Raw genomic sequence first — 72,089 nt, 5'->3', positions numbered from 1 at the left:
AAAACTTTGGGACTTTTTTGTCCGGTGACTGTGAATATCCGGTTTACGAGTATATGATGATGGTTTAGGTGAGTTTTACTGTACATGGGACTGAACACTAAATTTACCTTGCAATGCTTTGATGATGAAGCCCTTGTTGTGTCTATTTGTGCATCCAAATGCACATCATGTCATTTTCAGCAAATAAATAAATAAAATAGTTGGATTTCCATGCAGACAGATTAACAGCCAGCGCTATTTTGGAACCAAGATGGTACCATGAGTCACATGACCGTTTTTTTTTTTGTTTGTTTGTTTGTTTTTTGCCCTCGACTCGTCATGTAATGACTCTCTCAATTAAGGCACTCTAGCCCATCCTTGAGAATACATTTCAAATTCAAACTTAAAAACTTCAAACCTGAAAATGGTGCTCAGAATTACGTTTTGCATTTTTTTGATAGGGTAGCAGGAACTGATGGACTCTATCAATTGGTGTAATGATAGTTTTTTTGATGAAGCATAAATCATCATAACAACGGTGTTACAGTCACTCCTTTTTGCATTTTTAGCTGATCAGATTATTTCATTGTTTTTGAGCTAAATACTTTTTTCAAGATGTGAAACCAGTGTGTGTGTGTGTGTGTATATATATATATATATATATTTATATATACACAACAAAAATATAAACGCAACACTTTTGGTTTTGCTCCCATTTTGTATGAGATGAACTCAAAGATCTAAAACTTTTTCCACATACACAATATAACCACTTCCCTCAAATATTGTTCACAAACCAGTCTAAATCTGTGATAGTGAGCACTTCTCATTTGCTGAGATAATCCATCCCACCTCACAGGTGTGCCATATCAAGATGCTGATTAGACACCATGATTAGTGCACAGGTGTGCCTTAGACTGCCCACAATAAAAGGCCACTCTGAAAGGTGCAGTTTTATCACACAGCACAATGCCACAGATGTCGCAAGATTTGAGGGAGCGTGCAGTTGGCATGCTGACAGCGGGAATGTCAACCAGAGCTGTTGCTCTTGTATTGAATGTTCATTTCTCTACCATAAGCCGTCTCCAAAGGCGTTTCAGAGAATTTGGCAGTACATCCAACCAGCCTCACAACCGCAGACCACGTGTAACCACACCAGCCCAGGACCTCCACATCCCGCACGTTTACCTCCAAGGTCGTCTGAGACCAGCCACTCGGACAGCTGCTGAAACAGTCGGTTTGCATAACCAAAGAATTTCTGCACAAACAGTCAGAAACCATCTCAGGGAAGCTCATCTGCATGCTCGTCGTCCTCATCGGGGTCTCGACCTGACTCCAGTTCGTCGTCGTAACCAACTTGAGGTGGCAAATGCTCACATTCGCTGGCGTTTGGCACGTTGGAGAGGTGTTCTCTTCACGGATGATCCTGAGGCCCATTGTTGTGCCATACATCCAAGAACATCACCTCATGTTGCAGCAGGATAATGCACGGCCCCATGTTGCAAGTATCTGTACACAATTCTTGGAAGCTGAAAATGTCCCAGTTCTTGCATGGCCGGCATACTCACCGGACATGTCACCCATTGAGCATGTTTGGGATGCTCTGGACCGGCGTATACGACAGCGTGTACCAGTTCCTGCCAATATCCAGCAACTTCGCACAGCCATTGAAGAGGAGTGGACCAACATTCCACAGGCCACAATTGACAACCTGATCAACTATGAGAAGGAGATGTGTTGCACTGCATGAGGCAAATGGTGGTCACACCAGATACTGACTGGTATCCCCCCCCCCTCCCAATAAAACAAAACTGCACCTTTCAGAGTGGCCTTTTATTGTGCACAGTCTAAGGCACACCTGTGCACTAATCATGGTGTCTAATCAGCATCTTGGTATGGCACACCTGTGAGGTGGGATGGATTATCTCAGCAAAGGAGAAGTGCTCACTATCACAGATTTAGACTGGTTTGTGAACAATATTTGAGGGAAATGGTTATATTGTGTATGTGGAAAAAGTTTTAGATCTTTGAGTTCATCTCATACAAAATGGGAGCAAAACCAAAAGTGTTGCGTTTATATTTTTGTTGAGTGTGAGTATATATATATATATATATATATATCACAGCAGCCGATTGTGAAGCATCCGGGATTAAAATCAGCACCTCCAAATCCGAGGCCATGGTTCTTGACCGGAAAAAGGTGCTTTGCCTTCTTCAGGTCGGTGGAGTGTCCTTGCCTCAAGTGGAGGAGTTTAAGTATCTCGGGGTCTTGTTCACGAGTGAGGGACGGATGGAGCGTGAGATTGATAGGCGGATTGGTGCAGCATCTGCAGTGATGCGGTCGCTGTATCGGACCGTCGTGGTGAAGAGAGAGCTGAGTAGGGGGGCAAAGCTCTCGATTTACCGATCGATCTATGTTCCAATCCTCACCTATGGTCATGACATTTGGCTCATGACCAAAAGAACGAGATTGCGAGTACAAGCGGCCGAGATGAGTTTCCTCCGCAGGGTGGCTGGACGCTCCCTTAGAGATAGGGTGAGGAGCTCGGTCACTCGGGAGGAGCTCTGAGTCGAGCCACTGCTCCTCCACGTCGAAAGGAGTTAGTTGAGGTGGCTCGTGTCTCTTTTCCGGATGCCCCCTGGACGCCTCACTGGAGAGGTGTTCAGGGCACGTCCCATTGGGAGGAGGCCCCGGCGAAGACCCAGGACACGCTGGAGGGACTACATCTCTCGGCTGGCTTGGGAATGCCTTGGGGTTCCCCCGGAGGAGCTGGGGGAGGTGTGTGTGGATCGGGCGGTCTGGGCGGCTTTGCTTGAGCTGCTGCCCCCGCGACCCGACTCCGGATAAAACGGAAGAAAATGGATGAATGGATGCATAAAATTGATTTTTTTTTTTTTTTTTTTTTTTTGATTTTGGACTACAACTGTAATCCTGGGCCTTTGATAAAGTGCTTGTGTGTGTGTGGGTTCGAGGGGGGTAGGCTTTTAATAATCTGAGGTAAAATTAGAGCATTTGAGCATCTGATTATTTCTGTCACAGAGGTCTTAAACAAGCTGTGTTGGTTATACAGTAAATGATGCTTAAATCAAAAGAGTCTTTATGAAAACATGCATAACTGTGGGAGTTTGGAGATGTTGAATATTAAATATCAAACACATGAAAATGTGAAGTGTAGGAAAAAAGATGTGGCCCAATATGACTCCTTTAATAATGATCTTATTAGACCCAAGATGATTTCATATTCAAATCTGCTCGGTGAACAATAAAACTTAGATGAAAACCATAAATAAAGTGTCCTCACACTATTTTAAGCCTACAAACAATTATATACGAGATCTGTTAGAAAAGTATCCGACCTCTTTATTTTTTTTCAAAAACCATATGGATTTGAATCACGTGTGATTGCATCAGCCAAGCTTGAACCTTCGTGCGCATGCGTGAGTTTTTTCACGCCTGTCGGTTGCGTTTTTCGCCTGTGAGCAGGCTTTGTGTGAGCACTGGTCCACCCCTCTCGTCGTTTTTTTTTATTTTTTTTATTGCGAATAAATGTCTGAACGATTTGGAGCTTTGCTGCATCAGTTTTTTTCCAGAAACTGAGAGACCTCCAGGTGGACACCGTTCGGAAAATTAATATGGCTTTCAGGGACAATTTTTGGGGATTACACAGATTAAGGAGTGATTCATCACGGCGTTGCTTTGCGCCATGCGGCTCCACCGCGACGTGCGGAATTCCGCTCCTCTTTCCATGACAAAAACTCCTGTAACAGTGGAATGTGCCGTTCATTTCTAAACTGGATGCTGTCTTGATCCGGTATGTCGTCTGACTAGCACAGGAATTTTGAAAAGACGTGTACATCAGCACTTTTTCGGCACATTAAGACAGACGTGCGGAGGCGTTCCGCGTGTCGCGGTGGAGCCGCATGGCGCAAAGCAACGCTGTGATGAAGCCTCACAGGACATGTTGGTGCATGTCCAGCTCATGCTCAATTTCTCGGATAATCACACGACTGAAAAGCAACCGACAGCCATCTGAAATTCACCTGAAAGCCGTCCTGTGAGACCAACCGTTGCACATCCCTCCGCTTTTCTTTCCATGAAAAAAACTCCTGTAACAGTGGAATGTGCCGAAAAAGTGCTGATATCCACGGCTTCTGCCTTTTGCAGTAAAGCTCCAAATCGTTCAGACATTTATTCGCAATAAAAAAACGACGAGAGGGGTGGACCAGTGCTCACACAAACCCTGCTCACATGCGAATGACGCAACCGACAGGTGTGAAAAAACTCACGCATGCGCACAAAGGTTCAAGCTTGGCTGATGCAATCACACGTGATTCAAATCCATATGGTTTTTGAAAAAAATAAAAAGGTTGGATACTTTTCTAACAGACCTCGTATAATATTTTTTGGTCCATATCACACACCCCTAACCACACCAAATTATTTTGCTAATTTTGGTGGTCTTTCATTGAACAATGGATATTTTTCATGCTTTGAAAAATATACAGGAAATGGATGTGGACTCGTGATCACACAGCTGATCTGTGTGTAAGTAAGAGGAAGCTTTTTTAAGAATCAGGCGATGTGTGATATATGATCTGATTTTGTCTGGGTTTTTTTTTTTTTTTTGGTGGAAAATCCTAAATTTCTAAGTCGCTAAATCAAGCTTTTTCTCTAGGGCCTCTAGAAGGTTCAATTTCTTGAGGGACAATATTGGACCGCTTAAAAATTAGGTTTTGAAGTTTAAGTGTTTTAACTAGGTTTTATGTAGAATTTTTAGGGTTATTTATTTATTCTATTTATTTATTTTAAATGTGCTTTTAAGAGTGTTTTTAATTTTATTGTCATGCACAGTATTTTTTCTGGTGTCATGTACATTGATAATAATAAATTATATTCTTAAATATGTCAGTGTGGCAATGGCTGCCCAGCTTCATTTTCAGATGTTGTTCCAGCTAAGGTGCTGAAAGACGTTTTTAATACTGTTGGGGCAGGTCTCTTATCAACGCTTGTCTTAGTTCTGGGTCTTTTTTAGCTGCTTTTAAACATGCTGTAGTTTAACCCCTTCTTATTGTAAAAACCTAACCTGAACTCCTCAGTGTTATCCAATTTTAGACATGACATGCATCTGCCATTTCTCTCCAAGGTTTTAGAAGAGGCTGTTTTTATACAGTTACAATCACATCCTTGAAAAATTCCAATCTGGATTTAGATCATGACACAGCACTGAATCAGCACTTTTAAAAGTACATAATGATGTTTTTGTAGTTTAGTCAGTTTAGTTAAGTGTTATGTTAAATGTTATGCTCCTGGTATCATAAGTGAAAAGTGTAGGTAACATTAAGACTTTACAGTGGGCCACAGAGCAGATGAGTAGAGGACCTTCAGGGCTTATGACTAATGTGGACATGGAATCCATTAGCTTAGTGTAAAAATTAGCAGTGAAAACCCATTATGGCGATAGTGCCGTTTATGTTGCAGGGAGGGAAATTCATCAGGTTGAGGCCTGCATCTGCATAGAGGGAGATTTTTTTTGTTTGCGAACCTGTTGCGCATTACTATATTGGATAACATTAAAACTCAGGATGCCCCACTGGCTGTCCCTGCAATGTCAAATATTTTGTCTGGAAAATCTAAGTGTTAGAATGGCCTAAGCAGTGGATTACCCCTTTGAGTCTGAGGTTTCTTCCTCAATATCATCAGGAGTAGTTTTCTCACCACTGTCATCTGTGTGCTTGCTTTGAGGGTTGGTAAGGTTAGACCATACTTCTGTGAAGTGCCTTGAGGCAGCTTTGTTGTGATTTCGTGCTGTATGAATGAAATAAAAATAAATAAATAAATAAATAAATTAAATTAGTGCTTTTATTGTCTTCTGCCACAGTTTCTGTCAAATTAAAGGCACCTGCTTACAGCAGAATGCATAAAAGACAAAAAGCTGTGTGTGCATGTGTGCAATTTTGATCATGCACAAACTGGGGGGAGCTGACATTTACTGTTTGGTATTTTGGGTCAAGGATGAATGGTGCCAAAACAGAACGTTGATAGGACTGATATTTTTAGAGAAGCTACATATATTAGCTAACAACATTGAACAATGGATACTGATATTTACATTCTGGACTCGCATGCGAAACCAGCAGGGGGTGTTAAATCATATATATATTAAAAGCAAGAGTGCATGCATGATTTTATTTAGTAAGTTCAATGTAAGTACATAATATATTTGTAAATGTTAAACTTGGATAACACAAGAAAGAGAAAACACTTTTTTACATTGTGGTTCATTTAAAAATCAAATGACAAAATAGAAGTAAAAATGCTACTATCAGTTCCATCAATATCCTAATCAAGTACATTCAGGTCACACTCAGGTCTCTGCTGCTTCATCTGTTTCTTTTTTTTTTTTTTATTGAATATGGTTCTTGATTTTTTTTTTTTTTTTTTTATTCTTAATTGTATTACTCCTTTGCAGACATGCAGCAGCTGATGATGATGATGAGTAAAGATGAAATTTTCCCTGAGACACACAAGTGGAATCTCAATGTGGACCAAGATGACTTAAAGCCCTCAAACATTAAAGAGGAACAGGAAGAACTCTGGCCAATTCAAGGAGAGCAGCTACATGAGGCAGAGGACCATGATACCGCCAATTTGCCTTTCACTGTTGTCATTGTAAAGAGTGAAAATGAAGAAAATCCACAGTCACCACAGCTTCATCAGGACCAAACCGATGAGCACACAGAGTCATCACCTCTAGCCAGCAGGTCAACTCAACACAGCACAATGAAAACAGAAGCTGATGAAGATGATTATGGAGAACAACAGTTGATCTATAACTTTGGCCCATGTACAAGTTTACACCCAGGTACTGATGGCAGGAGTTCAGATGGTTCTGAGAATGAAACTAATACCAAATATGACTGGACTTCTGTAAGTGGTAGTAGATCTAAAAGTACAAAGTACCTGTTTAACTGCTCTGAATGTGGAAAAACATTTGGTCATATTAATTGTTCAAAGCAACACAAGAGAAGTCAAACATGTGAAAGCTCATTTATTTGCCATGAGTGTGATGAAAGATGGAGACAGAAGAGCAATTTGAACACACATAAACACAGGCATACAGCAGAGAGAAATCCAGAGAAACCATTTGAGTGGTCTAAGCGTGGTAAAAGATTTCTCCAAAACAGCAGCCTCAACACACACAAGACAACTGGCACAAGAGCTAAAGCTTTTATCTGCACTGAATGTGGTAAAGGGTTTGGCCGAAAGGGCCACCTGAACACACACATGAGAATTCACACAGGTGAGAAACCATTTGCCTGTTCAGAGTGCAGCAAAAGGTTTAGACAAAAGGATGGTTTGAATAGCCACATGAAAATTCATACTGGGGAGAAATCATATGTCTGCTGTGAGTGCGGTAAAACATTTCGACACAGAAGCAATCTCATCTTGCACATGAGAAATCACACTGGGGATAAACCATTTGGCTGCTCAGTGTGTGGCATACGATTTGGCCAAAAAGGCCACCTGAGCACACACATGAGAACTCACACAGGAGAAAAAACTTTTCTCTGTTCAGAGTGTGGTAAAGGTTTTAGCCGAAAGGGCCATCTGAACAGACACATGAAAATTCACACAGGCGAGAAACCATTTGGCTGCTCAGAGTGTGACAAAAGATTTAGGCAAAAGGATGCATTGACCAGCCACATGAGAAGTCACACAGGAGCGAAACCATACAGCTGCTTAGAGTGTGGTAAAAGATTTGGGCAAAAGAATACTCTCAACACGCACATGAAAATTCACACAGGAGAGAAATCATTTGGTTGCTGTGAGTGTGGTAAAAGATTTCGACACAAAGTCAGTCTGAGCATACACATGAGAATTCATACTCGAGAAACCAACCAGCAGACAAAGATGGAAGTATATCATTCATAGCATAGTCTGAAGCAACCAATAAAGCCTATCGCTTAAAAAAAGATCTTAATTATTTGTTAATGCTCCAGATTTATATTAATTGTACCAGTAGAGTTATTACTGGTATAGTTACACAGGTAATATTAAACAGTAGTTTGCACCACCACCTTAGTGACCATAAACTTAATTTGAGGAAGGGTGCAGCAAATAATTAAACTTCCCAGCCACATTTACCACCTGGATCCCAAGGTGTTTCCAGGTCAGTGTAGAGATATAGTCTGTCCACCTAGTCCTGATCCTTACCAGATGCCCAAACCACCTCAGCTGGCTCCTCTCAACGTGAAGTAGCTCTACTCCGAGCTACTCACGAATGACTGAGCTTCTCACCCTATTGCTAAGAGAGACTCCAGCTACTCTCCTGAGTTAACGCATTTCAGCTGCTTGTACCCGCGTCGGGTTCTTTTGGTCATGGCCCAACCCTCATGACCATAAGTGAAAGTACAAACAGAGATTGACCAGTAGATCAAGAGCTTCGCCTTTCGGCTGAACTCGCTTTTCGTCACAACAGTGCAATGGAGGTAATGCAACACCATCCCTGCTGTGCCAATTCTCCAGCCAATGTCACGCTCCAGTACCCTTATTAATAAACAAGACCCCAAGGTACTTGAATGCCTTCACTTGGGGAAAGTTGTCATTCCCTACCTGGAGTAGGTAGTGGCTTCCTGCTGAGAACCATGGCTTCAGATTTAGAGGTGCTGAACCTCATCCCAGTTGCTCTACATTCGACTGCAAACTGACCCAGTGAGTGTTGGAGGTCACAGACCAATGATGCTAACAGGACCACATTTCAATTTAATTTCAATTTCTATAGGGCCAAATCACAACAGAGTTGCCTCAATGTGCTTCACACAAGTAAGGTCTAACCTTACTAACCCCCAGAGTAACAGTGGTAAGGAAAAACTCCCTCTGAGGAAGAAACCTCAAGCAGACCAGACTCAAAGGGGTGACCCTCTGCTTGGGCCATGCTACAGACATAAATTACAGAACAATTCACAAAATGAATATACAGGAAATGCTGTTGGTGCACAGGACAGGAGGGTCGCCAGCACAAACTCCCACCTCTGGATGGAGCTGCACCTTAAACAGAGAGAAAAAAACTGAATCAAGCATCAGAAAGACAAGAAATACAGTATAATTTGCCAGCATTAAGAAAACAGAAGAAATACTAAGGTGATCGCCGGCCACTAGCCCTAAGCTTCACTAAAAGACCCAGAATTTAGGTAAAGGTGAGGCCGCAGCCCACTCCATTTCCTAATAAAATGAATTAAAAGAATAAAAAGTGTAAAACAAAACTATACCAGTATGCTAGTCATACGAAAGGGAAAATAAGTGAGTCTTAAGTCTGGACTAGAAAGTCTCCACAGAATCTGACTATTTTATTGACGCAGGGAGATCATTCCAAAGAACAGGGGCATGATAAGAGAAAGCTCTTCGCATTCACCTTAGGGACACAAAGTAGTTTTGCACCCTGAGAACGGAAAGCCCGGGCTGGTATGTAAGGTTTAATTAGGTCAGCTAGGTAGGGAGGTGCCAGTCCATTAACAATTTTATAGACTAGTAGCAGAACCTTAAAATCTGATCTCACTGGGACAGAAAGCCAGTGAAGAGACGCCAAAATAGGTGGTCAAACTTTCTGCTTAGTGTCAAAAGTCTGGCTGCAGCATTTTGAACCAATTGGAGACCCCTAATGCTAGACTGCAGTAAACCAGAAAATAGAATATTGCAGTAGTCCAATCTAGAAGAGATAAACGCATGGATCAGGGTCTCAGCATCAGCCATACACAGGATGGGACAAATCTTCGCTATATTTCGCAGGTAGAAGAAAGCAGTCCTCATAATATTTCTAATGTGGAGGTCAAAGGACAACGTAGGATCAAAAATTACCCCAAGGTTCCTCACTTTGTCAGTGTGATGTATGACACATGAGCTGAGGCTGAGCGTTAACTGGTCAAATTGATGCTGATGTCTCACTGGACCAAGAACCATCATTTCAGTCTTATCAGAGTTTAAAAGAAGGAAGTTTCTAGACATCCAACTTCTCACTGCTGCAAGGCAATCTTCTAAGGATTTTATATGAATGAGATTACCAGCAGTTATCGGCACGTTTAACTGATATCATCAGCAGAGCAGTAAAAGGTAATCCCAAAACGCTGCAATATGTGCACAAGGGGTGCTATATAAAGGGAGAAAAGCAGGGGGCCTAAGACAGACCCCTGTGGAACCCCAAATTTCATGTCACTAAGGTTAGAGGTAGTGTTACTCTACAAAGCACAGTGAGAACGACTGGTCAAGTATGACGTCAGCCATGCAAGGGCACTCCCAGTAATCCCAAAATGATTTTCCAGCCTATCAAGTAGAATATGATGATCCACTGTATCAAATGCAGCACTGAGATCTAACAGCAACAGAACCGTAGTGGTGTCCGAATCCGTTGTAAGCAGAAGATCACTCACCACTTTAGTGAGAGCCGTCTCTGTGGAATGATATTTTCTAAAAGCAGACTGCAGTGGCTCAAAGAGATTATTCTCAGTAAGATAGTCCACGAGCTACCGTGACACCATTTTACTAGAATTTTAGAGCAAAATGATAGATTTGATATTGGCCAATAGTTTTTCAATACACTTGGGTCAAGATTAGGTTTCTTAAGTAATGGTTTAATCACTGCAGATTTGAAACATTTAGGAACCGATCCAGAAGTTAAAGAAAGATTAATCATTTCCAGCACAGTCGGCCCAAGAGTGGGCCACAGGTCCTTAAACAGTTTTGTTGGTATAGGATCAAATAAACAGGTTGTGCTTTTTGTTGACGTTACAATCAAATCATCTGCAAAAAGCAGTGATGAGACCCTCAGCTCACGAAACTGTATACTCTCCTTCCCCCAACTACGCCTTGATATCCTGTCCATGAAGATCACAAACAGGATTGGTGATAAGGCATGGCCCTGGCGGAGGCCAACCTCCCCCGAAACGAGTCTGACTTACTGCCAAGGAACCGAACACAGCTCTTGCTTTGTGAGTACAGAGATTACATGGTCCTGAGATGCTATCTCCCATAACATCTCCAGGGATACCCAATCATACGCCTTCTCCAAGTCAACAACACACGTGTAGACTGGATCGGCATACTCCCAGGTCCCCTCCAGGATCCTTGTGAGAGTGAATAGATGATTAGTTGTTCAACAGCCAGGATGGAATCTGCATCGTTTCTCTTCAATCTGAGGTTTGATTATGGGCCAAACCCTCCTTTCTAGCACCCTGGAGTAGACTTTACCAGGGAGGCTGACAGGGCTAGCTATCTATTCAAATTTCAAGAATCGATTCAGAATCAATTTTTATGATTCAATTTGACCAATCTGGTGTCGATTTGGGTTAGGTTTTTAAAACCATTTTATGAGCTGTTGCCTGATTGTCTAGTTATGCAACATATTAATACTACTTCACTTCAGACAATTTGCCCTCAAAACACAGGAAATAGTGCTTCAGAGTTATAAATAAAAAAAACAATTTCAGGGGGAAAATGGCCTTGGTTTCCCGTGCAAAACCATGCCTGTAGCACTCACTGTGCGGCATGCTGGAGAACACAGCTTTGGGAAAGGGTTCTCTCACAATCCACACCAGAGAACCTTTGTGCGCTGTCCCATGGAAATGGCACGTTATGAGGAACGAAAAAAAAAACTAAACTGAATTAAACAGTGGACGATTCTGTTTTTGCCTGCAACAACAGACAGAGTCCCGGTAGTCATGATTGACATCTTTACATGGCTTTGACAGAGGCTGATGAATAAATTGTGGATGTGCTACTTCTAAATCAGAATCAGCACGTCCACAAATCAACCTAGAGAAATGATTATTCCATTACACACCCTCAGAAACGGTGTAACGGCCCAACTACAGTGTAATTTTTCAGGCACGCTGTTATAACGCTGGGGAGAAATAAATGGTAAATGGACTGCATTTATATAGTGCTTTTCCATCTGCATCAGACACTCAAAGCACTTTACAATAATGCCTCACATTCAACCCGATGTCAGGGTGCTGCCACACAAGGCACTCACTACACACCGGGAGCAACTCGGGGATTAAGGACCATGCCCAAGGGCTCTTAGTGATTTTCTAGTCAGGCTGGGATTTGAACCAAGGATCCTCTGGTCTCAAACCCAACAGCGTAATCATTTGACCATCGCCTCCCCTATTTGTAATAAGTGTGTTTGCACACACACACATACATACATACATACATATATACAGTAGTGTTCAGAATAATAGTAGTGCTATTTGACTAAAAAATTAATCCAGGTTTTGAGTATATTTCTTATTGTTACATGGGAAACAAGGTACCAGTAGATTCAGTAGATTATCACAAATCCAACAAGACCAAGCATTCATGATATGCACACTCTTAAGGCTATGAAATTGGGCTATTAGTAAAAAAAAAAAAGAAAAAAAAAAAAAAAAAAAAAAGAAGTAGAAAAGGGGGTGTTCACAATAATAGTAGCATCTGCTGATGATGCTACAAACTCAAAACTATTATATTCAAACTGCTTTTTTAGCAATCCTGTGAATCACTAAACTAGTATTTAGTTGTATAACCACAGTTTTTCATGATTTCTTCACATCTGCGAGGCATTAATTTTGTTGGTTTGGAACCAAGATTTTGCTGGTTTACTAGTGTGCTTGGGGTCATTGTCTTGTTGAAACACCCATTTCAAGGGCATGTCCTCTTCAGCATAAGGCAACATGACCTCTTCAAGTATTCTGACATATCCAAACTGCTCCATGATACTTGGTATGTGATATATAGGCCCAACACCATAGTAGGAGAAACATGCCCATATCATGATGCTTGCACCACCATGCTTCACTGTCTTCACTGTGAACTGTGGCTTGAATTCAGAGTTTGTGGGTCGTCTCACAAACTGTCTGTGGCCCTTGGACCCAAAAAGAACAATTTTACTCTCATCAGTCCACAAAATATTCCTCCATTTCTCTTTAAGCCAGTTGATGTGTTCTTTGGTAAATTGTAACCTCTTCTGCACATGTCTTTTATTTAACAGAGGGACTTTGCGGGGGATGCTTGCAAATAAATTAGCCTCACACAGGCGTCTTCTAACTGTCACAGCACTTACAGGTAACTCCAGACTGTCTCTGATCATCCTGGAGCTGATCAATGGGTGAGCCATTGCCATTCTGGTTATTCTTCTATCCATTTTGATGGTTGTTTTCCGTTTTCTTCCACGCGTCTCTGGTTTTTTGTCCATTTTAAAGCATTGGAGATCATTGTAGATGAACAGCCTATAATTTTTTGCACCTGCGTAGAAGTTTTCCCCTCTCCAATCAACTTTTTAATCAAACTACTCTGTTCTTCTGAACAATGTCTTGAACGTCCCATTTTCCTCAGGCTTTCAAAGAGAAAAGCATGTTCAACAGGTGCTAGCTTCATCCTTAAATAGGGGACACCTGATTCACACCTGTTTGTTCCACAAAATTGACAAACTCACTGACTGAATGCCACACTACTATTATTGTGAACACCCCCTTTTCTACTTTTTTTTTTACTAATAGCCCAATTTCATAGCCTTAAGAGTGTGCATATCATGAATGCTTGGCCTTGTTGGATTTGTGAGAATCTGCTGAATCTACTGGTACCTTGTTTCCCATGTAACAATAAGAAATATACTCAAAACCTGGATTAATCTTTTTAGTCACATAGCACTACTATTATTCTGAACACTACTGTATGTATGTATATATATATATATATATATAAAATAAAAATCGTTCTTTGGATGTATGAATTGACCTGTGGGAATTAAAATGAGAATCGATTTAAAATCAGCAAAGCGATCTTTTCAACCTAGCAATAGAGGAGGTGTGAGGCCCCTGTAGTTGGCACGGACTCTTTTATATATATATCTGGAATCTGGTATTTGTAGAGAAATGAATGAAAACTCAAAGATAACAAAAATGAAGATATTGAAAGGTTAAAGGAGAAAGACCAACCCATAACTGATGCTTGGTAGTTTTTTTTTTTAATGTAATATTAGGTGGTTTTAACCTAATTATGTGCTTGCTAATGTGAATATGCTCCTTTCTTGAGTAATGGATGAGTATTAAACAAATTTCACTTCATCTCTCTCTTGCTGGCTCTCTCTCATTTCTATTTCCTGCATATACCTACATGACAGCACTGTGTTGTGTTGTGTAAATTCCATGGGATTTAAACAGAATGAATCTCCTGTGAACTTTCAGTTGGTAGTTTGTTCAGTTCTGTTCTTGCTGTGATATTTGCAAAATGATTTCTGGGTTAGAGTAAGGTGGAAAATTCATATATATATATATATATATATATATATATATATATATATATATATATATATATATATAGTTTGTGTGTGTGTTCAAGCTAACCTGTCGTTTAAGAGCATTAAAGCAGGGGGCTCAACTCTGGAGATTACTTGCACTACCTTTTCCAAATGGTCCTGCTCCACCCACTGCTTATTAACTAAACCATTTTCCCCCTCAAGTCTTCATCCTACTCACTACTTATGTGCAGCCTACAGTGAAACATGCACGTTGTCTAATACTAAATGTAGGAATGTTCCAATTAGAGCCTGGGCGATCTGTTGATTGATTGACGATATTGGCTGATAATGAGCAGTATTGTATCGGCATTATTATTGATGATACTGCAGAAAACACTTTCTGTTGGAAATAGTGTCATTGTGTAGTTTGTCCAGCAGGTCCTCCAATAGCATTGTTCACAATGTTGTCAAGCATAACTGGGACCCTGATCTCTCTTGGTTACATTAACTGCAAGAGACAGACAAAGCGACTAGCTGCCATTAATTTTCAGCCAGAGTGAGTGTTTTACAGTGACACAAGAGAAGTGGTCGCTATGCTGCAAGCTAGGCAGGGCCAATAAAAGAAGCCTGTCTTATATACATGCTGAGTGATGCAGCACGACAATTGCCAGTCTGAATGAAGGCAGCAAGGTCTATATTCGTTGGTTATTTTTATAATTATGAGTTGTAAAAAAAAAAAAAAAAATGTTTAAAGATTGTACACCCTAATGTTATTGTATTGGGTACTGGATTGGTGACCTCTGTGCTAGGATAATACCAAATATATATCTAAAGTACAGTAGGGGTCACCAACCCTGTTCCTGGAGAGCCCCATGCCCTGCAAGTTTCCCACGTCTACTTACTCAAGTCATAGCTGATTTTTTTTTTTTTTTTTTTAAAGTGGGGTCTTCCAGCTCGTGATTGGCTGAACACACCTCGTAGAGTTAATAGCCTGGGAGTGGAACAGGGAGAGTTAGAAAACATACACGACAGCGGCCCTCCAGGACCAGGGTTGCGCACAGCTGTTTTATATGAAACTGAATTAAAACATAGAAATCAGTTTTGTATACCAGAAGTTTAGTGAATGTTTCCAGCTTGGCTTTGTGACAGACTGGCATGCTGCCCTGTGACTGCTGGGATAGGCTCCAGCTGCCCCACGGTGACCCTCAGTTGGAATAAGTGTATAGAAAACGGGTGGATGGTTGAAGATGAGTGAATTTCCAACTTGGATGGTCCTCCAAACCAATTGGAAGCAGTAATAGAACTTAACGCTGGATTGCCACCCGCTTGGGAAAAGACCAGAAGAAGAATCAATTCCTGACGCTAGTTTTAGCTAGCTAGCTGTCAACAATCGCATCTCAGTACCCGTTTAGACAGCGAAGTGTATTTTTAAAGACGTTGTGTAAAATGTCTAACGTAAAACTGCTGAGAACGTTGTTGAAACATCGCGTAATTGCTCCAGATGAAAACATTCTAGAGCTGTTTGAAAGAACGATAGCGGAGTACGAAGAAGAAATTTCTCGTCTAAAAGAAGAAAACAAACGACTGAAAGGATGTGGTGCTGTTTTGAAGCCTGAAGACAAAGCAGGTTTGGCCTCTAAACCTTTTTTTGAACACATTTCGTGACCTATATCGTGTAAAAATGTGTCGCTTATGTAAACAGTGCTTGATTTTTAAGTGAGCGGTATGTGGTATTAATAAGAATAACTCGACCTGCCATCAGATATACACAAGGTTCAGGCCTCGTTTACGGGCCGCCTCCGAGGCCCAGTGAGGCCCGTGCACCCCAGGCAGTAGAGGTGGGCGATACCGGGAATTTTGGTATTGATTCGATACCAAGTAAATACAGGCCCAGTATCGCCCATACCGATACTTTTTCATATTTAAGCTTCATAGTTCCAAAGGATCCAAAAGACCTAGGATAGAATTTCGGCAAACACTGTACTTGACAACAAAATACTTTATTATCACAATCAACATTTTTGTTTAAAAAAAGTCACTCAACACAACTTAAAATCTCCTTAGGTAGGGGACTGACAAACCACAATACAAGGGTGCGCTGCTCCGTGTTGTGTGACACAGCACAGCGCTGCTCTTGCAGACAGAGTAGACTTTGATGAATCTGCGTGCGCAGCAGACAGTGCGCGCGGGACAGAATAAATGCTTGAGTCTTTTTACACGAGGATCGTTCAATATCAATGCCAGAGTTGGTATTGATATTAACAATATTAGGATCGATCCACCCACCTCTACCGTGCAGCTGGTGGGTCTGACCCGCAGAGTCATGTGGGCAACGTTGCTGTCACACCAAATTGATGAATGAGTTTATTTTGTAAAACCAATATATACACAAAGATGATTAATACGTATCAGTGATAGAAGGAATGACATAATGAATCATAAACGTTTATTTCCACTGTGGTGCTGATGAGGCTAAAAACAGGAGCTTGATTGAACAAGTACAAGACAAGTAAGACACTAGAATCTCATTAATTAATGTAAGTAATAAATGAATCTCTCTCTCTATATATATATATTACACTGGAATACCAATAAAATAAGTGCAAATTGTACAGAAAACAATAAGGTCTTAATAATTTAAAAAGCAACTGCATCCCTGTACATATATAAATGACAACAAATTTAGCACAGATTTGGGTTGGAAGATAAGCTATTCCTTTGGACTAAAAATCACATTAAAAATAAAAGAGTTGAGTCCTCTTGTCTTAGCTGACTGAATAAAAATGACTGTCTTTTAAAACTTGCCTTGTTGCAAATCGATTGCAACCATGTCGGAATACCATTCCAGGCTATGGTGCCAGTATGTGTGAAGGAAGTGTGTCCATATTCCATATTTTAACACCTTTTACGGAGATGCAGTGACTTTTCACAGTAGTTACAATCATTAAGCCATCAAATACTAATGTTTCTCTCAGGTGATAACAGGACTCCCTTATTTTTAACAGTTCCTGGACATGTTGAGGCAAGAGTTTATTGTTAACAGAGAGTAATATAACCAACCTCATGTCAAAAGTGATTGATGACCCTGTCAGCCAATCAGAATCGATGACGTCACTATGTCCCGCCCCTAAGCCCCTCCCCTAGTCCCGCCTCCAAGCCCCTCCCCCTATGACATCACAGCCAATCAGAGTCGACTACGTCACTAAGCCCCGCCCCTGTTATGACGTCACAGCCAATCAGAATGGATGATGTCACTATGTCCCGCCCCTAAGCCCCTCCCCAAGTCCCGCCTCCAAGCTCCGCCCCTTATGACGTCACAGCCAATCAGAATCGATTACGTCACTATGTCCTGCCCCTAAGCCCCTGCCCCCGGCTCCTCCCCTAGTCCCGCCCCCGGCTCCTCCCCTAGTCCCGCCCCTGGCTCCTCCCCTAGCGTGTGTGTGTGTGTGTGTGTGTGTGTGTGTGTGTGTGTGTGTGTGTGTGTGTGTGTGTGTGTGTGTGTGTCAGGCCGGATGGTCTTTTATAACATAGTAGAGAAGCGTTCGTCACGCTTGTTTGAAGGCTGAAAAAACAAACCTCCTTCTCACTCACGCCAAATGGTGTGTCTTTTAAGATATCAGCCGATCGATCATGGTGCGCGGGACACCCGCTGATCGGAGATGCCGCCCCGAGGTGATGAACCCGAAAAAATCAACAAACCTCCTTCTCACTCACACCAAATGGTGTGTCTTTTAAGATATCAGCCGATCGATCATGGTGCGCGGGACACCCGCTGATCGGAGATGCCGCCCCGAGGTGATGAAGGCGGAAAAAAACAAAGTTTCTTCTCCGTCACTCCCGGCATGGTGGCTGGGTGTCAGGCCAGATGGTATTTTTAGAGCAAAAGGTACCAGTAAGTGTTTTTCACAAAAACCTTGTTTGAAAAACAATTTACCCTTTTCAACAATATTATAGGAAAGAACACAGGCTGTATAAGGTTTAGAATATGTGTTTTATTACATTCATTAGTCACACACAGAGAAAAAAGCAATTGTTCATGTTTATTAAACACAGCATACGTGAAGGAAAACATTAAGAAAAAAGTATTTGGTCCACTTACATGAAGAAAAAAGCATATACGTTCATGTTTATTAAACACAGCATACGTGAAGGAAAACATTAAGAAAAAAGTATTTGGTCCACTTACATGAAGAAAAAAGCATATACGTTCATGTTTATTAAACACAGCATACGTTAAGAAAAAAGGTACTTGTTCCAGTTACCTGAAGAAAAAAGCATATGTTCATGGTTATTAAACACAAATTTGGTCCACTTACATGAAGAAAAAAGCATACGTCCATGTTTATTAAAGGGTAACCATCAGGCTGTCGCGGTAAATTAGCTGATAGATGATTATTATGTCTCCAGCTGCGTAAAATAAACTCAAGTCTGCTCAAAGCCACTTTTTTAAGGCAACAAGTTCGCATATTTTTTTTTGTAAAGTCAACTTATTATATTTTACACATTTTGGGATTCAAATCTTTAAATCAACACTTCACGGTAACGTTCACATGCCAGCAGCTTGGATGTTAAGTCCTAAATCTAAACATTTTCTTTGCTCACTTGTATTGCTGCAAGTTCCTGCTTTACCACCTCATTCTGACCAAGAAACATCTGAAGTGGGTCAAAAAATAAATGAATCCGTTCTTGAAAGCAGCTTTCTCCTGGTTAGTTTTTAATACACCCTGAAGACATCAAGATTCTCTGATCAGATTTCTTGGGAGACTTTCCAAAAGGGAGACATCTATTGTTTTAATATGAAAATCAGCCGTCAGCATTTTATGTCGTGTTCCCTGAAAATCACAGATAACTGAATGACGGAGAACTGAAGCAACAACTTTGAAGTTTCAAATAAAACAGGGTTCATCAGCATTTTCTGGTTTATCAGAATCTGAATCAGAACAGCTTTTAATGGCCAAGTATCCACAGAATACATGGAATTTGACTTTGGTTTGAGCCGCACTCTCTCTGTACACTGTAAATGCATGCAAACATACAAACGAATTAAGTTAACCAGACTCAGTTTTCAAGCTGTAGCTTCAAGAAAATTAAGTTGACCTGAATATGATGAATGAACAAAACTATTTTGAGAATTAAGCCGTCACTTGCTGGATGCTCACAGTAAATACATTACTGTAATTTAATTTTTTCAGTACAGCAAAATAAACAAGTTACTGTAATCTAGATTTTAAGTGTATTTGAGTACTACACACTCGCAATAATTAAGGTAATCAAATCTGCTTCAAGACAACATAAATTACTTTGTAAGGGAGCAAGTTTGCATTTTTTGATTATTTTCATTTTTAGTAAAGTCAACTTATTATTTTTTACAGTGTATGGCATGTAGAAATACCCTAAACAGCGAATAATCCGCAGTAAAAATTGTACGTGTTTTTAAAAACCGCTTGTAATTATGAACAAACTAGTTTAGCTAACAACTGCTACAGAAAGGTGAACATTTATTAAAATTAATCTGAAATACACGAGTTGACCAACATCACGAGGGTAAGAGTTCTAATGTTAAAACTCACTGTTGTTACTCCGCTGTTTTATGATTTGTAAAAGGCTGCACCAGGCACTTGAAAATTGCACATTTCCGACCAATTCTGTCAAAAACATTAACAGCCTGGGAGCCGACACACTGCTGTCAGTGTGACAAGAGGAAAGTGTGTCATGTAGAATCTGTGCATTTGTTCAGAGCGTATAATTATAAATCTCAAGTCGTTTTAACGTGGATAAAGATTTAAATGCGGTTGTTTTGCAGAAGTTCCACTGAAAACACACACAAGCTGTAATTTTTACAATTCACACGCCGTATCTTTGATAGAAACAGTCGGTGGTCATTTATTGAGAAATCTAACTGGTGGAGGGTTTTACGCTTTAAACGCTTATTTGGTTGTGAAAAGCTCCACAAAAACTTATACTTTTCGAGCTGATGCTGACTGTTTGCATAAATTTTTGGCTGAGTGGGGAAACGTCTGACATTATATAGCCAATATGGTTTTTTTTCTTACTTTACGGACCTTTAAAAACTTTAGTCATATTACTAAATCATTGTTTTTCTTTTTTTCTTACCTCATGAAGGCGACTCTCTCTCCGGCTCCCCGTGTCGTCTAATAACCCTCTGGGCTTAATTTGTCTTCTTCTTCTCGTTAAACCAGAATAAACTTTTTATGCATCGCAATTATTCTCTCTCAAAAACATTAATTAATACCAGTCCAAAATATCCTCGAACCTCCGGGCATCTTGCAGGAGCGACGGTCACGTCTCGCCACAAACTGAAAGAAAAGATGCGACTTATTAAATATTTAGCCTACACTTTAAAAAAACGTCATGATGTGATTTTTTTCTTCTTACCGTGTAACACGAGTCCGTCCCCGCGGCGCCCTGTTGACGGTTCGACAGACCTCCGTCGGTTATAACACACCAGCTCCGCGTTATTAACCTGTATTTTTTAATATAAATGAGATTTCAGAGGGTTTACTACATCTCTGTTGCTGTGTCTGGGGAAAAAAAACTTGATTAAACAGCGTTAAATAAACTCCTAACAGAATATCCACAAACTGTAACACAGACCATACTTATTAATGAAATATTTACACTTAAAAAAGTTATGAGCTGATTTTCTTACGTCATAAAGGAGAGTCTGTCCCTGGCGCGTCGTGTCGTCTAAATGATCCTCTGGGGTTAATTTGTCAGGCTGAATTCTTCTGCTCCATCAGAATAAACTTTTCTCACCGTGGGGCTCTATATCTAACAAAAAACATCATTTAAAAAATGTTTTTACCGCCGAGGATCTTTTTAAAAAAAAAAAAAAACAGAAGCATTTCTATCAAAGGATTACTTAAATCACTTGCCGTGAAAGACTTTCGCACTCTGAAGAAAAAGAAAACTTCATTCCGAGAGAATGAACGTCTGCTCCTGTCAGCGGTCAGCGGCTGGAATGAAGGAAAAACACTGCAACAGGAGGCGGGACAGGAAAACTGGTCCAGCCTCCGGATTTAGCCTGACACCTCGGACCGAGGGACACAGCAGGACCTTATAAAAATATTGCTTCAAACGGGATCTGTGACGCTGGCCCGGTTTGTCAAAAGAGGTGCGACCTTTTGCGCTAAACACCCCAAATACACACACACTTTTAAGACACAAATATCCCCAGCCCCGCGCGTGTAGTGGTCCCATACTGTGAACAAAAGTGGATGGATAGCAAAGTCATGACGGATAATACAGAAATAGTGGACCTTTTAATAGTTGCACTAAAAGAATAAAACGCTACTCACAGGAGAATTAGTTTTCCCAGCTTCAGCCTGTCTTATTGCAGACATGTCAGAAACCACATGAACAAAACATCTACATATCTTTAACACCAAAGAGATTTAAATATATCCGTACATACATATGTACATACTCATATTTTTTCCCATTTCTATGTTTCCTTTTTGTGAATATTTACAAATAAAATAAAGGTCACTGCGTGTATTAAATATATATCAGCGCCACCGGGGCGTCGTACCAAGATGTGCTGTCTTTATACACCGAAAATACTATCGCAAACGATGATCTGGTTTCTGATTTTGTGAAAAGATATCGTAATTGCCTTAAGAAAAGGGGCAATACCTCCTGTATCCAGCTGCAAGGACCTTCGCACACTTTTAAATGCTGTGACAGCTTGTGTTAACCTTTGATCCTAATTTTTTTTTTTTTTTAATGTTTTTTCACGTGAAAATGTAACCCCTGCCTTAGGACAACCTCCCGATCATACCTTTTAAAGTTTTATCGCGTTTGCACGCTTTAAAAAACATTGTTATTAAGTACAGAAAGAAGTGTTAATCTTTGATCCTAAATTTTTTTAATGTTTTTGTTTTCACCTGAAAATGAGTTGGATGTGTGAGAGCGGCCTTACGATCATACCTTTAAAGTTTTACCGCGTTTGGATAATTTAAAACGTCGTTATTAAGCGCAGAAAGAAGCGTTGACCTTTGACCTTGAATTTTTTATGCGCGTTTTTTGTGAAAAAATGCTTCTGGTGTGTTGAGAACGCTCTCCCGATCATACCTTTAAAGTTTTTTGGACGCATTTAAAAATTGTCACGGCTCGTGTTAATCTTTGATCCTAAAATTTTTTAATGTTTTTTTTTTTGCCTGAAAACGGACCGGATGTGTTGAGAGCGGCCTCCCGATCATACCTTTAAAGTTTTATCGCGTATGCACGCGTTTAAATATTGTCCCTCACATAAAACATGTTCAAGCTAAAATATCTAAAAATATTTCTAGTACCCTCAACAAAGCAAAAATATTTATTGAATTACAAAGCTCTACATATTTTATATCATTCACTTGTTTTGCCATATCTGAATTACTGCGTGGACGTTTGAGGCAACATTTACAAATCCTCACTTTGACCATTACCTTTATGATACCTTGTCAGTATTCATGACAGCCAATTAAGCAGTGTCTTTACTATAACCTTGATTAGCAATTTGAATGTGTATTCTTTATTCTATACAACATATAGCCTATTGAAATGATGTAGTTAACTAAGGTGCAGCAATACAAATTCTATGGAAAAGAAGAGACTTACATGATTAATTATAACATTTATTAAAATAAGGGCTTACTTTCATCAATCAGCAACTCCGTCACTACGTAAACGGAAAGTTCACCCCTTAAAAGTCAAAATTTAAACACTGCTGACAAGACGAGCGGGAGTAGAGCGTTCTTAGTCACCTATATGAAATTCCACTCAAGATCCATCAGGTTCTTGAGCAGTGTGGCTACCTGGGGATTCACCGTGGTCGACTTTTTTTTTAACAAGTCTACCCGTCCTTTTGGAAGTGGTCATGCCGCGGCAGGTCTTTGTCACCCTTTCAGGATTGATCCCAATGTATCACCTGAAAAAACGGTAGTCCGAGATCGGAGGTTGGACATAAAATCTCCAATATAGAGCACGGCTGGGTAATAAAATCAGAACTATGTTTAACCAGATACATTGATGAGATGGCTATTGGCGCATTCCAAACATATGGACATACAGGATTGTTGATAAACAGTCACTAGTAATTTGGACAGGATCTTCAGCATCTTCTTTGTCTTTCAGCCGTTCCCATTAGGGGTCGCCACAGCAGATCAATCGTTTCCTTCTCACCCTGTCCTCTGTCACACCAACCACCCGCATGTCCTCCCTCAGCACATCCATGAACCTCCTCTCTGCCCTCCCTCGTTTCCTCCTGCCCGGTGGCTCCATCCTCAGCATCCTTCTCCCTATGGGTCCCTCCTCTGCACGTCCAAACCATCACAATCTCGCCTCTCTGACTCTGTCTCCAAACCGTCCCACCTGAGCCGTCCCTCTGATATGTTCATTCCTAATCTTGTCACTCCAAAAGAGGGTTGTTGTTTATAGAAGAAGTGAACCTTCTATCGTTAATTTCATTTCAATTTATGTCATTACAGCACCACGAGAGAGTTGACCATACAATTTAATGTCAAAATGACTGCTGTGAATAGGTCAATTGGAGAAGAAGAGGCTTACTTTTGAATGAATTCAAGTGTGCTGGCAGCCTCCTCTTGGTACTGTAGTACACTGAAATTACAGCGTCACAGTTACACGCTCTGTCCCATCTGAAATATGAAATTGGAGTTATTTCAGAAAGCATCTTGAAAATATCTCTAATCGGGTTAACATTCATGCTTTGCTGGGATGACTATAACTTCTGCTCATCTGATGCGAATGCGCAAATTCACCAAATACCAAGCAGTGTTATTAGATCATGAGCGGGGTGAGGGTCTTCTCGATGTCAGCCTATGGAAGATGACTATAGGCTACAGAAAATATATACATGTTGTGAGAATATTATTCAATGCAATAAAAATTTAAGAAAGAAGAGGAACAAACTTACGTCTGCAAGAAGGACAAGCCCATCCGTGGGCTCTCTGAAATAGACCATCAGCAGCCGGACCACATGGAGTGTCACCTTAGCATCCTGCGAGAACCATCTGAACATCTTTGTCGGCAGTTTTGCTCGAAAGTATTCCACAATAGCTCTTCATATTCTTCCACGGTGAGTTCCAGGAGATGCAGCGCATGAAGGTTTGTGAGAAGCTCAAAACGAGAATAGGTGCCCCTCTTTTGGCTGAATTTTGACTTTTAAGGGGTGAACTTTCCGTTTATGTAGTGACGGAGTTGCTGATTGATGAAAGTAATCCCTTATTTTAATAAATGTTATAATTAATCATGTAAGTCTCTTCTTTTCCATAGAATTTGTATTGCTGCACCTTAGTTAACTACATCATTTCAATAGGCTATATGTTGTATAGAATAAAGAATACACATTAAAATTGCTAATCAAGGTTATAGTAAAGACACTGCTTAATTGGCTGTCATGAATACTGACAAGGTATCATAAAGGTAATGGTCAAAGTGAGGATTTGTAAATGTTGCCTCAAACGTCCACGCAGTAATTCAGATATGGCGAAACAAGTGAATGATATAAAATATGTAGAGCTTTGTAATTCAATAAATATTTTTGCTTTGTTGAGGGTACTAGAAATATTTTTAGATATTTTAGCTTGAACATGTTTTATGTGAGGGACAATATTTAAACGCGTGCATACGCGATAAAACTTTAAAGGTATGATCGGGAGGCCGCTCTCAACACATCCGGTCCGTTTTCAGGCAAAAAAAAAACATTAAAAAATTTTAGGATCAAAGATTAACACGAGCCGTGACAATTTTTAAACGCGTCCAAACGCGGTAAAACTTTAAAGGTATGATCGGGAGAGCGTTCTCAACACACCAGAAGCATTTTTTCACAAAAAACGTGCATAAAAAATTCAAGGTCAATGGTCAACGCTTCTTTCTGCACTTAATAACGACGTTTTAAATTATCCAAACGCGGTAAAACTTTAAAGGTATGATCGTAAGGCCGCTCTCACACATCCAACCCATTTTCAGGTGAAAACAAAAACATTAAAAAAATTTAGGATCAAAGATTAACACTTCTTTCTGTACTTAATAACAATGTTTTAAAGCGTGCAAACGCAATAAAACTTTAAAAGGTATGATCGGGAGGTTGTCCTAAGGCAGGGGTTACATTTTCACGTGAAAAAACATAAAAAAAAAAAAAAATTAGGATCAAAGGTTAACACAAGCTGTCACAGCATTTAAAAGTGTGCGAAGGTCCTTGTAGCTGGATACAGGAGGTATTGCCCCTTTTCTTAAGGCAATTACGATATCTTTTCACAAAATCAGAAACCAGATCATCGTTTGCGATAGTATTGTTGGGTATTTTCTCCTCCAAACATTCTTAAAACCTTTGATAAGACAAACAGAGTCAAGAACCACCAGTGAGACAGAAAGTCAAATTTTACGCGCGGAGTGCAGTCAGGCTATACACCAAAGCTACACTAAAGTCTGGCCTGCGCTTCGCTCTTTTTATTAGTGAATCCCTCATCACATAAACAAAAACTTGTCCTAAGGGTGGGGGGAATGACGCAAGACAAGTTTCTTCCCGTAACATAAACACACACGTCAATAAGTGCAGCTGTAAGCAAAACAGTTTCTTTCTTTTTCTCTTATCGTCGAAGGTCAGCACATCTTGTTCGCAGTTATCAGCTGTTCTGCATCTGCCTGGAACACTAAGCATCACATCACAATCAGAATAATACTAAGTACATCCAGCTTCTCATTCCCAGTTCAGATTGACCCCAGCATGCTAAAACAAGGTTGAATAACACATACATTCTCGGGGTTAGGTGCAAACAGCACAACACCGTTCTCATCAGAAAGAAGACAAAAGGTACAAATGTTTAACAGTGATAACATATATATATATAAAATCCTTAACATTTCCCACCTGTTTATCACCTGTTAAACATACAGTAGGCATCACCCAGCTTAGTTAGTTAGTTTATTAACTTAGTTTATTCTGTCCATGTTTTTATTAATTGAACACCACCAACAGATGGAAGATTCGAATCCAGCTGCTATTTGATCAACCAGTTTATACTCGTCAGGCACTCCTCTGGGGACTCCTGTTGCGTCAATATATGTTGGATTTCCTACTCCTTTCCAATCTCTTTTTACTCTATGTCTGGCTATGCCTTTCTGCCAATCCTCAGGAATAAGAGAGGCTGCATATGTCGTAACATCTTCAGGGGTCATGGGTAACAATAATGATATTAATGCACAATAACCTGACACATTTCGTGGCAGTCTGTCAAAGATTCTGTTATCACCACACCACCACCATACATCACTCCTACCGACTGGTATAAATGAACCGTTTTTCTGTATTATTCGACTACACCACTTGTCTTATTACTTTTTCAGCTAAAGCTTCATAGGCTAAGAGTGTGTTAACTCATCACGTCAACAGTTCAAGCTTGAACTGGAGTTATGAGCTTTTCAATATCATCATAATTCTCAGTACAGTCATTACAGTTTTCTCCACTAAGGTCTGACTGTTTCAATGCTTGATATTTTGGCATAGTTTGTTGGAAGGCCAGATTACACTGTACAAATGTATTTGACACCATTTTGCCAACCATTGTTTTGATATAAGGGATCACACAACACATGCAAAGTCCAATCAGAATTAGGACTATAATAACTGGTGTCACCATTTTCAATAGTAACTGCCAACATGGTCCTGAAGTCAACCAGGACCAGGGATTCCACCGGTTCACGGCTAGGGTGTCTTTATGCATTGCATCACGAAGTTTGTTCAGCTCTTCCAATGCGTCCTGCATATCCACTGAATGAATGGAGTCTGGGATGAAAGTACAGCATGTTGTGTTCAGCAGAACACAAACTCCTCCCTGTGAACCAGTAAGCAAGTCTAAAACCATGCGATTTTGCATCACCATGGTACGTAAAGCATCTATTTCAGTGTTTTGAGCTGCTACTATTTTTTTTTTTGTTCATGAACAGACCCAATCGATAATTCAGAGTTTCAATCATTAATGAATTTTTTTTCCACTCCTATCCAGGGGAACAATGAATGTGCTATTTTATCTCCTACAGACCACAATTTTTTGGTCCTTTAGTACATCCGAGCCCCACATGTGATTATGTGGTAACACATCTGGGTATATCAATCTCCTCCGTCTGGTGCTGCCATTCTTCTCTGTGGAGGTCCTACCACATATGTATGGTCAGTCACCTGGGTAGGTGCACACACACCACCCCAATTTGGTGGGAGACTCATGTACAGTCTGGAACCACAAAGCCAATAGATGTCATCATACACCGGAGTACCATTTACAGGTGGTAGCAAAAACTTACTAACATAAGCACATGATTCATCCGTTCCCCATGGACAGGAGCCTGTATAATTACATCCCCGTCCAATGTGATGAAGATAAGTACCATCCACATATTATGTTTTGGTTAGGCTTAAATTATTTGATAAAACATACGTTTGGGTACACAGACGTTTCTTAATTTTACCTACATTTTTATTCCCTGTCCCGTAAAAGCAAATTGGGAATGGCCGTTGTGATGACAATTTAACGTGATGATATTTTTGCGTTTCCCTTCAGTCTAGTCAATGGAGCAGCACTTGGGCACGCTTGTACGTCCTCTGTTGAAATCCCTATCATATAAGTGGTTGCACTGAGGCAAGTGGTGTTGCATCTTATCAGATTTGCTGAGAACTGCTGCCCCCGAAATACAGTTTGATTATGCATCCGTATGATAAGACATTCTGTCACCCTAGCAGGGTACGGTTTAGCCGTCAGAGCTGGGTGTGTTGAGGATATAGGTATTTGCGAACAAATTAGTAACGTAATTCCATAGCCAATAAATGAACATATCTGTACCACATATTAGTATGGTATATATGAGGGTGTCCATCTGTCTCATTCACATTATGAATAAACCTCTTCTGACGTTGCTTGCGTTGTTCTCTGGCTTGGTCCACAGTGAGCTGCAATTCTTGGGTCAACCACCAGGCCAGGAATCCGAGGAGCACGAAACACACTAAGATCACAACGCAACCGGCTGCCCTACCAACAGTCCGGCAGCGGCGGCGCTGAGCACGCCGCTCCGGGGTCTGCTGTAGTTCAGTCATGATTGCTAGGATACAGTGTTGTTAACCACCTCACCTAATAGTGCAAGGATCTCCCTGCTTCACTGGCATTGAGACAATCTATTGCTAATTAAATAGACTCCCTTTGTAGCCAGACTTCCCCTTACACTGTGGAGGCCGCCAACACACGCTGTATCTTACAGTGATGTATCCACGTTGATCTCTCCGCTATCTTTACTGCAGTTGGTGTTGTTAACAGCACTTGGTATAGACCTTCCCAACGAGGACTGGACTCTGATGAACACCCAGTCTCCTGGCTAGACTACTGGAAGGCCGTCCTGTGGAAGATCAAAATTATTCGGCAGTAAATGTGTTTAAGTTATCTCTTTCTGTGTTAATGTCTTTTTCATAAAATTTGCTAATGTTTGTTCCTCATCTGCTGTTTTAGTATCCATGTCAAAATTGGTAGACGATATGGTCGTCCATAAAGTATCTCAAATGGTGTTAACCCTGATGGTGTTGGTGTTATTCTCATATACAATTTTACTAGGTCCAACATTCAATCCAGGTTCGTTTTGTCTCTTCTATACATTTCCTTAATCTTATTTTTATTGTGCCCTTTGTCCTTTCCACTAATCCGGCACTGTGTGGATGATAAGCACAATGATTTTTGAGATTGACCTGTAGCGCTTCTCCTACGTATTGCACTATTGTATTAACAAAATGCGCTCCATTATCTGAATAGACTGTTTCTGGTATTCCAAATCATGGAATGATGTCTTTGCACAATGCCTTAGCCACTGTAAGTGCATCTGCATGTTTTGTAGGGAACAATTCTACCTATTTTGAGAAGGCATCAATTATGACTAAACAAAATTCCTTCCCTTCATGTTTACTCAGCTGTATATAATCCATATGAATCACTTGAAAGGGATATTGTGGTGTTGGAAATTTGCCTCTTTGGGGTCTCAAATTGCCTTGTGAGTTGTGTTTTGCACATGTCATGCATGCTCTACAATGCTGTTTTTGCATATGCATCGAACCCATAAAGACAAAAAATAGATTGCGATATCATATCCCCTGATGAGACATGCGTCACGCCATGGCTCATAATAGCTGCCCATTTAAACATATTTTTTGGCAATATGGGTTTCTTTTGTGGTCATATCCGGAGGGGTGTCGCCCTGTGGCTGATAATTCATGTCCTAAATATTTTACTTTATCCCTACACAACTGAACTTTGTTTTTACTCACTTTGTGGCCATTATCAAATAAGAAACATAATAATGCTACTGTGTCAGTTATGCAGTTTTCTCGTGTGTCAGAGGCAATCAAATGTCATCGACATACACTAATAGTTGGCTATCTGCCGGTGGAACGAAATTAGCTAAACATGCTGACATGACTTGAGAATAAATAGATGGGCTCTCTGCGTAACCCTGCGGTAATCTGGTAAATGTATATCGTTGTCCTTTAAAGGTAAAAGCAAACCAGAATTGACTATCTGGGTGTACTGGTATCTATTACAGAAAAACAACTAGAATTTAATCTCAATGAGCTTAACAGTGTGTGCGGATCTGGTACACATGGAGCTCTTTTTACCACAGCAGCATTTACTGCCTGCAGATCTTGAATCATTCTCCACCCCACTGAGGGCGGAGCCTTTTTTTTACAGGAAATATGGGTGTGTTACATGGTGAATCTGGACATGGCACTATTACTCCTGCTGTTAACAAATCCTCTATTACTGGCCTGATTCCTTCAATTGCATCAGGTTTCAATGGATACTGTCTTACACATGGTCTGTATTCTGTTTTTGGTCTTATAACTACAGGTTGTGCATTTTTTATCAGTCCTACGTCTGAAGGACCTGTTGTCCACAATCCTGATGGTACAGAAGAGAGAGATCATCCTCTTCAGGACTCAACTGAAACACTCAGGATTGTGAAGTGGACACATCAATGTGTGTTCCAGCTGTCAGCACCAATGAGACGTTAACTGGCACTTTATACAATTTAGTTGATGGACTGAACTCCGTTCCTGGTCCAACTCTGCTCCAATCAGTGGCTGACAAAGCTGTTATGACTGTCAGTCCCAATTCTTGCCATTCTGTCAAATATGGTTTACAAAGTGACACATGTAATGGCATACCTGTGAATCTCAATTTTAAAACATCTTCAGTGGCACCTGTTACTGTTATGACAGCTGTTGAGTTGCCATCATGAATCAAATCGGTCATTGTCAGCTTCACAGGTGAAATATTTTTCAATTTGTTTTCATACACTGGTGTTCCTGGCAATATGCCACTATGGACTCTAAATAATCTGCATCTAAACTCTATCCATGGTTCTCCTTCTTTCTGAGTTGTCCTGGTAATTTCAGTATAATTTATCTTTGGTCCTAACACACCTTTTGCACGTGTAATCATAGCTTCCACTCTTGTTTCTAAGACTAGATCATCATGTGTCAGTGGTACGCCTTGTTGGTCTGCAGGATTCCAGTCTCCGCGTACCTGACTCCATTTAGGGCCACATGCTTTCATCCACACCTGTTGGACTTCAGGTCCACTAAGGTGGTAAGAACTTCTAATGTTTTCTATATCCTGCATAAATCTCTCAATATCGACATGTGGCGATGGTATCATGTCGACTGCTGCTTTGATATCATCAGCATTCCATGTTCGATATACGAGCATGGTTGATCGATATCCTGCTGTTCCTGCACGAGGATTTGGTACTTCTATCATAGGATAGGCACCTCCCTGGTCACTGTGTTCCACCATGGGAGGGGCTGTAGGCACTTTCGCTTGACTGCGTGTTTGTGGTTTTTCTGGTTTTTCACTTTTTACCTTAGGTTTTACTGCCAAATCATACTGTGGTGGCGGTACATCGTCATCCTCTGGTAGAGGAGATAAGGGTGTTGTTGTCATCGACGATCCAGCCGGCGGTGGTTGCTGAGGCTGTTCTGGTTCTCTGTGCTGAATTATCACATCTTCTTCTGCCTTACCTACAACTTTCTTTTTCCTTACTTTCTCTAATTGTCGCTTCTCTGCTCCCTTCTGTCTGTTCTCTGCTTCCTCCTCCCAAAATGCCACTAAATCTGCCCCTACTTTCTGCATCTTTTTCTCATCACCTTTATGTTGCTGTTCTAACTCCTTCTTTAGCTTCTGTATACTGATCAGGTTCAGTCGTCCGTCAAAGTCATGTTTATTTATCCAGGTCTCCAATTTCTTTGTTGCTTTTGGATTTTTTGCTTCCATAAATTTCCAGTCGTCAGTTGATAAATTTTCCTTATTTATAGACGTCTTACCCCCCATTTTTATTATCCCTTGTTATAATTTGGACTTCAGACGGGGGCACACCTAGGGTGTTCTAAATCTGAAGTTTTCACACTTTCTTTGGACGTGACAATTAATTTGCCGTCGTGTGGTTGATTCCTTTCACCTCCCCGTAGGAAGCGGAATCACTTGCCTCTGCTTCCACACGCACGGTTGTCACTAACGTTGTCCAAAGTATTACACTTTCACACAGTTATTTACACTTACACAAAACACTATTTACACATAGAAACACTTTTAATAATCGTACGCGTATTCTTATGCCAGGGGAGCTCGCCCTCCCGTGAAATTTAACTAATGTCCTGCATTAGGGGACTCCGCCGTCCCTGCCAGATTTAACTGCTTTTTTACAGTGCACGTATTTCTACCCGGGATTTCCTTTACGTATTAAAACAGAGGAGTCCGTACCCTCCTTCCGGAATTTAACTACGGGCGTCCCTCGCAACCGTAGAGGAGTCCGCCCTCCTCGCGGAGTTTAACTGCTTTGCATTAACAGACGATTCCACGCCATCGCTTACGGAGTTTAACTGTTTTATGTGATCACTTTTATCCCCTACCGGTACGCGTATATAAACAGAGGAGTCCGCACCCTCCTTACAGAGTTTAACTGCTTTGCATTAACAGACGATTCTGTATCATCGCTTGCGGAATTTAACTGTTTATGTGATCTGATCACCACTCACTCAGTACTATTTACAAAGAAATTCTACTCACTGACTCGACCTCCTGTCTGTCTTCTTCGGGAAAATCTCGTCAACCAGACGATGCCAACGGTGGTCGACAATTGCAGACACGATCAATCGATCGGACCTTGGCCAAGGATTTACGTCTGGACTTGACGACCTCCGCTGGACACCTCCGGTATTGTTGAGATCCCGGACGAGCCCCCAGTCAATGTTGGGTATTTTCTCCTCCAAACATTCTTAAAACCTTTGATAAGACAAACAGAGTCAAGAACCACCAGTGAGACAGAAAGTCAAATTTTACGCGCGGAGTGCAGTCAGGCTGTACACCAAAGCTACACTAAAGTCTGGCCTGCGCTTCGCTCTTTTTATTAGTGAATCCCTCATCACATAAACAAAAACTTGTCCTAAGGGTGGGGGGAATGACGCAAGACAAGTTTCTTCCCGTAACATAAACACACACGTCAATAAGTGCAGCTGTAAGCAAAACAGTTTCTTTCTTTTTCTCTTATCGTCGAAGGTCAGCACATCTTGTTCGCAGTTATCAGCTGTTCTGCATCTGCCTGGAACACTAAGCATCACATCACAATCAGAATAATAATAAGTACATCCAGCTTCTCATTCCCAGTTCAGATTGACCCCAGCATGCTAAAACAAGGTTGAATAACACATACATTCTCGGGGTTAGGTGCAAACAGCACAACACCGTTCTCATCAGAAAGAAGACAAAAGGTACAAATGTTTAACAGTGATAACATATATATATATAAAATCCTTAACAAGTATTTTCGGTGTATAAAGACAGCACATCTTGGTACGACGCCCCGGTGGCGCTGATATATATTTAATACACGCAGTGACCTTTATTTTATTTGTAAATATTCACAAAAAGGAAACATAGAAATGGGAAAAAATATGAGTATGTACATATGTATGTACGGATATATTTAAATCTCTTTGGTGTTAAAGATATGTAGATGTTTTGTTCATGTGGTTTCTGACATGTCTGCAATAAGACAGGCTGAAGCTGGGAAAACTAATTCTCCTGTGAGTAGCGTTTTATTCTTTTAGTGCAACTATTAAAAGGTCCACTATTTCTGTATTATCCGTCATGACTTTGCTATCCATCCACTTTTGTTCATAGTATGGGACCACTACACGCGCGGGGCTGGGGATATTTGTGTCTTAAAAGTGTGTGTGTATTTGGGGTGTTTAGCGCAAAAGGTCGCACCTCTTTTGACAAACCGGGCCAGCGTCACAGATCCCGTTTGAAGCAATATTTTTATAAGGTCCTGCTGTGTCCCTCGGTCCGAGGTGTCAGGCTAAATCCGGAGGCTGGACCAGTTTTCCTGTCCCGCCTCCTGTTGCAGTGTTTTTCCTTCATTCCAGCCGCTGACCGCTGACAGGCGCAGACGTTCATTCTCTCGGAATGAAGTTTTCTTTTTCTTCAGAGTGCGAAAGTCTTTCACGGCAAGTGATTTAAGTAATCCTTTGATAGAAATGCTTCTGTTTTTTTTTTTTTTTTAAAAAGATCCTCGGCGGTAAAAACATTTTTTAAATGATGTTTTTTGTTAGATATAGAGGTTAATAACGCGGAGCTGGTGTGTTATAACCGACGGAGGTCTGTCGAACCGTCAACAGGGCGCCGCGGGGACGGACTCGTGTTACACGGTAAGAAGAAAAAAATCACATCATGACGTTTTTTTTAAAGTGTAGGCTAAATATTTAATAAGTCGCATCTTTTCTTTCAGTTTGTGGCGAGACGTGACCGTCGCTCCTGCAAGATGCCCGGTGGTTCGAGGATATTTTGGACTGGTATTAATTAATGTTTTTGAGAGAGAATAATTGCGATGCATAAAAAGTTTATTCTGGTTTAACGAGAAGAAGAAGACAAATTAAGCCCAGAGGGTTATTAGACGACACGGGGAGCCGGAGAGAGAGTCGCCTTCATGAGGTAAGAAAAAAAGAAAAACAATGATTTAGTAATATGACTAAAGTTTTTAAAGGTCCGTAAAGTAAGAAAAAAAACCATATTGGCTATATAATGTCAGACGTTTCCCCACTCAGCCAAAAATTTATGCAAACAGTCAGCATCAGCTCGAAAAGTATAAGTTTTTGTGGAGCTTTTCACAACCAAATAAGCGTTTAAAGCGTAAAACCCTCCGCCAGTTAGATTTCTCAATAAATGACCACCGACTGTTTCTATCAAAGATACGGCGTGTGAATTGTAAAAATTACAGCTTCTGTGTGTTTTCAGTGGAACTTCTGCAAAACAACCGCATTTAAATCTTTATCCACGTTAAAACGACTTGAGATTTATAATTATACGCTCTGAACAAATGCACAGATTCTACATGACACACTTTCCTCTTGTCACACTGACAGCAGTGTGTCGGCTCCCAGGCTGTTAATGTTTTTGACAGAATTGGTCAGAAATGTGCAATTTTCAAGTGCCTGGTGCAGCCTTTTACAAATCATAAAACAGCGGAGTAACAACAGTGAGTTTTAACATTAGAACTCTTACCCTCGTGATGTTGGTCAACTCGTGTATTTCAGATTAATTTTAATAAATGTTCACCTTTCTGTAGCAGTTGTTAGCTAAACTAGTTTGTTCATAATTACAAGCGGTTTTTAAAAACACGTACAATTTTTACTGCGGATTATTCGCTGTTTAGGGTATTTCTACATGCCTTACACTGTAAAAAATAATAAGTTGACTTTACTAAAAATGAAAATAATCAAAAAATGCAAACTTGCTCCCTTACAAAGTAATTTATGTTGTCTTGAAGCAGATTTGATTACCTTAATTATTGCGAGTGTGCAGTACTCAAATACACTTAAAATCTAGATTACAGTAACTTGTTTATTTTGCTGTACTGAAAAAATTAAATTACAGTAATGTATTTACTGTGAGCATCCAGCAAGTGACGGCTTAATTCTCAAAATAGTTTTGTTCATTCATCATATTCAGGTCAACTTAATTTTCTTGAAGCTACAGCTTGAAAACTGAGTCTGGTTAACTTAATTCGTTTGTATGTTTGCATGCATTTACAGTGTACAGAGAGAGTGCAGCTCAAACCAAAGTCAAATTCCATGTATTCTGTGGATACTTGGCCATTAAAAGCTGTTCTGATTCAGATTCTGATAAACCAGAAAATGCTGATGAACCCTGTTTTATTTGAAACTTCAAAGTTGTTGCTTCAGTTCTCCGTCATTCAGTTATCTGTGATTTTCAGGGAACACTTGACATAAAATGCTGACGGCTGATTTTCATATTAAAACAATAGATGTCTCCCTTTTGGAAAGTCTCCCAAGAAATCTGATCAGAGAATCTTGATGTCTTCAGGGTGTATTAAAAACTAACCAGGAGAAAGCTGCTTTCAAGAACGGATTCATTTATTTTTTGACCCACTTCAGATGTTTCTTGGTCAGAATGAGGTGGTAAAGCAGGAACTTGCAGCAATACAAGTGAGCAAAGAAAATGTTTAGATTTAGGACTTAACATCCAAGCTGCTGGCATGTGAACGTTACCGTGAAGTGTTGATTTAAAGATTTGAATCCCAAAATGTGTAAAATATAATAAGTTGACTTTACAAAAAAAAATATGCGAACTTGTTGCCTTAAAAAAGTGGCTTTGAGCAGACTTGAGTTTATTTTACGCAGCTGGAGACATAATAATCATCTATCAGCTAATTTACCGCGACAGCCTGATGGTTACCCTTTAATAAACATGGACGTATGCTTTTTTCTTCATGTAAGTGGACCAAATTTGTGTTTAATAACCATGAACATATGCTTTTTTCTTCAGGTAACTGGAACAAGTACCTTTTTTCTTAACGTATGCTGTGTTTAATAAACATGAACATATGCTTTTTTCTTCAGGTAACTGGAACAAGTACCTTTTTTCTTAATGTATGCTGTGTTTAATAAACATGAACGTATACTTTTTTCTTCATGTAAGTGGACCAAATACTTTTTTCTTAATGTTTTCCTTCACGTATGCTGTGTTTAATAAACATGAACAATTGCTTTTTTCTCTGTGTGTGACTAATGAATGTAATAAAACACATATTCTAAACCTTATACAGCCTGTGTTCTTTCCTATAATATTGTTGAAAAGGGTAAATTGTTTTTCAAACAAGGTTTTTGTGAAAAACACTTACTGGCACCTTTTGCTCTAAAAATACCATCTGACCTGACACCCAGCCACCATGCCGGGAGTGACGGAGAAGTTTTTTTCCGCCTTCATCACCTCGGGGCGGCATCTCCGATCAGCGGGTGTCCCGCGCACCATGATCGATCGGCTGATATCTTAAAAGACACACCATTTGGCGTGAGTGAGAAGGTTTGTTTTTTCAGCCTTCAAACAAGCGTGACGAACGCTTCTCTACTATGTTATAAAAGACCATCCGGCCTGACACACACACACGCGCACGCACGCACGCACACACAGACACAGCTAGCGTCTGCAACAGGTATTACAGCCGTGGGGTCATGTTTCCGCGAGCGGCTCTATGCGTGGGTATTTGACCGTCTTGCTGCAAAGACTTACAGCCGAGAGAGACGGCTATTTGTTTCCCTTCTTTAATTTACGAATTAAAAAACAGAAAAGGAAACGCGATAATTCAAGAATTAAGAAATATTAATGGCGTATTAAAATATTCGTGTTTAATCACTAAATTGAAGAAAACCTCCCATAATTATGCATAAGATACGGTATTTTTTATTCCTTCTTTAATTGAGGCATTAAAAACCATAAAAGGAGGCGCTTTAAGAATTAAAAATATTAAACGGGTATTAGATAATAGACACTGATTTATGTTTAATTATTTCAGAATTAGTTCATTCTTTAATACATTAAAAAGATCTAGGTATTTTTAATCATTCTTTAATTCATGAAATAAAATGACATTAAAATATTAGACCCGGGTGGGAGGGGAGGTGGGGCTTGGAGGCGGTGCTTGGGGCGGGGTTAGGGGAGGAGCCAGGGGCGGGACTAGGGGAGGAGGCGGGGGCTTAGGGGCAGGATATAGTGACGTAATCGATTCTGATTGGCTGTGACGTCATAAGGGGCGGAGCTTGGAGGCGGGGCTTGGGGAGGGGCTTAGGGGCGGGACATAGTGACGTCATCGATTCTGATTGGCTGTGACGTCATAACGGGGGCGGGGCTTAGTGACGTAGTCGACTCTGGCTGTGATGTCATAGGGGGCGGGGCTTGGAGGCGGGGCTAGGGGAGGGGCTTAAGGGCGGGACATAGTGACGTCATCGATTCTGATTGGCTGTGACGTCATAACGGGGGGCGGGGCTTAGTGGTGTAGTCGATTCTGATTGGCTGTGATGTCATAGGGGGCGGGGCTTGGAGGCGGGACTAGGGGAGGGGCTTAGGGGCGGGACATAGTGACGTCATCGATTCTGATTGGCTGACAGGGTCATCAATCACTTTTGACATAATGTTGGTTATATTACTCTGTTAACTTTATACATGTTTTGTTTTGTTTTTTTTTACTTATAACTTTTATAGCTTTCTTTTGTAACAGAAACATTGGGTTTGTATTTGTTTTATGTGTTTTCCCAAACCTCAGTGGGAGAAGAAATATTGATTTATACAGAATCGCAATAACTTTTGACATTTTGGGTTTAACATAATTTATGAGTTTTCCATCTTAGTTTATCGTCAATAAAAACTCCAAGAAACTTGGTTTTGGTTACTATTTCAATTTCAGCATCATTCTACGTATAATAAGTTTCCACCTAAGTTCCTGGACTTATTTCTGAATATAATACATTTTGTTTTACCCAAATGAAGTGATAATTTATTTGAATCAAACCAGTATTTAAATTTTTGTATATTTTTATACATTTTTTTTGCATATTTACACATTTTTGAATTTCTGCCAAAGCGTTTTGTGCATTTTGAATCAGTCTGTTTTGAAGGCACACGCTACATGTATGCTTTTACAGTACTACAAAAAAAAAAAAAACTTCCTTTGTAGTGGCACTGAAATGTAGCCAAGCAAAATGAGTCAACATCGGAGGAAAGACAGCAAAAAGGGACAACACTGGTGATTTGGATGGCAGGAACATTGACAGAAAAGCAGGCATCAGGTACCATGGGATTACTCTGCTTCTTTCTTCAGTAAGTTAGTTTAAAGGACATGTTGCACATTATTTAATGTCCCGCTTAGCAACACAACATCAAAGTAAACATGATCATAAGTCTGTTTGTGCGTATGCTGTAATAATTTGTGGTTGCTGAAGTATTTTATTTACGAATTATTAGTGACTGAGAAACTGAAGCGTTTTGAACCACTGAATCAATATGAAGCAATTGCGTTGCAATGGTTCAGTCTTTTGAAGCGTTTGATACAATGAAATATGGCGGCATCTGCTGGCCAGTCTTTAACATCGCAAGATGTCATGAAACAGTTATGGTACTGTTATGTATGTTAAATAATGAAGGTTCTGTGTACATCTTGAAATTTTTGACTAGATTTTTTTTTTAGGCATTAATAATATACTTGTGTTATAAGGTGATTGTTCCATCATAAAATGCTTTATGTAATAGAGATGTAAATTGAGAAATGCTTGTACAACTATCCATCCATCCATTTTCTTCCGCTTTATCCTGAGTCGGGTTGCGGGGGCAGCAGCTCAAGCAAAGCCGCCCAGACCTCCCGATCCACACACACCTCCCCCAGCTCCTCTGGGGGAACCCCGAGGCGTTCCCAAGCCAGCCGAGAGACATAGTCCCTCCAGCATGTCCTGGGTCTTCCCCGGGGCCTCCTCCCAGTGGAACATGCCCTGAACACCTCTCCAGCGAGGCGTCCAGGGGGCATCCGGAAAAGATGCCCGAGCCACCTCAGCTGGCTGCTTTCGACGTGGAGGAGCAGCAGCTCAACTCAGAGCTCCTCCCGACTGACCGAGCTCCTCACCCTATCTCTAAGAGAGTGCCCAGCCACCCTGCGGAGGAAACTCATCTCGGCTGCTTGTACTCGTGATCTCGTTCTCTCAGTCATGAGCTAAATCTCATGACCATAGGTGAGGGTCAGAATGTAGATCGATCGGTAAATCGAGAACTTTGCCCCCCTGCTCAGGTCTCTCTTCACCACGATGGTCCGATACAGTGACCGCATCACTGTAGACGCTGTACCAATCCGTCTGTCGTTCCCACGCTCTATCCGTCCCTCGCTCATGAACAAGACCCCGAGATACTTAAACTCCTCCACTTGAGGCAAGCACACTCCACCAACCTGAAGAGGGCAAAGCACCTTTTTCTGGTCGAGAATCATGGCCTCAGATTTGGAGGTGCTGATTTTTTATCCCGGACGCTTCACACTCAGTTGCTAACTGCCCCAGTGCACGCTGAAGGTCCTGATTTGATGAAGCCAACAGAACCACATTGTCCGCAAACAGCAGAGATGAGATTCTGTGGTTCCCAAACCAGACCCCCTCTACACCCTGGCTGCACCTAGAAATTCTGTCCATAAAAATAATGAACAGAACCGGTGACAAAGGGCAGCCCTGGCGCCGGCCAACGTGCACTGGAAACAGGTCTGACTTACTACCGGCAATGCGAACCAAGCTCCTGCTGCGGTCGTACAGGGACCACATAGCCCTTAGCAAAGGGCCCCGGACCTCGTACTCCCAGAGCACCCCCCACAGGGTGCCCTGAGGAACATGGTCAAATGCCTTCTCCAGATCCACAAAGCACATGTGGACTGGTTGGGCAAACTCCCATGAACCCTCGAGCACCCGATGGAGCGTGTAGAGCTGGTCCAGTGTGCCGCAACCAGGATGAAAACCACACTGCTCCTCCTGAATCCGAGGTTTGACTATCGGTTGAATTCTCCTCTCCAGTACTCTGGAATAGACCTTACCAGGGAGGCTGAGGAGTGTGATCCCCCTATAGTTGGAACACACCCTCCAGTCCCCCTTCTTAAACAGAGGGACCACCACCCCAGTCTGCCAATCCAGAGGCACTGTCCCCAACTGCCATGCGATGTTGTAGAGGCGTGTCAACCAAGACAGTCCCACAACATCCAGAGACTTAAGGTACTCAGGACGGATTTCATCCACCCCAGGAGCCTTGCCACTGAGGAGCTTTCTGATGTGACGATGGGACTGAAGAGATCCTCGAAGTATTCCTTCCACCGCCCGACAACATCCCCAGTCAGGGCCAGCAGCTCCCCATCCACACCGTAGACAGTGCGGGTGGAGAGCTGCTTCTACCTCCTGAGGCGTCGTACGGTTTGCCAGAATTTCTTCGAGGCCGACCGATAGTCCTTCTCCATGGCCTCCCCGAACTCCTCCCAGACCCGAGTTTTTGCCTCTGCGACCGCATGGGCTACAGCACACTTGGCCTGCCTGCCGGTACCTGTCAGCTGCCTCCAGGGTCCCACTTACCAACAAAGACAAGTAGGACTCCTTCTTCAGCTTGACGGCATCCCTTACTTCCGGCGTCCACCACCGGGTTCGGGTGGTGTCCGGTGCTTGTACAACTATACTTATGAAAATGGTTGTACAAAATGATAGGGATTTGTGTGCGTCAAGGGTTTTTATTAAACCACAAGATTGCTTCAGTGGTATTAGGTTTGATCTATCCCTTTTCTTTACTACCTCTCCAGTTTTGGAGATGATGTTCTCACACAGCACAGAAGTTGCTGACAGATGAAGATAGATTTTGTCCAGCTTGTAAAGAGTTGGATAAACAGCTGCCTCCTTCCTCCCTATCTCTCTTTGCTAATTCATTACAGAAAATGGTTCTGGGGAGCATTAACTTGCTAAGAAGCCTTCAGAGATTTTTTGAGTGTAATTTACATAATGAGACATACCCACTTTATGCAATCATTGCCAAATTGTAGAGTTCAACTCAGTCATGATCCCCGATCATACCAGGTGGATTTCGTGCAATTGTATACACATTTTTTTCAGATTATTCTTCTTGCACTTGTGGCACCCCCTAGTGACATATGCTTACCGAATTTGGTACAAAGGCTTTGCTCATTCTTCTGTATCCTTGTGGTAAGTTTCATGTTTATAGGAGGTACTGTTGTAAAGATATGCAACACTTTATATTTTGACTGCTCCCTGTGGTCTGTTCTCCTTTATAAAGCTGGCATCTTTTGAGGTATCATGTTCCTTTTAACAACTTCAGCTGTAAATGGAATGTATTAGAAAACAAACCATTGGTGATTCAGTGGTAGAATTCTCGCCTGCCACGTGGGGAGGCCCAGGTTTGATTCCCAGCCAACGAGACTTTAACTCAGCCACATGGGGTGTCCAGCCACTACATTCTAAGTGCCAGTCCCGGATAAATGAAGAGGGTTGCATCAAGAAGGGCATCCATCGTAGAAAAGCGGCAAAATTGATGATGCAGATAACAAATCCAATTTCCATACGGGATCTGTCGACAACCGCCAGTGGTGCTGTTACCGGCGGCAGTGCCAGTGGAAATTGGGCTAATGCTTGGCATAGAAGAAGAAGAAGACGACGAGGAGGAGGAAAACATGTCCAGAGACAGTAGGAAAAGAGGAAAACTAGAAGGGTGGAGGTGAGAGTTGGGACTTTGAATGTTGACAGTATGACTGGTAAAGTGAGAGAGCTGGCTGATATGATGGAGAGGATAGAGAAAGCTAGACATATTGTGTGTGCAAGAGACCAAGTGGAAGGGAAGTAAAAGCAGGAGCATTAGGTGGTGCGTTGAAGTTGTTGTATCATGGTGAGGATAGGAAGAGAAATGGTGTTGGGTCATTTTAAAGGAAGAGTATGTTAAGAATGTATTGGCGGTTAAGCGAGTGTCTGACAGGGTGATGAGTGTGAAGTTGGAAATTGAAGGGGTGATGATGAATATCATCAGTGCATATGCCCCACAGGTAGGTTGCAAGATGAAGGAGAAAGAAGATTTCAGGAGTGAGTTAGATGAGGTGGTGGAGAGTGTGTCCAAGCATAAGAGTGGCGATAGGAGTGGACTTCAATGGGCATGTTGGTGAAGGGAACAGGGACGATGAGGAAGTCATGGGTAGATATGGTATCAAGGACAGAAATGTGGAAGGACAGATAGATGGTAGTTGATTTTTGAAAATGGATCAAAATGGCTGTGGTGAATACCTACTTTAGGAAAATGGAGGAGCACAGGGTGACATAAGAATGGAAGGTGCACTCAGGTGGACTACATTTTTGTAGGAGATGCAAGCTAAAAGAAATCAGAGACTATAAAGTGGTGGCAGGAGAGAGTGTAGCTAGACAGCATTAGGATAGTGGTTTGTAGGATGATTTTAGAAGAGAAGAAGAAGAGAGTGAGAACTCAACAAAGGATCAGATGGTGGAACGTGAAGGAAGAAGACTTTCAGTGAGCAGGTGAGAGAGGCATTGGATGAAGGGGAAACAATTTTAGACAACTGGAAAAGTACTTCAAATGTGGTGAGGTAGACAACTAGGAAGGTGCTGTTTGTGACATCTGGACAGCAGAAGCAAGACGAGGAGACTTGGTGGTGGAACAAAGATGTCCAGGAAAGCATAAGGAAGCAGAAAGAGGTTGGCAAAAACAGAATTGGGATAGTCGGGGAGATGAAAAAAGTAGACAGGAGTACAAGGAGATGTGGCACAAGGTGAAAGAGAAGTGGCAGAAGCTAAGGAAAAGGCATTTAGCGAACTATACAAGAAGTTGAATAGTAAGGAAAGAGAAGAGGACTTGTACCGATTGGCCAGACAAAGGGACAGAGCAGGAAAGGGTGTGCAGCAGGTTAGGGTGGTAAAAGAAGCACATGGTAATGTACTGACAAGTGAGTACGAGGTCTGTTAGAAAAGTATCGGACCTTTTTTATTTTTTTGCAAAAACCTGATGGATTTGAATCACGTGTGTTTGCATGAGCAAACCTTGAACCTTCGTGCGCATACGTGAACTTTTTCACTCCTGTCGATTGCATCATTTCCTGGTACGCAGCTTTTGTGTGGGACGTGTGCAGCGCACTCAGCGGATTTTCATTTCAAGGAAAAAGACGGAACGACTGGAGCAGCGCCGCATCAAATTTTGCCAGAAATTGGGCGACAGCCAGGTGGAAACCATTCAGATGATTCAGACGGCTTTCGGTGGCTTTTCAGTCATGTGACTATCCGAGAAATTGTGGAAGAGGTTTGCATGTCACAACATGTCCTGTGAGACTTCAACACAAAGGCGTTTTTGCTCCGCCGTCGGCAGCTTCGTGCTGAAGCCATTGGCATGATTTTCACCGCCACTCTTTTCATGGCCAAATCTTCTGTCACAGTGCAATGTGCCGAAAAAGTGCTGATGTCCACCTCTTCCGCAATTTCTCGGATAGTCACACGACGGTCCCGCATCACCACAGTGTTCACTTTGGAATGATCTGGTCATTTCAGCGTGTTGAGGGCCGACCGGAGCGTGGCTCGCTCTCCACCGTGTCCGGGCATTTTTAAACTGGTTGTACCGCTCCTTAATCTGTGTGATGCCCATAGGATCGTAACCAAAGCCGTCTGAATCATCCAAATGGTTTCCACCTGGCTGTCGCCCAGTTTCTGGCAAAAATTTGATGCAGCGCTGCTCCAGTCGTTCCGTCTTTTTCCTTGGAAAGAAAAAACGCCGAGCGCATGACACACACCTCACACAAAGGCTGCTTACCAGAAAATGATGCAATCGATAGGCGTGAAAAAGTTCACGCATGCGCACGAAGGTTCAAGATTTGCTCATGCGATTCAAATCCATCAGTTTTTTGAAAAAAATAAAAAGGTCCGATACTTTTCTAACAGGCCTCGTATAGTGTGTTGAGAAGGTAGAGAGAATATTTTAAGGAGCTGATGAATGAAGAAAGTGAGAAAGAAAAGGCTGGTTGATGTGGAGAGAGTAAATCAGGAAGTGCAAGAGATTAGTAAGGACGAAGTGAGGGCTGCTATGAAGAGTGGAAAGGCAGTTGGTCCAGGTGATGTTCCAGTGGAGGCATGGAAATGTCTAGAAGAGATGGCAGTGGAGTTTCTAACCAGATTATTTAATAAAATCTTGGAAAATGAAAAGATTCCTGAGGAGTGGTTCCTATTTTTAAGAACATGGGTTATGTGTAGAGCTGCAGTCACTACAGAGGCATAAAGTTGATCAGCCACAGCAAGAAGTTATGGGAAAGATTAGTAGAAGCTAAGCTTAGAAAACAGGTGTTCGCCTTTTTTCTAAACCTAGCTTCTTCTGTGAGCAGCAATATGTTTTCATGCTGAGAATGAGCACAGTTGTTTACTCTGAGAGTGCTGATGGAGAAGTATAGAGAAGCCCCAGAAGGAGTTACATTGTGTGTGTCAGGGTCACACACAGTGTAACACAGTACAGAAATATAAGCATGATAATGAAACACTGAACAAGTGATAATATATAATGCTGAACAAGTGATAATATATGATGCTGAACAAGTGATAATATATGATGCTGAACAAATTATGATAACTGTAAAATAATTTCCGTGGAATTAAGAGCATAATTTCTCTGACAGTGTGTTTGTGGATTTAGAGAAATTTTATCACATGGTGTCAAGAGAAGAGTTGTGGTATTGCATGAGCAAGTCTGGAGTGGCAGAGAAGTATGTTAGGGTAGTGCAGGACATGTACAAGAATAGTGTGACAGCGGTGAGATGCACAGTAGGAATGACAAACTCATTCAAGGTGGAGGTGGGATTACACCAAGGATCAGCTCTGAGTCCTTTCTTGTTTGCAATGGTGATGGACAGGTTGACTGATGAGATCAGACAGGAGTCCCCATGGACTATGATGTTTGCAGATGACCATGTGATCTGTAGTGAGAGTAGAGAACAGGTTGAGTCTAGCCTGGAAAGGTGGAGATATGCTCTGGAGAGAAGGGGAATGAAGGTCAGTCGGAGCAAGACTGAGTACACATGTGTGAATGAGGGAGTCCAGTGGAATAGTGCAGTTACAAGGAGTATAAGTGGTGAAAGTAGATGAGGTTAAATACTTGGAGTCAGTTGTCCAAAGTAATGAAGAGTGTGGTAGAGAGGTGAAGAAGAGAGTGCAGGCAGGGTGGAGTGAGTGGAGAAAGGTGGCAGAAGTGATTTGTGATGGAAGAATATCTGGAAGAGTGTACAAGGGGAAGGCGCACCACACTGTAGTGAGACCAGCTATGTTATACAACTTAGAGATGGTGGCACTAACAAAAGACAGGAGGCAGAGCTGAAGATGTTGCGATTCTCTTTGGGAGTGATGAGAATGGACAGGATTAGGAATGAACATATAAGAGGGACAGCTCAGGTGGGACGGTTTGGAGACAAAGTCAGAGAGGCGAGATTGAGATGGTTTGGACATGTGCAGAGGAGGGACCCAGAGTATATCGGGAGGAAGATGCTGAGGATGGAGCCACCAGGCAGGAGGAGAAGAGGGAGGACAAAGAGGAGGTTTGAGTGTGAGTGTCTGGGTTTCTGAAGGTCCTGGATCAAGACTAATTCCCAGTTTTGAATGAATTAATTTTTATTCGGTGCGCGCACACACATACTTAACAAAAGAATCTCTCATAATACAAAACAAAAATAAAGGAAAACTAAAGAAGTTTCAATAACTTCTGGGACTTGGCCATCAGAAGTGTGTCTGTTTGTGGCACAAATGTAAAATTTGGAGAGACACTAATCTCTGTAGTGACATTCATGCCTCTGAGTCCTTGGCATTGCTTTGAGACATACCTGGGAAGAGCTTAGCCTATGGAGTCATGAGGTTGCTGGAGTGTGTGGACATGCCTATACCTTTGCAGGAGAACTAAAGGCTTGGATCTTCTTTCTCCATCGCCAAACACCTCTGTCCAGCAGTCTCATGACTTTGCTGCCTCTTGATAGGTGTCTTTCAAGCTCAAAGGCAGGGGACCCAGAGCCATGAATGCAGCTGCTGAGATAAGTGGATGTCTGTAAACGATCAGCACTTTGGCTCCAGTCCAAGAAGTCATTCAATGTCTTAGTCTTGATCCAGGATAATTGTGAACCCAGACACTCTGACTCCTTGCTCAGCCTCTTATATGCTACAGTCAGGGTCTTCACTGATTCCTCAAAAATTGCACCATCATCCACAACCTCTGCAACAAAGGAACCTCAGCCACTGGTTTCTACAACTCTACCCAACACCCAGTCCATGCAAGCACTGAACACTGTAAAAATCCAGAACACATCCCTGACGGAATGCCAGTTCTCACTGGGAAAAATTCAGTTTCCTCAGGGTCTCCCTAATACCTCTATTCCACAGAGTGCTGTTCCTTCTCATTTCATCCAGAATAGCAAATCGGGGTGCGTTTTGAAGCATCACAGTAACTTCTTGATCCATCTTTTGTCAGTTTTGAACAAACCTTGCATACATAGTAGTTACGGCCAACATCAGCAACAGTTTTGAAATCGGTGAAATTTTTGAGCCGTTGCAAAATTTCATCCCGATTTGCCAAATCTCTGTCATTACATGGTCACTTCTGGGTGTTTGTAGTCTTAACAGCTTTAATTATGTTCAAACATTTTTAAACGGGGGAGTCCTAGTGAGTCCAGCTTGAAACTTGTTTGATTGACCCCCTATGAGCAAGTGCTTGCTCATAGGGGGTCGTTTTGACCGTTGGGGTTTTTACGTAATTATTGTATGGCCTTGCCTTACAATATAAAGCGCCTTGGGGCAACTGTTTGTTGTGATTTGGCGCTATATAAATAAAATTGATTGATTGATTGATTGTACTCCATTGGGGTAAACATTTGACGCAAAAGCAGCGTTTGTTGTGGTTCTGGCTGAGAATGTAGCCAGGTGCAGCTTTGCTTTCCTTTTTAAGTGGGCTGGCAAGTATGCCAGCCAGTTGCCAGGTCTACACTTTATAGGACAGCCTGATAGGAGACGTACTAGAGTAAGCCGTTTCATTGTGTTTTTGCACTTTTTCTGGATCATCTGGGATCGTATCAGAACTGTGCCCATCCATCATGTGGATTTACAAATTTAGTGTGTTCCCTCTCTTTTCCTGGGTAGTTTTTTTTTTTTTTTTTTTTTTCTTTTCTTTTCCCATGTCGTTAAATTTCAGAGCTTTCCCGGACCATAAACACTGGCGGTCGGCAAAATTGCCACTCAGTAGGGGAGCAGCGTGTGCACATAAATGCAGCCTGTAAGAAACATGGCTGTGGAGTGCAGTTTTTCTGCAAAAGCTGCATTGATAAATCTGCTGTGCACCCTGTTGATGAATATAGGAAATTGCTGATTGAATCCTTTGAGAATCAGCCTGATAGGTATTTTTTGACTAGTTAAACTGGATTCACTTAAAGTGCCCATCTGTGAGGTGGAGAGCAGCGAATGGATCACACACAGTTTCAATTTATTTTCATTTATATAGCGCCAAATCACAACAGAGTTGCCTCAAAGCGCTTCACACAGGTAAGGTCTAACCTTACCAACCCCCAGAGCAACAGTGGTAAGGAAAAACTCCCTCTGAGGAAGAAACCTCAAGCAGACCAGACTCAAAGGGGTGACCCTCTGCTCGGGTCATGCTACAAACACACAGCACCATGTATTTTTAAAAAATACACTAACAAATTGCTTCGCTTTAAATACACAGTAAGTCTCTTTAGCGTCTGTCTCACTGTTGGATAGCGTGGAGTAGATAAGAGCAGCCAGCTCTTTCTCTTAAAAGTGTTGGGAAAGTGTAGGAACACGGACCCACAACAGGGGGCGCAAATGAACGGACAATGGAGTAAGTCAAAATTACAACGCTTTACTGTTGTGAATGTGCACAACGAATACAACCAATTACAGAAATGGACAAAAGTCAATACACAAAGGTGTTGTGTGGGCAGGCTCGAAGATAGGAGACGCCTCTCCAAGGTAAGACCGGAACCACACGGCTTCCTCCGCCACAGGACCCCGGGAATACTGGAGCCGCCAAGTCCCGAACTCCCAGGTGGCCACTGCCTCCGCGTGTCGGACCTGGTACTGCTGGCGAGGGAAAAAGAACAGTTAGATGGGGGCGCGTTTGCACCCAGAACTCCGAACGGCAGGAAAGGTACCTCCACCTGTCGTTGGAACAGTAAACCAATAACTAGCTCAGTCAAAACTGTGTACTCAGTAGGCTTTGATATGTTACCTCTCTGGTAGAAACAATATCTCGGCAATGAGGTGGAGATGCCGTCCTGCTGATATACCCCACTGATGATTGCCGTCAGCTGTCTCAGGTGATGGGTGACAGCTGTCACCGAGGCTGCTCCCGTGAGGCGGCGGCGCCCTCTGGTGCCTGGAGCCCGCACTCCAGGCAGGGCGCCCTCTGGTGATGGTGGGCCAGCAGTACCTCCTCTTCAGCGGCCCACACAACAAAAAGGCTTTATTTTACTTGGTGTGCTGTTGTGTGTGTGGTGCTACAACCCCCGGCAAAAAATTATGGAATCACCGGCCTCGGAGGATGTTCATTCAGTTGTTTAATTTTGTAGAAAAAAAGCAGATCACAGACATGACACAAAACTAAAGTCATTTCAAATGGCAACTTCCTGGCTTTAAGAAACACTATAAGAAATCAAGAAAAAAAGATTGTGGCAGTCAGTAACGGTTACTTTTTTAGACCAAGCAGAGGAAAAAAATATGGAATCACTCAATTCTGAGGACAAAATTATGGAATCACCCTGTAAATTTTCATCCCCAAAACTAACACCTGCATCATATCAGATCTGCTCGTTAGTCTGCATCTAAAAAGGAGTGAACACACCTTGGAGAGCTGTTGCACCAAGTGGACTGACATGAATCATGGCTCCAACACGAGAGACGTCAATTGAAACAAAGGAGAGGATTATCAAACTCTTAAAAGAGAGTAAATCATCACGCAATGTTGCAAAAGATGTTGGTTGTTCACAGTCAGCTGTGTCTAAACTCTGGACCAAATACAAACAACATGGGAAGGTTGTTAAAGGCAAACATACTGGTAGACCAAGGAAGACATCAAAGCGTCAAGACAGAAAACTTAAAGCAATATGTCTCAAAAATCGAAAAATGTACAACAAAACAAATGAGGAACGAATGGGAGGAAACTGGAGTCAACGTCTGTGACCGAACTGTAAGAAACCGCCTAAACGAAATGGGATTTACATACAGAAAAGCTAAACGAAAGGCATCATTAACACCTAAACAGAAAAAAACAAGGTTACAATGGGCTAAGGAAAAGCAATTGTGGACTGTGGATGACTGGATGAAAGTCATATTCAGTGATGAATCTCGAATCTGCATTGGGCAAGGTGATGATGCTGGAACTTTTGTTGGTGCCTTTCCAATGAGATTTCTAAAGATGACTGCCTGAAAAGAACATGTAAATTTCCACAGTCATTGATGATATGGGGCTGCATGTCAGGTAAAGGCACTGGGGAGATGGCTGTCATTACATCATCAATAAATGCACAAGTTTATGTTGATATTTTGGACAATTGAAAGGATGATTGGGGATGATGAAATCATTTTTCAAGATGATAATGCATCTTGCCATAGAGCAAAAACTGCAAAAACATTCCTTGCAAAAGACACATAGGGTCAATGTCAATGAGCAGATCTGATTTGATGCAGGTGTTAATTTGGGGGATGAAAATTTACAGGGTGATTCCATAATTTTGTCCTCAGAATTGAGTGATTCCATATTTTTTTTCCTCTGCTTGGTCTAAAAAAGTAACCCTTACTGACTGCCACAATCTTTTTTTCTTGATTTCTTATAGTGTTTCTTAAAGCCAGAAAGTTGCCATTTGAAATTACTTTAGTTTTGTGTCATGTCTGTGATCTGCTTTTTTTTCTACAAAATTAAACAACTGAATGAACATCCTCTGAGGCCGGTGATTCCATAATTTTTGCCAGGGGTTGTATATTGATTAACAACCTTCAACCAGTTATGTGCTTGCTCTATGTTATCTCCATTTTTTTTGGTGGCTGTGCGACAGCACCACATGCAGGCCTGGCGTATATATGACAGCGTAAAGCTGAAGTTGCAGGAAATGTCTTCCACTGGTATTAGAAAAAAGCAAAATGCTAGGACTTCTCCACGCTAGCGGCACCATGCTCTAAATTTCTGGGGAGAGCCCTGGTTTCTGCCTCTCCTCCATACAGCACATGTAGTACCTGTGTATAGGCTGGCTTTGATCTGCAGCAACTTCTTGCGGATCCCACAAATTCTCAGGATGTCCCAGCCCATTCAACTGATTGAAATTCCTTGCGAAAATTAATATCAGCTGCAAGGAACACGTGCCAGTATTCACGCTTGTGTTATTGTGAGTACTCTGATCTAGGATGTGGACAATGGTTGTCTTGTACAGTATGAAGCCAGTTTGTTCCAGTGGCATATAACTGGTACAGAGCAATCCCCTTAAGAATATTCCTTGCAAGCGCTTTTCCCAGAGAGAGAGTCATCTCTCTATAGTTAAACATTTGTAAAAATGCACTGCCTGAGTTTAGCTCAAGGGTTTATTCTGACTGTTAGTAATACTCCTGATCAATTCCATCAATACAATTACATATTGTAATCAGGTCACACGAATCACTGGGCTGCTGTGTCTTCATTGTAATTAATTTAATTTTTTATTCATTTCATGACTTCCTTACAGACATGCAGCAGCTGTCAGTGGCAAAAGAAGACATTCTCCCTGAGAAACAGGAGTTTAATCAGAGACTCAGCGAGGAGGACTCAAAGCCTCCAACCATTAAAGAAGAACAGGAGCAGCTTCCCCAACTGGAAGAAGCCGATATCACCAACTTCCCTTTGACACTTGTGATTGTGAAGGGTGAAAATGATGACGATGAGAAACCACAGTCATCGCCGCTTTATCAAAGAGAAATTGATGAGAGTACAGAGGCAGAGCCTGTAGCCAACAGCTCAGCTGCACATGTCACACTAAAACTGGAACCTGACGGAGACAACTGTAAAGGTCTGGTAGCAGCCAAGAGCTCCTGTCTACATAGTCAGTTACAACCAGGTGATAAGAGTTCAGGCTGTTCCGAAAATGAGACTGATGACAGCTATGAATGGAAGGAGACTAAGGAAACTCATTCAGGATTAAACTCAGTGAAAAACTGTGATATCCACGTAGGTGATAGCAGATGTAAAATTGCCAAGAAACAGTTGAACTGCTCTGAATATACGATAACATTTGGTAACACGAACGCTACGAAACAGCACAAGAGAATTCAAGTAAGCAAGAAACCATTCAGTTGCCCAGAGTGTGGTAAAAGACTTGGTCAAAAGGGCCATCTGAACAGGCATATGCGACTTCACACAGCAGAGAAACGTTTTGGTTGTACCGAGTGTGGTGAAATATTTCGACGAATGTGTCATCTGAAAAAACACATGCATATTCATACTGGGGAGAAAACATTTGACTGTTCTGAGTGTGGAAAAATATTTGGGAAAAAATGGAATCTTATTATACACAAGAGAAGTCATACCGGGGACAAACCATTTAGCTGTTCTGAGTGTAATAAAAAATTTGGACGAAAGAGCAGTTTGAAAAAACACATGAGAATTCATACGGGAGAGAGACCATTTGCTTGTCCAGACTGCGGTAAAAGATTTGCACGAGGAGGTAGTCTGAAAATACACACGAGAATTCATACAGGAGAAAAACCATTTGGGTGTCCAGAGTGTAACAAAAGATTTGGACTTAAGGGCCGTCTAAACATACACATGAGAATTCATACGGGAGAGAAACCATTTAGCTGCTCTGAATGTGGTGAAAGATTTGGACGAAAGGGCACTCTGAACAGACATATGAGAATTCATACAGGAGAGAAACCATTTACCTGCTCCAAGTGTGGCCGCAGATTTAGAGAAAAGGGCAATTTGAACAAACACATGAGAATTCATTCAGGATTGTCATGACCTACATTGAGGTTGCCAAATAAGCTTGAGTCCTGCTGGCAAAAAGTGATCTGACTTGATATATACAACTGTAGGTCCTTCTTCAATTTTTCAACCATCAATTTACCAAACGTGCTTATCCCATTTTATTGTAACGAGGGCTGATGCCTGTCCTAATGGCGATTCAGTGAGAGGCAGGGTACACCCAGGTCAGGTTGCTAGTCTGTCACAGTGTCACACTCTGTTACACCTACAGTTAATTTTGAGTCATAAGTTCAAGGAGGAAGCCAGAGCACCCAGAAGGAACTCACACAACACTGGGCGAACATGTAAATGCCACTCACCCAGGTTCATTGTGAGCCTGGGACCTTCTCACTGAAGCAACAGTACTAACCACTAAGCCGGTATCCTACCCTCTCAATCTTTTCTTTTGATCACACAGTGTTGAAAAAGTCAACACAGAGCAGGTAGTTCTGGATAAGTTGCTGGTCTACCCACGTTTGAATACTGTTCATGCCACCTGTTTGTGTTAATACACAAGATATTTAAATCCGCATTGTCTCACTCACCCAGCTGTAAACAGGTACTGGCCTTGGCTGAGGAAGTAACCTGCATCACTTGTTTGGGGGGCTCGGAGGGGGTCTCACCCAGGGAGTTTAGAACCGCCACTGGTGCAAAGTATAGGACACAACTATACTGTCTGATCATAACGATTCCAAAAAGGAGTAGTTTGCACCATTTGTCATGCTTAGTTATGTTACAGGGTAAAATGTACAGTATCACAAGTCATAGAATCTAATGGATGTCGACCTTGTTTGACCTTTACGTTGGAGACCAATCATTCAACACAGTCAAAACTATTTCATTTATTAATCCTTTTTATTATCAAGATTGAATTTCAGCTGCCTTAATTTCAGCATAACTAGGGGCGAGTACAGAGCTTTTTATTAGAGCATGCAGGGTTATGAATGATAAAAGCTGTGATTTTCTTCTGTATGTTTTACGATTCAAAATCAAATCAAGTTCATATTCAGATGTAATCGTGCAAAGTTGAGAGGACCATGCAACTTAGCTGCTAGCCTGTAGGACAGAGAGAGAGCTAGACAGCTAAAAGAGATATCAAGTGCTTTAAAATGGCAACCAAAACATGAAAGGCATGGAAGAAAATGGAAAACTACCATTCAATTTGACTGAAGAATGAATGGCAAAGACTCACTTAATGATCAACTCCAGGGTGATAAAAGAAGGACTGAAATGACCTGTGAGTACTCTATTTCAGTTAAATGTTTTCAATTTATTTTCATTTATATAGCGCCAAATCACAACAGAGTTGCCTCAAGGCACTTCATACAAGTAAGGTCTGTAAGGAAAAACTCCCTCTGAGGAATCAATCAATCAATTTCAATTTTTTTTTTTATTTTTTTTTTATATAGCGCCAAATCACAACAAACAGTTGCCCCAAGGCGCTTTATATTGTAAGGCAAGGCCATACAATAATGATGTAAAACCCCAACGGTCAAACGACCCCCTGTGAGCAAGCACTTGGCTACAGTGGGAAGGAAAAAGGAAGAAACCTCAAGCAGACCAGACTCAAAGGGGTGACCCTCTGCTTGGAACATGCTACAGACACAAATTACAGGACAATTGACAAAACACATACAGGAAATGCTGTTGGTGCACAGGACAGGAGGGATTCAGAAACCACACCCATCTCTGGATGGAGCTGCACCTTAAACAGAGAGAAAAAACAATCAGGCATCAGAAAGAAAAGAAATACAGTATATTTTGTCAGCATTAAACAAGAAAAACGGGAAATACTAAGGTGGTCGCTGGCCACTAGCCCTAAGCTTCACTAAAAGACCCAGAATTTAGGTAAAATTGAGGCCGCGGCACGCTCCGTTTACTAATAAAATGAATTAAAAGAGTAAAAAGCGTAGAATTATACTATGCCAGTATGCTAGCCATACGAAAGGGAAAATAAGTGCGTCTTAAGTCTGGACTTGAAAGTCTCCACAGAATCTGACTGTTTTATTGATGCAGGAAGATCATTCCACAGAACAGGGGCACGATAAGAAAGCTCTGTGACCTGCAGACTTTTTATTCACCCTAGGGACACAAAGTAGTCCTGCACCCTGAGAACACAAAGCCTGGGCCGGTATGTGAGGTTTAATTAGGTCATCTAGGTAGGGAGGTGCCAGTCTTGAACAGTTTTATAGACTTATAGCAGAACTTTAAAATCTGATCTCACTGGGACAGGAAGCCAGTGCAGAGACGCCAAAATGGGTGTAATGGGGTCGAACTTTCTGCTTCGTGTCAAAGGTCTGGCTGCAGCATTTTGAACCAATTGGAGATCCTTAATGCTGGACTGCGATAAACCAGAAAATACAACAACAGTAGTCCAATCTAGAAGAGATAAATGCATGGATCAGGGTCTCAGTATCAGCCATAGACAGGATGGGACGAGTCTTCGCTATATTTTGCAGGTGGAAAAAAGTAGTCCTCGTAATATTTCTAATGTGGAGGTTAAAGGACAACGTAGGATCAAAAATTACCCCAAGGTTCCTCACTTTGTCAGTGTGATGTATGACACACGAGCCTAGGCTAAGCGTTAACTGGTCAAATTGATGCCGATGTCTCACTGGACCAAGAACCATCATTTCAGTCTTATCAGAGTTTAAAAGTAGGAGGTTTGTAGAAATCCAACTTTTCACTGATGCAAGGCAATCTTTTAAAGATTTTATGTGAATGAGATTACCAGCAGTTATTGGTTTATATAACTGAGTATCATCAGCATAGCAGTGAAAGGTAATCCCAAAATGCCGCAATATGTGCCCAAGGGGTGATATATAAAGGGAGAAAAGCAGGGGGCCTACTGTGGATCCCTGTGTAAGCCCAAATTTCATGTCACTGAGGTTAGAGGTAGTGTTACTGTACAAAGTACAGTGAGAACGACTGGTCAAGTATGACGTCAGCCATGCAAGGGCACTCCCAGTAATCCCAAAATGATTTTCCATCTTATCAAGTAGAATATGATGATCCACTGTATCAAATGCAGCACTGAGATCTAACACCGCCAAAACCGTAGTGGTGTCTGAATCCATTGCAAGCAGCAGATCATTCATCACTTTAGTGATAGCCGTCTCTGTGGAATGATATTTTCTAAAAGCAGACTACAGGCTCAAACAGATTATTCTCAGTGAGATAGTCCACAAGCTGCCATGACACCACTTTTTCCAAAATTTTGGCGCAAAAGGATAGATTTGATATCGGCCGATAGTTTTTCAATACACTAGGGTCAAGATTAGGTTTCTTAAGTAATGGTTTAATCACTGCAGAAGTTAATGAAAGATTAATCATTTCCAGCACAGTTGGCCCAAGAGTGGGCCACAGGTCCTTAAACAGTTTTGTTGGTATAGGATCAAATAAACAGGTTGTGCTTTTTGTTGATGTTACAAGTTTCGTCAGCATGCCGAGACTGTATGCTGTAGACTCTAACAATGATAAGTTGCCTATGTGAAGCCAAACTACGGACACGAAGCCCCACAAAGTCTCACTGTTGAAAAAACGACATGCTGAAGAGGTTACAATTTCCTAGAGAACGCATTGGCTGCCCTAAAGAGAGATGGTGCAACATTTTATGGATTGATCAAAGCAAGATTGTTCTTTTTGGGTCTAGACATCACAGACAGTTTGTCCGACGACCTCCAAAAACTGAATTCAAGCCACAGTACACAGTGAAGCATGGTGGAGCAAGCATCATGGTATGGGATGTTTCTCATACTATGGTATCAGGCCTATTTATTGCATACCAATGATAGTGGATCAGCTTGAATACATCAAACTACTTGAAGAAAAAAAAAAAATCACGTTTTCTTATCCCAAAGAGGAAATGCTCTTGAAATGGGCATTTCAACAAGATAACAACCCCAAGCACACCAGAAAGTGAGCAGGATCTTGGTCCCAGACCAACAAGATTAACGTTATGGACTGACCAGCCCAATCCTGGGACCTTAATCCAATAGAAAATTTGTGGGGTGATATCAAAAATGCTGTTGTGAGGCAAAACCAGGAAATGCAGAGGAATTGCAGAATGTAGTCCAATGGTCTTGGACTGGAATACCTGTTCACATGTGCCAGGAGTAGGTTGATTCCATGCAACACAGATATGAAGCAGTTGTCAGAAACAGTGTTCATACAACTAAGTAATTATACAACTAAATAATTGTTCAGTGGTTCACAGGAAGACTCAATCTTCAAGCATTTTTCAGTTTATACAGTAAATGTTTGAAATGAACATATAAAGAAAACTGCAGACACTTCTATTTTTTTTGTTTTTTTTTGAACAGTCTAAGATTACTTTTCCCTTACTTTCTGTAAAGATCATGTTTTGATTTGAAATAGAATGTGCAAGTATGGAAATAAAAGCTGTAAAGATTTTGATCTTACTCACTTTTTAAAACACTTATTTTGAACAGTACTGTAGAATAGATTGTACCAACACAAATTGCAAACGTGCGTTGCGTCTGTCAATAAAATCAGGTATTTTTAAGGAGTCTTGACAAACCACAACAGTGGCAGCAGTGAGGTATAATATATATATATATATATATAATATATATATATAATAAACTTTGTCATTCTTGACACTGTTTTTCATTCACAATTTATTGATTGTCATTTTCATTATATTGAATGGTTTATACTGTTTTAATTGGTACCCTGCCATTTTTAACTGTTAATTCAACTAGGGACAGAAAATTACACCACTGGAACTAGGGGAAGAAACATCGATGTGGAAACCCATCTTGTGACATACACATGATTATCCTGTGGACATTGGACTGTTTGGATGTAAAATATTCCATTAAAGTGTCGAGTTGCAGTCTGACTGTATGTCATGTGTTCTCCACTGATGTACCTGTATTTGTTGGAGGTTAATAGATTAGCTGACTGTGTGGTGAAGTCAATCAGCTTGATATAATGGCATAATGCTTGTTACCTCTGTTGGTGGTTCCAGACAGATGCATGCATTGTTACATACTAAAAACGTTCATTGTAGTATTTCAGAAACCTTTGGATATAAGGTTTTTGATGAGGATTTGTTGGCTGATTCCTTAGCAGGTCTGAGCTACTGTAAATAAATTATTATATGACTCTACTTGTCCTAGCCTTGTACTACAGCGTATCAAAATCCAACTCTCATCTGCATCATGACACCTGGGTAACTGATCAAGTAGGGCATAACCTGTTGGTGTGAAATACAGTGGGGACCTTGTGTCCGTCCTGGCTGCTATGACCGGCATGATGGAGGAGGTGATGCATTGTAACCCAGTGGCTGTGAAGGCGGATGAAGGCTGCGCCTGGACCTCAGACCCCAATTGTTAGGGGTTTCCCAGCCATTGAACCAGGCTATGGCTCTGTCATGGACTGCGTGTTTGTCGGCATGTAAAGACATTCCTATGTTAAACATTCACGCACAGGCGTCACAAGACTGTTTTTAACAGACTGTTTATGACTGACCAGCATGCACAGCAGCAACCCCTCTTCACTAACAAATAGTTTTAAAAAGACATTTCTCATGTTTTATTAATTGATTTGAACAAATAATGGTGAAAGTAATACACAAATATGTATCTATGTGTTATACTGGAAAACAAAACTTGACCTTTAGTAAATTTGACAGGAGAAAAAAAATTATCAGGTATCTCAGGTTTACAGGGAGAAACCCAGTGCAGCTAAACTCTGGCTTCTGCCAGGTTTAGATGTACTAAACTGGCTAAAACTCGTTTTACACAGGGTTTCGTGGTGAAAAAATAAACAACAAAACAGGTTTTAGACCGTCTAATTTCCAACCATGGCTCGAGGGGTGGAAAGACGTGGATACTGGAATTTTAATGCCAGTAGGTGGCGGTATTCAAGATGCAAACTGCCGTTAATCTCCAATGAAGAAGAACCAAGACAAAGAAGTCAGCGAAGAAGTATTTCCAGTTAGCTTAGCTCCGCGAGCTAGTTTAAATATGTAGCTGTAAATTTTAGCTGTACTTAGATCTGCGCAAAGTGCTTTTTGAAGAGGCTTCAGGTAAAGTTTTACTGCTGGAAACGTTGTTGGTACAGCAGGTAACTGCTGTTTCTGAACAAATATTTTAAATGATACGAGAAACGACAGAGTACGAAGAAGCAATCTGTCGTTTAAAAGAAGAAAACAAACGACTTTAAGTGCTGGATGCTGTTGTCAGGCCTAAAGGTCGCTTATACAAGGCAGGTTTGTTAATTAAATCTTGTGTTATACCTTTTTTCTTGTGCGTATGTGTATGTATGTATGTATGTATGTGTATGTATATATATATATACATACACACAACAAAAATATAAACGCAACACTTTTGGTTTTGCTCCCATTTTGTATGAGATGAACTCAAAGATCTAAAACTTTTTCCACATACACAATATCACCATTTCCCTCAAATATTGTTCACAAACCAGTCTAAATCTGTGATAGTGAGCACTTCTCCTTTGCTGAGATAATCCATCCCACCTCACAGGTGTGCCATATCAAGATGCTGATTAGACACCATGATTAGTGCACAGGTGTGCCTTAGACTGCCCACAATAAAAGGCCACTCTGAAAGGTGCAGTTTTATCACACAGCACAATGCCACAGATGTCGCAAGATTTGAGGGAGCGTGCAGTTGGCAAGCTGACAGCAGGAATGTCAACCAGAGCTGTTCTTGTGTATTGAATGTTAATTTCTCTACCATAAGCCGTCTCCAAAGGCGTTTCAGAGAATTTGGCAGTACATCCAACCAGCCTCACAACCGCAGACCACGTGTAACCACACCAGCCCAGGACCTCCACATCCAGCATGTACACCTCCAAGATCGTCTGAGACCAGCCACTCGGACAGCTGCTGAAACAATCAGTTTGCATAACCAAAGAATTTCTGCACAAACTGTCAGAAACCATCTCAGGGAAGCTCATTTGCATACTCGTCGTCCTCATCGGGGTCTCGACCTGACTCCAGTTCATCATCATAACTGACTTGAGTGGGCAAATGCTCACATTCGCTGGAGTTTGGCACGTTGGAGAGGTGTTCTCTTCACGGATGAATCCCCGTTCACACTGTTCAGGGCAGATGGCAGACAGCGTGTGTGGCGTCGTGTGGGTGAGCGGTTTTCTGATGTCAGTGTTGTGGATCGAGTGTCCCATGGTGGCGGTGGGGTTATGGTATGGGCAGGCGTCTGTTATGGACGAAGAACACAGGTGCATTTTATTGATGGCATTTTGAATGCACAGAAATACCGTGACGAGATCCTGAGGCCCATTGTTGTGCCATACATCCAAGAACATCACCTCATGTTGCAGCAGGATAATGCACGGCCCCATGTTGCAAGGATCTGTACACAATTCTTGGAAGCTGAAAATGTTCCAGTTCTTGCATGGCTGGCATACTCACTGGACATGTCACCCATTGAGCATGTTTGGGATGCTCTGGACCGGCGTATATGACAGCGTGTACCAGTTCCTGCCAATATCCAGCAACTTCGCACAGCCATTGAAGAGGAGTGGACCAACAGGCCACAACTGACAACCTGATCAACTCTATGCGAAGGAGATGTGTTGCACTGCATGAGGCAAATGGTAGTCACACCAGATACTGACTGGTATCCCCCCCAATAAAACAAAACTGCACCTTTCAGAGTGGCCTTTTATTGTGGGCAGTCTAAGGCACACCTGTGCACTAATCATGGTGTCTAATCAGCATCTTGATATGGCACACCTGTGAGGTGGGATGGATTATCTCAGCAAAGGAGAAGTGCTCACTATCACAGATTTAGACTGGTTTGTGAACAATATTTGAGGGAAATGGTGATATTGTATATGTGGAAAAGGTTTTAGATCTTTGAGTTCATCTCATACAAAATGGGAGCAAAACCAAAAGTGTTGTGTTTATATTTTTGTTGAGTGTATATATATATATATATGTATATATGTGTGTGTGTGTGTGTGTGTGTGTCCATACATACGTTATTTCTGTTAGTGTACTTTATTGATGCTCATGATTGTCTGAAATGGGATGTAAATGCAAATCGTCAGATTTCTGCTGTCTGTCAGGGAAAACAGGCAGAAACACTTTGAATCTGGATTTGTTCTAAACAGTTCTGTTATGGCACATAGTTGATGTTGAACTGTGATTGTAACCGTCACTGTTGTGGCTGCAAACTTTTAAAAACACCATAGTGTCAAAGTAAGTCGTCACACAGGTGCCATTACCTGTTATAGCAGTATATCTCTGCTCTTCATCCATATTAAAAAGGGCAAAGCTATTTTCACTGCGCAGTATTGCCACTGGCTACATGCATAAAATTTTCGCATTACAGTGTAGTGTAACTGCTCCAGTATCATACAGTGCAGGGTTCTACAACCCCTGGCAAAAATTATGGAATCACCGGCCTCAGAGGATGTTCATTCAGTTGTTTAATTTTGTAGAAAAAAGCAGATCACAGACATGACACAAAACTAAAGTCATTTCAAATGGCAACTTTCTGGCTTTAAACACTATAAGAAATCAGGAAAAAAAATTATGTCAGTTAGTAACGGTTACTTTTTTAGACCAAGCAGAGGGAAAAAAATATGGAATCACTCAATTCTGAGGAAAAAATTATGGAATCATGAAAAACAAAAGAACGCTCCAACACATCACTAGTATTTTGTTGCTCCACCTCTGGCTTTTATAACAGCTTGCAGTCTCTGAGGCATGGACTTAATGAGTGACAAACGGTACTCTTCATCAGTCTGCAAGGAATGTTTTCACAGGTTTTGCTCTATGGCAAGATGCATTATCATCTTGAAAAATGATTTCATCATCCCCAAACATCCTTTCAATTGATGGGATAAGAAAAGTGTCCAAAATATCAACGTAAACTTGTGCATTTATTGATGATGTAATAACAGCCATCTCCCCTGTGCCTTTACCTGACATGCAGCCCCATATCATCAATGACTGTGGAAATTTACATGTTCTCTTCAGGCAGTCATCTTTAGAAATCTCATTGGAACGGCACCAAACAAAAGTTCCAGCATCATCACTTTGCCCAATGCAGGTTCGAGATTCATCACTGAATATGACTTTCATCCAGTCATCCACAGTCCACGATTGCTTTTCCTGAACCCATTGTAACCTTGTTTTTTTTCTGTTTAGGTGTTAATGATGGCTTTCGTTTAGCTTTTCTGTATGTAAATCCCATTTCCTTTAGGCGGTTTCTTACAGTTCGGTCACAGACGTTGACTCCAGTTTCCTCCCATTCGTTCCTCATTTGTATTGTTGTGCATTTTTGATTTTTGAGACATATTGCTTTAAGTTTTCTGTCTTGACGCTTTGATGTCTTCCTTGGTCTACCAGTATGTTTGCCTTTAACAACCTTCCCATGTTGTTTGTATTTGGTCCAGAGTTTAGACACAGCTGACTGTGAACAACCAACATCTTTTGCAACATTGCGTGATGATTTATCTTCTTTTAAGAGTTCGATAATCCTCTCCTTTGTTTCAGTTGACATCGTTCGTGATGGAGCCATGATTCATGTCAGTCCACTTGGTGCAACATCTCTCCAAGGTGTGATCACTCCTTTTTAGATGCAGACTAACGAGCAGATCTGATTTGATGCAGGTGTTAGTTTTGGGGATGAAAATTTACAGGGTGATTCCATAATTTTTTCCTCAGAATTGAGTGATTCCATATTTTTGTTCCCTCTGCTTGGTCTAAAAAAGTAACCGTTACTGACTGCCACAATCTTTTTTCCTGATTTCTTATAGTGTTTCTTAAAGCCAGAAAGTTGCGGTACGGCCCATTACGCTATCATTTTGGACCGTTACGCTTATTTTCTTTTTCTTTCTTTTTTTTTTATACTTGTTTTTTATTGGTTTTCACAAATTATAACAAAATACAAAATACACAGAACAATTGGTCAGTTGTCATCAATATACATTGTCCATTTTCCCCCAAAAGTCTTCGTGTTTAGCTTCTTGCAACCTTAAAATAAAAGTCTTTCCATACTGTGAATTTCTTCAACAATGTCCATCCATTTGCAAATATTATACCACGTCATTACTTATGTCCTCCTGCAACTCCTTTATCCATTTATCTCTAATATACAGTGTTGATGTTCTCCTGTTAACTATCAATCCTTTATACAACTTTGATATGACTTTACTACTTTTGTTTTTATATGCATTATTTAATATTTGTGTAATTGCATTCATTTCACATGGGAGGTTTGGCTTTACTTATTTGAAATAATAGTCCCGTACCTGAAGGTACATATAGAAATCTCGAGATGCTAAATCATATTCTTTCTGTAGTGTTTGAAACCTTTCAATTTGGCCTTTTTAAAGAAATTTGTTTACGCTTATTTTCAATACAGCGTCTGTAATCAACCGTTTCTGCAGCGCGACTCCAGTTTGAAGCGTGAATTGAAGCAATGCTTCGATTCAGTGGCTCATGGCTCTTTGATTCGCTGCTCTTCAGAAGCAGTAATTCCGCTTCTTAACCCCTCTGAAAGCCATTAAAATATCACGAGTCACTTTTGCGTGGATTAAAATCACTAACTGGGACTCATGTCTTGTTGCAGTCGAGAAACGAGAATCGTCCTCCGTTCCGTTGTCACAGCTTCAAACTCTGCGCTGCGAGACAGAGTCCGCTCGGAAATAACTTCAAAACGAATTGCCGCTTTAAATAAAATGACACCTCTTACAAATGTTGCAATACACACAAGAAACTACAATCGACTAAAATGTTTTTTCCTCCCAAAATGAGACATCTTGCATTCTTTAATAACTGACCTGCACAGCTGCAAGAACTCAGCTCATAGGTATGGAAATACATTCATGCCAGTAATAATGTCTGAAAGGAAATGCTTTTGACAAAAACTAACAGATTTTATTTCTGTTTATGTCCAGAGATCAAGGAGCCACCACGTAGAGTTTATGTCCATAGTTTAAGGATCCAGTAACCAATTTCATATTTATTTACTTTAAGACTCAATAAAATGTTCAGTTTCAATTTAATCAGCTTATAAAGCGCCAAATTACAACAAAGGCTGTCTCAAAAAGACATGCTGTGGAAGAGAGCAGAGGTCAATCACTAATGATTAAATGCAGAGTGGTGCATACAGAGCAAAAATAGGTGAATAAAAAGAAACACTCAGTGCATCATGGGAACCCCCCAGCAGTCTAAGTCTATAGCACCATAACTAAGGGATGGTTCAGGGTCACCCGATCCAGCCCTAACTATAAACTTTAACAAAAAGGAAAGTTTTAAGCTTAATCTTAAAAGTAGAGAGGGTGTCTGTCTCCCTAATCAGAATTGGCAGCTGGTTCCACAGGAGAGGAGCCTGAAAGCTGAAGGCTCTGCCTCCCATTCTACTCTTACAAACCCTAGGAACTACAAGTAAGCCTGCAGTCTGAGAGCGAAGCGCTCGATTGGGGTGATATGGTACTATGAGGTCCCTAAGATAAGATGGGACCTGATTATTCAAAACCTTATAAGTAAGAAGAAGAATTTTAAATTCTATTCTGGAATTAACAGGGAGCCAATGAAGAGAGGCCAATATGGGTGAAATATGCTCTCTCCTTCTAGTCACCGTCAGTACTCTAGCTGCAGCATTTTGAATTAACTGAAGGCTTTTCAGGGAACTTTTAGGACAACCTGATAATGAATTACAGTAGTCCAGCCTAGAAGAAATAAATGCATGAATTAGCTTTTCAGCATCACTCTGAGACAAGACCTTTCTAATTTTAGAGCTATTGCGCAAATGCAAAAAAGTCTTCTTCTTTGTCTTTCGGCTGTTCCCGTTAGGGGTCGCCACAGCAGATCAATCGTTTCCATCTCACCCTGTCCTCTATATCTTCCTCTCTCACACCAACCACCTGCATGTCCTCTCTCAGCACATCCATGAACCTCCTCTTTGGTCTCCCTCTTCTCCTCCTGCCTGGTGGCTCCATCCTCAGCATCCTTCTCCCTATATACCCTGGGTCCCTCCTCTGCACATGTCCAGACCATCTCAATCTCGCCTCTCTGACTTTTTCTTGACTTTAAACTCATCTACTTTCACCACTTCTACTCCTTGTAACTGCACTATTCCACTGGGCTCCCTCTCGTTCACACACATGTACTCAGTCTTGCTTCTACTGACTTTCATTCCCCTTCTCTCCAAAGCATATCTCCACTTCTCCAGACTAGACTCAACTTGCTCTCTACTCTCACTACAGATCACAATGTCATCTGCAAACATCATAGTCCATGGGGACTCCTGTCTGATCTCATCTGTCAACCTGTCCATCACCACTGCAAAAAAGAAAGGACTCAGAGCTGATCCTTGGTGTAATCCCACCTCCACCTTGAATGAGTCTGTCATTCCGACTGCGCATCTCACCGCTGTCACACTATTCTTGTACATGTCCTGCACTACCCTAACATACTTCTCTGCCACTCCAGACTTCCTCATACAATGCCACAACTCTTCTCTTGGCACCCTATCATAAGCTTTTTCTAAGTCCACAAACACACAGTGTAACTCTTTCTGTCCTTCTCTGTACTTTTCCAACAGTATTCTCAGAGCAAACATTACATCTGTAGTGCTCTTTCTCGGCATGAAACCATATTGCTGCTCACAGATCTTCACCTGTTTTCTAAGCCTAGCTTCTACTACTCTTTCCCATAACTTCATGCTGTGGCTGATCAGCTTTATGCCTCTGTAGGTACTGCAGCTCTGCACATCACCCTTGTTCTTGAAAATAGGAACCAGCACACTTCGTCTCCACTCCTCAGGCATCCTCTCACTTTCCAAGATTTTATTAAACAATCTGGTTAGAAACTCTACTGCCATCTCTTCTAGACATTTCCATGCCTCCATTGGAATGTCATCTGGACCAACTGCCTTTCCACTCTTCATCCTCTTCATAGCAGCCCTCACTTCTTCCTCGCTAATCTCTTTTACTTCCTCATTTACTCTTGCCACATCATCCAGCCTTTTCTCTCGCTCATTTTCTTTATTCATCAACTCTTCAAAATATTCCCTTCACCTTCTCAGCACACACTCCTCACTTGTCAGCACATTACCATGTGCATCTTTTACCACCCTAACCTGCTGCACATCCTTTCCAGCTCTGTCCCTTTGTCTGGCCAATCGGTACAAGTCCTTTTCTCCTTCCTTACTATTCAACTTCTTGTACAGCTCGCAATATGCCTTTTCCTTTGCTTTTGCCACTTCTGTTCTCGCCTTACGCCGCATCTCCTTGTACTCCTGTCTGCTTTCTTCATCTCTCCGAATATCCCAAAACTTTTTCGCCAACCTCTTTCTCCTTATGCTTTCCTGGACCTCTTCATTCCACCACCAAGTCTCCTTGTCTTCCTTCCATTGTCCAGATGTCATACCCAGTACTGCCCTAGTTGTCTCCCTCACCACATCTGCAGTACTTTTCCAGTTGTCCAAAATTGCTTCCCGTCCAACTAGCGCTTCTCTCACCTGCTCGCTAAATTTCACACAACAGTCTTCCTCCTTCAGCTTCCACCATCTGATCCTTTGTTGAGCTCTCACTCTCTTCTTCTTTTTTACCTCTAAAGTCATCCTACAAACAACCATCCTATGCTGTCTAGTGACACTCTCTCCTGCTACCACCTTACAGTCTGTGATTTCTTGTAGCTTGCATCTCCTATAAAGAATGTAGTCCACCTGTGTGCACCTTCCTCCACTCTTATATGTTACCCTGTGCTCTTCCCTTTTCTTAAAGTAGGTATTCACCACAGCCATTTCCATCCTTTTTGCAAAATCAACTACCATCTGTCCTTCCCCATTCCTATCCTTGATACCATATCTACCCATTACTTCCTCATCACCTCTGTTCCCTTCAACAACATGCCCATTGAAGTCTGCTCCTATCACCACTCTTTCATGCTTGGGCACACTCTCCACCACCTCATCTAATACACTCCAGAAATCTTCTTTCTCCTTCATCTCACAACCTACCTGTGGGGCATATGCACTGATGATATTCATCATCACCCCTTCAATTTACAACTTCACACTCATCAGCCTGTCAGACACTCGCTTAACCTCCAACACACTTTTAACATACTCTTCCTTTAAAATGACCCCAACACCATTTCTCTTCCTGTCCTCACCATGGTACAACAACTTGTACCCTCCGCCGATGCTCCTGCTCTTACTTCCCTTCCACTTGGTCTCTTGCACACACAATATGTCTACCTTCCTCCTCTCCATCATATCAGCCAGCTCTCTCCCTTTACCAGTCATACTACCAACATTCAAAGTCCCCACTCTCATTTCCACCCTTCTAGTTTTCCTCTTCTCCCGCTGTTCGTGGCAACGTTTTCCTCCTCTTCTTCCTTGTCTTCGCCCAGCAGTAGCCCAATTTCCACCGGCACCCTGTTGGGCAATAGCACCGGTGGCGGACGTTGTTAACCCGGGCCGCGACGGATCCGGTATGGGAATTCGATTCTGAGTCTGCATAGTTGGGTTGGCTTGTTTTACGCCGGTTGCCCTTCCTGACGCAACCCTCCTCATTTATCCGGGCTTGGGACCGGCACTCAGAATGTACTGGCTGCACACCCCATGTGGCAAATGCAAAAAAGTAGTCCTACATATTTGCTTAATATGCGCATTGAAGGACATATCCTGATCAAAAATGACTCCAAGATTTCTCACAGTATTACTGGAGGTCAGGGTTATGCCATCCAGAGTAAGGATCTGATTAGACACCATGTTTCTAAGATTTGTGGGGCCAAGTACAATAACTTCAGTTTTATCTGAATTTAAAAGCAGGAAATTAGAGGTCATCCATGTCTTTATGTCTGAAAGACATTCCTGCAGTTAAACTAATTTGTGTGTCCCCTCTGGCTTCATGGATAGATAAAGCTGGGTATCATCTGCGTAACAATGAAAATTTAAGCAATGCTTTCTAGTAACACTGCCTAAGGGAAGCATGTATAAAGTGAATAAAAACGGTCCTAGCACAGAACCTTGTGGAACTCCATAATTAACCTTAGTCCGTGAAGAAGACTCCACAGAGGAATGCTGGAGCTCTTATGATGATCAAATCAAATCAATTTTATTTATATAGCACCAAATCACAACAAACAGTTGCGCTTTATATTGTAAGGCAAAGCCATACAATAATTACGGAAAAACCCCAGCGGTCAAAACGACCCCCTGTGAGCAAGCACTTGGCGACAGTGGGAAGGAAAAACTCCCTTTTAACAGGAAGAAACCTCCAGCAGAACCAGGCTCAGGGAGGGGCAGTCTTCTGCTGGGACTGGTTGGGGCTGAGGGAGAGAACCAGGAAAAAGACATGCTGTGGAGGGGAGCAGAGATCAATCACTAATGATTAAATGCAGAGTGGTGCATACAGAGCAAAAAGAGAAAGAAACACTCAGTGCATCATGGGAACCCCCCAGCAGTCTAAGTCTATATAGCAGCATAACTAAGGGTTGGTTCAGGGTCACCTGATCCAGCCCTGACTATAAGCTTTAGCAAAAAGGAAAGTTTTAAGCCTAATCTTAAAAGTAGAGAGGGTGTCTGTCTCCCTGATCCGAATTGGGAGCTGGTTCCAGAGGAGAGGAGCCTGAAAGCTGAAGGCTCTGCCTCCCATTCTACTCTTACAAACCCTAGGAACTATAAGTAAGCCTGCAGTCTGAGAGCGAAGCGCTCTATTGGGGTGATATGGTACTATGAGGTCCCTAAGATAAGATGGGACCTGATTATTCAAAACCTTATAAGAAGAAGAATTTTAAATTCTATTCTGGAATTAACAGGAAGCCAATGAAGAGAGGCCAATATGGGTAAGATATGCTCTCTCCTTCAGCAACTCGCTCCGTGTGATCAAGGTCCACCATGTTGACTTGACACCGAGCGGAATGGAAGCTCCTCCTATTTGATGACGCATTGGAGCGAATTTTCCGCCCAAGCAGAGCGACACACCAGGCGATTTGTGGCGTTGCGTCGTGCCCGGTCTGAATGCGGCATAAGAGATAGTGTGAGAAATTCTGTCATCCATCGGGAGCTCGGCGTAGAGCCACTGCACCTCTGCGTTGAAAGGACCCAGCATAGGTGGTTTGGCTATCTGGTGGGGATGTCTCCTGGGCGCCTTCCTAGGGAGGTGTTCCAGGCATGTCCACCCGGGAGGAGACCCCGGTGAAGACCCAGGACTAGGTGGAGAGATTATATCTCAAAACTGGCCTGGGAACGCCTTGCGATCCCTCAGTCAGAGGTGGTCAACGTGGCATGGGAGAGGGAAGTCTGGGGTCCCCTGCTAGAACTGTTGCCCCCGCAACCCAATCCCAGATAAGCAGTTGAAGATGAGTGATGACTGAGTGGGTTTCTGCAAGAGTAAAGGGAAAAACTTTACAAGATAGTAATGAAACCAGCTATGGTGTACAGCTTGGAGACAGTGGCACTAACAAAAAGCAAGGAGGCAGAGCTGAAGATGTTGCCATTTTCTTTGGGAGTGATGAGGATGGACAGGATAAGGAATGAACATATCAGGGACAGCACAGGTAGGACAGTTTAGAAATTAAATCAGAGAGACAAGATTGAGATGTTTTAGACATGTGCAGAGGGTGGAGGAGGATGCTGAGGATGGAGCCACCAGGCAAGAGGAGAAGAGGGAAGACAAAGAAAGTTTATGGATGTTTTAAGGGAGGACATGTAGGTGGTTGGTCTTGCAGAGAATAGGGATAGGGGTCTCCAATTGGTTCAAAATGCTTGTGCCAGACTTTTGACAGGAAGCAGAAAGTTTGACCACATTACACCCATCTTGGTGTCTCTTCACTGGCTTCCTGTCCCAGTGAGATCAGATTTTAAGGTTCTGCTACTAGCCTATAAAATTGTTCACGGGCTGGCACCTCCCTGCCTAGTTGACCTAATTAAACCCTATGTACCGGCCCGGGCTCTGCATTCTCAGGGTGCAGGACTACTTTGTGTCTCTAGGGTGAATAAAAAGTCTGCGGGTCACAGAGCTTTCTCTTATCGTGCCCCTGTTCTGTGGAATGATCTCCCTGCATCAATAAAACAGTCAGATTCTGTGGAGACTTTCAAGTCCAGACTTAAGATGCAATTATTTTCTAATTTTTCTAATGCAGACATTGTTAGTGCATTTTCCTCATCACTTTGCACATGCTTTTATATCCACCCAAATAATTGCAAACACAAGAGTGTGTTAATTGTTCATAAGTGTGTCCCTCGTGCACATCACTCTGATGGCTTTATCTTTTCACACTGTTGACGGTTCCCTGCATCACCTGTACGTATTGGCGGTGGCACAATAGCTGTGGAAACGTGCGTACGCCAGCCAGGATGTTTGCGTGATGCACGCACATTTCCATGGTCATTTCACTTTTGATACATCTGAACGTGGTTGTGGAGATGGATGTCCGCCAGGTTTTTGGGTATACTGCTGATGTCATTTTCCACAGTATTGGGTTTGTCCATAGACATAGCATGATAGTGAGTTCACGGTTTGTTTTCTTTTTAATCCATGTTGTTATTTTATTAATAATTTAATTACTTCCTTGCAGACATGCAGCGGCTATCAGTGAATAAAGAAGATGCGCTCCCTCAGCAAAAAGAGTGGAATCTCAGTCTCAGCCAGGACAAATCAAGCCCCCCCAAAGTTAAGGAAGAACAAGAGAAACTGTGGGCAAGTCAGGAAGAAGAGCAACATGACCAGCTGGAGGAGAATGATTTCAGCAACTTGCCTTTTACTGTTGTCACTGTGAAGCTCGAAAATGAGGAAAAACCTCAGTCTCCGCAGCTTTATCAGAGTCAAACTGATGATGGAACAGAGGCAGATCCTGGAGCCAGCAGCACACCTGAACACATCACACTGAAAATAGAACCTGATGAAGTGTACTATGGAGGACCACAACCAGCCAGCATCTCAGATCCTGATAGTGATGGCAGGAGTTCATACTGTTCTGAAACTGAGACTGATGACAGTTATGAATGGAAACAGACCAGGGAATCCCATTCAAGTTTAAACTGTCTGAAAAACAGTGATGTCTCCGTCAGTGATCAGAGATGTGGTCTTGCTAAGACACAATTTAACTGTTCTGAATATGAACAAACATTTGGTCATTTAAGCCGTTTCAATCAAAAGGCAACACAAGCAACTGAAAAAGCATTGAAATCCCTTGAGGGTCGAAGAAGGTGGAAAAAAGATGGTCACCTGGGCACACACGTGAAAAAGCATACAGGAGAGAAACTACATGCCTGCCTTGAGTGTGGTAAAAGGTTTGGAGCAAAGAGCAGCTTAAATGTACACATGAGAATTCATACAGGAGAAAAAACATTTTGCTGTTTTGAGTGTGGCAAAAGATTTAGAGAAAATGGCCATCTGAACACACACATGAGAATTCATACAGGAGACAAACCGTTTGGCTGTTGTAAGTGCGGTAAGAGATTTGGGCAAAAGGGCCATCTGAATTCACACATGAAAAATCATACAGGAGACAAACCACATGGCTGCCTTGAGTGTGGCAAAAGATTTGGAATAAAGAGCAGACTGAATGCACACATGAGAATTCATACAGGAGAAAAAACATTTGGTTGTTTTGAATGTGGCAAAAAATTTAGAGAAAATGGCCATCTGGTCACGCACATGAGAATTCATACAGGAGAGAAACCGTTTGGCTGTTCTGTATGTGGTAAAGAATTCAGAGAAAAGGGTGACCTCAACAAACACATGAGAATTCATACTGGAGAGAAACCATTTGGCTGTTCTGAGTGTGGTGAGAGTTTTAGAACAAAGGGTACTCTAAACAAACACATGAGAATTCATACTGGAGAAAAACCATTTAGTTGTTTAGAGTGTGGTAAAACATTTAGAGAAAAGAGCAATCTGAACACCCACATGAAAATTCACACAGGGGAGAAACCGTTTGGCTGCTCTGTGTGTGGTAAAAGATTTAGAGAAAAGGGAGACTTGAACAAACACATGAGAATTCACACAGGAGAGAAACCATTTGGCTGTCCTGTATGTGGTAAAAATTTTAGGGAAAAGGGTGGTCTGAACAAGCACATGAGAGTTCATGTGGGAGAGAAATCATTTGAATAAGTTGTGTGTGTGTGTATATACATATGAGGTTACAAACATAAATGAGAGGCTTTTTAGTGTATATGGCATGTATTTGCAATGTTTCCCTTAGATTTTTTTTTTTTTTGTCTGGGCCCAGTGGTACTTGCAAAAAAGAAATAAGTGCATAGCATGGAAAAATGTGAGGCACTTGGAAACGCAACTGCTAAGGTTAAGTGATGTGCTCATTATGTCATCCCACTACAGTCTTACAAAGTTGGATCATTGATTTAAATAATCAAGGCTGTGAAATGAAAATTATGAAATCTGAGGAAAATTTGCAGGGGGTGGAGCCATGGTGTGGGGCCCCAGAAACCAAATTGATTTTGTATGTAATGATATATTTTCAGCATCTCCTGGAAGGAAAAAAATCTCAAAAGAAGCGCATATTTAAATAATCCAAGACACAACCTTTCATTTGAACTGTCAGTGATAAAGTTGAAATAACATAATGTGACGTGGAAGTAGGACCTGTAATGATTTTCCTTTTAATTGTAAACCAAGTCATGCATCAACTCAGAACAATTAAACATGAAATTCATGAAGACTGAAAAGACTGTTAAAAGTATTTCAAAAACCACAGCTAAAGCTTGTAGAGTATTTTGAAAATCATGGTAAAATATCAGTAACATACCTTGTAGTAAAAAAGTCACATACTGTTGTGTAAATTCCTGTAAATCCACTCAAAGCCACAATGTCTTTTTTCCCATGAAAAAGTCTACATTAATAAAAACTCATTTACATTCTTGTGTAAATTAATTCAAAGCCACAGTCTTTTTTCCAATGA

At 41.6% G+C, this 72,089-nt stretch overlaps 2 protein-coding genes across 2 annotated transcripts in view; both read left to right on the top strand.

Moving 5' to 3' along the window:
- LOC117500885 (zinc finger protein OZF-like) overlaps positions 1 to 8,833 on the top strand; it is a 12,076-nt gene extending 3,243 nt beyond the window's left edge. Inside the window, exon 2 of the mRNA XM_034159672.1 lies at positions 6,450 to 8,833. Coding sequence (XP_034015563.1) covers positions 6,450 to 7,912 — 1,463 coding nt within the window. The 3' untranslated portion in view covers positions 7,913 to 8,833. The remainder of the gene's footprint in view (positions 1 to 6,449) is intronic.
- A 6,801-nt stretch (positions 8,834 to 15,634) lies between these two features.
- On the top strand, positions 15,635 to 71,838 carry LOC117504526 (zinc finger protein 585A-like). Its single transcript, XM_034163979.1, has 3 exons — positions 15,635 to 15,879; positions 50,910 to 52,175; positions 69,747 to 71,838. The coding sequence occupies exons 1-3, from the start codon at positions 15,699 to 15,701 to the stop codon at positions 71,282 to 71,284; spliced, it is 2,985 nt and encodes a 994-aa protein (XP_034019870.1). The 5' UTR covers positions 15,635 to 15,698; the 3' UTR covers positions 71,285 to 71,838.
- The last annotated feature ends 251 nt before the right edge of the window (positions 71,839 to 72,089 follow it).

This window comes from Thalassophryne amazonica, chromosome 2, assembly GCF_902500255.1.
Source record: "Thalassophryne amazonica chromosome 2, fThaAma1.1, whole genome shotgun sequence".
In the NCBI taxonomy this organism is placed as follows: domain Eukaryota; kingdom Metazoa; phylum Chordata; class Actinopteri; order Batrachoidiformes; family Batrachoididae; genus Thalassophryne; species Thalassophryne amazonica.
This window is presented reverse-complemented; position numbering and strand designations above follow the sequence as displayed.

Coding starts and splice junctions, on each gene's coding strand:
- LOC117504526 (XM_034163979.1), top strand. CDS start 15,699: ATGTCTAACGTAAAACTGCTGAGAACGTTGTTGAAACATCGCGTAATT. Junction 15,880..50,909: donor GAAGCCTGAAGACAAAGCAG/GTTTGGCCTCTA, acceptor ACTTCCTTACAG/ACATGCAGCAGCTGTCAGTG. Junction 52,176..69,746: donor GAGAATTCATTCAGGATTGT/CATGACCTACAT, acceptor ACTTCCTTGCAG/ACATGCAGCGGCTATCAGTG.